This window comes from Coloeus monedula, assembly GCF_965178545.1.
Source record: "Coloeus monedula genome assembly, chromosome: 3".
NCBI classification, from domain to species: domain Eukaryota; kingdom Metazoa; phylum Chordata; class Aves; order Passeriformes; family Corvidae; genus Coloeus; species Coloeus monedula.
The window spans coordinates 15,990,937-16,063,025 of NC_138783.1; the positions used below are offsets into that span (position 1 = coordinate 15,990,937).

The 72,089-nt window shown below is 46.0% G+C and overlaps 1 protein-coding gene across 1 annotated transcript; it reads left to right on the plus strand.

The window, feature by feature from the left end:
* Positions 1-2,312: 2,312 nt before the first annotated feature.
* On the plus strand, positions 2,313-59,311 carry LOC309571489 (somatotropin-like; the record flags this gene model as incomplete). The annotated part of the gene is made up of 5 exons (XM_082279025.1): positions 2,313-2,391; positions 55,139-55,302; positions 55,896-56,012; positions 56,385-56,546; positions 59,111-59,311. 5 exons carry the CDS (start codon positions 2,313-2,315, stop codon positions 59,309-59,311), a joined length of 723 nt encoding a protein of 240 aa, XP_082135151.1.
* Positions 59,312-72,089: the final 12,778 nt, after the last annotated feature.

Below are 72,089 nucleotides of genomic sequence, written 5' to 3' on the forward strand. Positions count from 1 at the left end.
GGCTAGAGGCAATAAACTAGAATTCCAAACCGTTGGAGGTTTCTTACTTTTGCCAACCCAGTTATGCAGGTATCATAAGCATTATCTCCACAAGAATGTTGGAAGTTTAAAACAAGTAATAAATATAACATTATTGTTAATCATCTTCTGGTTTTCTGTTTCCACTATCCAGATATCAAATATCACTCTGAAAAAAAGCTCTTGTTTATAAAATTAAGCAAAAAAATAAAGCTGCATATTTCACATAGTCACAAATTAAGGAAGAGGAAAGTCTTGGTGTGAAGAGAGGACTAGCTAACCCTGAGGATGGTCCTGAGAAGGAATAGCAGTACAGCACAGGTCTTCCGATTGATTGTCCCAGTTGCATTTGTTTCCATCACAAATTATGGTGGAAATCATGTGCAATACATTCTGCAAACACAGCAAAGCGTAGAAAGTATGTTCTTTCAGTGCTCACCCTCTTTCATCTGGTTCCATGACCAGTAAATAAAAGGATAATAATTTCTCTGCTTCCTCCTATTTTCTTCCTTATACTTCCCTGAAACAGGAAGAAAGGAAGGTTAAAAGGTGACATGTTTTTGTGCCTCATCTTAGAAATTAGCTAATCCCCCTAACCCCCTTCTCAAAACTCCAGCTGCCAGGCAAGCCTCCTGATCAGCTGCTACTTCCAGTACAGGACTTTCTGAAGCAACATGATGCTCTGTGCACATTCCAGATGCTTATCATTAAAATTTACTATAAGAAAACCAAATGCAGCTTTTGATATTCCCTGCTTTCCTTGAGCCCTGCAGTAAAGAATGAAAAAGCCATAAAATTAAAGAAATCCAAGGCTTCCCACTGCTCCAAACACATTGCCTACTACCATGCCTGAGCTTTTTTCTCCCTTCTCTTTTTTTTGTGATTGAAAATTTTAACCTGCCCAGCTGAACAGTTTTAGATATTATAGAGTGAAAAAAGCAAACTGTCCAACAAAGATGCCACTCTCCTGCTGAGTCTGTTGACAAGTCATTTGTTTCACAGTTGAAGACTCTGTACATTACTTGTGCTCACAAGGCCAGTGAGTAACACAAAAACATGGGAAATAGCAAGTCAAAAATGTTGACCTGGGTCGTAAAAAAGTTGTGTCACTCTTCTGTATATGAGCAGATAAAGTGCTTAAAAAATGCCACTAAATACTAATGGCACAACTCCATCAAAGTCAAAACTATACTTAATAGTACAAATCCATGCTAATAAGATACCCTCAATGAGGCCCTTGGTAACATTATGCACTGCTACCCTTAAGACATGAAGAGAAGGGCACACGTCAGTCTTTCAGGCAGCCAATGAGCCTTTAGCTGAAACAAAATGTTTAAAGCCCTGATCCATCACTGGGACTACTGGGATAACTAAGGAGTGGAGAACCAAGTCATCAAAGACAAAGAGTGCCAGAGCCCTGATGGTTTGCTTCTATAAAATGTGCCTCTGGGTGCATTCAAAGGGAAGTCATCCACAGCTTGGGAGAAGAGCTTGCGGGTCTGCTCATCGTAGGGTCAAACTTGGGCTTGTTTGTAATATAACCATCTAGGACTGATAAGCTAAAAAAGAAAAATGCCAAGCCATCTACCTGATTCATTTTGCTTCTCTGTGTTCAACCCATTTGCAATATATTTTTAACAATCCTGTCAGCCACCTGCACCTCTGTCAGAGACTGAAATATTATAGTTTATGACTTAAACATCTTCGTGAAGGACTTCTGCCTATTATAGCAAAACTGTATTACAAAACCACAGAGAAGACCAGTACACCCTGAATAGACCTTCTGACTGAGGCCCTACACTGCTCGCTGATGGAGATGAGATAAACTCGGGTCTAGGGAGAAAATACATTCACAGAGTGATCAAGCTTAACACCTTTGGACTGGAGACTGCAGCCCCAGGGCTATCAGCTGCCAGACTTGCACAGACCCTCACACCAAAGGGTGGGGGGAGGAGAGGTTTTGGGTCTGTGGTAAAAAACCTCTGGTCAGAGGCAATGAACACCCATCCTCCACTGTGCAGAGGAGCCCAGCTGTGGGGCCCTTCACCCCGGGAAAAGCTTATCCACAGTAGAGGGGGTGTCATGGCCCATCAAAGGTCCCCCACAAAGGGGTCCCCAGACCCTGCACCAGAGCACTGCAACATGATGCAACAGATCCACAGTGTTGCAGGGAGCAGTGTCAAAGCTAGCCCCCTTAGGGGACGCACCTGGGCATTCCCACCTGGCCCAAACGTATATTAATCCATTGGATCCTATACTTTCTGGTGTGGCATGGCATGGTGTGGCATGGCGCTATGCGGCGGCGGGGAACCCTCACCACCAAGAAGACCAGACGCAGGGAAGCCATGAGATGTTGTTGGGACCCTCAGATGGGTAATATGTTTCTACCTAACGCCTGTCAATCTCTCCCTGTCTCCCCAGCCCCCACACACATTTCTTTTTCTATTTCTTTCTTCCTTTTTTTTCTCTTTCTTTCTCTTTCTTTCTCTTTGCCTCTTTTACTATTAAATAAAATATATCAATTTTTTTGGCACCAAAATCTAAACCTCATTTGGTTTTAATCACATTTTTTTGGGTATATCTCGAACTTTTCTGTGTCCAATCCATTTTATTCACAGAGGCTTAGTTTCCTTTGGTCTTCTGTGTTAAACCAGTTCGTAACAACCTCCTACACCCCCTACCATCTCCCTGGACCTTAAGGCAATGACTGCACACCTCAGGCTGATCCAGAAGGAGCCCCTTGCACTGGGGGTACACTGCTCCAAGTGGGCAGCAACTTCTTGCTCTGGGCCCCATCCCTGAAGGGCAGCTGCTGACACACTGTAAAGACATCACTTGCAGGCATCAGTTCAGCTGAAACACTGGTGATCTTTAGGTTATGTTTTAAGATTCAGTGTGACTAAGGCTGGGAAGGCTTTGAAACAGCCATGGCAGGAAGAATGCCCTGCATGGTGTTTTGTACATTATTGCCTTGATTTGCGATAATTTAAAGGAGAAAACCTCTGGGTTGAGGTCTCTCCCATATAGTTGCAAATAAGGAATGAATACAAGCAGATTAAGTGAAAAAAAGAACTCTTTACTAACAAGCAGAACAGCAACAGTCAGGAAACAACAGTAAACAATCACCAAATACAGACTGCTCAATTCCTCAGACTCACCAAGATGGTGCCTTTCATCCAAGCATCACAGGGAAGAAGAGAATCATAATTTTGTTAAAGTCAATTATATTCAAAATGTTTGCTTTCTTTGTTCAGCTGCAGTATTCCTGCAGAATCTGAACCTGAAGTGAGGACCTTTCTTTTGCCATATCAGTCATTCCAAGTCAGGCAAAATTCTGGGACTAGAGTACAGGTGGCAGGAGAGACAGGGACAGCTATATTTAGCAACTGCCCTTTTTCCTCTTCCTTCAGGCTGGCAGTACATCCCTAATGCTTGGGACTCTTGAGTAGTACTGAAAACATGGCTCAGGTGTGATCACATCAAGATGCCAGAAAGACTTCCAAACTGGTAGTTCAAGAGCAGGTCATAGACTTGTTATACACTACCATAATGTCTGGGGGTTTTGAGCAATTTACATGCACGTCTATATCTAACCAAAAAAACTCGAATTCTTCATTACTGAAGGAAGCAGTAAAATGGCAAATGATCAAATGCAGCATTAATTTGTTACATTTTTGCAACTGAACAGCCAGATAAAACACTTTTCAGAGACTTATGACCCCAAAAGCCTGTACCATCTTTGGGCATCATATTGGTATGAAATAACACAAATGTTTCCTTTAGTGCAGATAAGGCTATGAATCATGCATATATTATAAAATTTCAGGTTCTAGTATTTCAGATTTAACAACTTGGTAATCGTACTGTTAAATGTATTCACTTACAGTAAGTACAAAATTACTTGGAGCTTTCAATCTCTGAAGCTAATTACATGAAGGGCAAATGAACATACTTATTTCTATTAGATTAAACTCTAAGTAATAAAAGCCAAACATGGAGTATCTCACTGAGACTTGCATGCACTTCAACTGATGACAGTTATGCTGGAGTTATGGACAGGGGATACAATAAGAAAGTTTACAAGAACATAATAAATAAAAGAATACCAATATTGTTATAAAAAATACTTATGTCTGTGAATTAATAAAAGCCATAGAAAATGTATTGTAGAAATAACATGCAGCAATTAAAATTATTTCCTGTCTTCTTTTTCTTTTTTTTTTTTATTTTTTTATTTTTCTGTAGAACCAATGGAAAGAAGCACTGGCCTCAAGGGCACCATAGATCGGAGGAAATAGTTCATTTTCTGAAGACCAAGGATTGCTCCCAAATGAAAGCTGCCAGGAACTATAGGTCTAGCTGGCCTTGTCCTCCCCAGGGCTACCTCTTTTCTGTCCCCAAAACACTGGGGAGCTGGGCTTTCCTCTCTGGGGAAAGAACCCTCCTTCTGGTCCAGGCTCCCATAGCCAAAATTGGGATTCCACCTCCAAAATTCTGTATGTCCAAGAATGACTCCCAGACAAAAGCTGCCAGGACTGACAGGTCTGGCTGGTCTTGGACACCCAAGGGCTGCCTTTCCTCTGCCACTGAAACACTGGGGTGCCGAGCTTTCCTTCCTGGGGGAAAGAATAGTGCTGCTCCTTCAGGCGCCCATGGCGGAAATTGGGATTCTGTCTCCAAAATGCAGTACATCCAAGGATGGCTCCGAGATGAAAGCAGCCAGGATTGACAACTCTGGCTGGCTGCAGCCTCTGGGTGTCTGTCTCTAACTTTCCCTGAAACACTGGGGCACCAGGCTTCCCACCCTGGCAGAAAGAAGGATCCTCCTGGTCCAGGCAGTCATGGCAGAAATTGGGATTCCACCTTCCAAAGTTTTCACTGACAAAATCTGCTAGCAACAAAAGGTTTGGCTGGCCTTTACCTCCCAGAAGCCACCTCTCCTCTGTCCCAAAACACTGGGGCATCAGGCTTTCCTCCCTGGTGGTAAGAATGGTCATTCTGGTCCAGGCACCCATGGATGAAATTGGGATTCTGCCTCTTAAACTCCATATATCCAAGAATTACTCCCAGATGAAAGCTGCCAGGACCCACAAGTCTGGCTGGCCATGGCCTCCTGGGCACCACTACTTATTGTACTTCAAAACACTGGGATGCTGAGCTTTCCTCCCTGGGTGGAAGAACTGTCCTGCTCATCCAGGTGCCAATTTCCAAAATTTGGATTCCATCTCAACAATTCTCTAAATCCAAGAGTTGCTCCTAGACAAAAGCTACCTGGACTGACAGCTCTGGCTGGCCTTGGCCTCCTGGAGTCCTGTTGTAGTGAAGGTCAAGAAACTAGAGAGCTCTGGTGAGACCACTCACTGGTGGGATAGCAAAATGTAAATATCTCACCAGACTCAGGATACAAGGAAAACTACATATCCCATCTGCCTGTGTGGCTGTATGCCTGGCCTGGTCCCCCACTCCGCCCCTTCCTTCTCCTCATTGGTTTCCTTCCCCTAGTCCTGCGTTTGTACCACCCCTATGCTCTCGGTTCATTGGTTCAGATCCAGTACAAAAAAGCTGGACCCCACATGTGTTTGGGCTCTTTCATCTCTGGCCTGCCTTTTGCAGCAGGATGAAATAAACCTCGTCCGTGGGTATGCCATGTGGGAGAGCCCTCCTTGACTTTTTACCTCTGGTAAAGCTGAGCTATCTGGCTTACGTGCGTGTGTGTGTGATTCACGTTTAAACAGCTGTACAGGGGGAAGGAGTAAGAGTGCAAGCATGCCACACAGCACCACCTGAGCAGTCTCTTGCCAGAGAAGCTTCAGGGAAAACACAGTGAACTCCCCTCCACCCGAACCCCACGCACAGCAGAGTCCACCTTTCAGCTGACCCTGAAACACTGGTGTGCCAGGCATCCTTCACCTGTGAAAAATCTCTCTCCGTCCAGGCATCCATGGCCAAAACTGGGATTCTGCCTCCAAAATCCTGTATATCCAGGGTTTGATCACTGATGAAGGCTGCCAGGACAGACAGCTCTGGCTAGCATGTCCTCTGAGGTCCACATCTCATCTGTCCTGAGACACTGGGGCATCAAGCTTTCCTCCCTGTGGTAAAGAATAATACTTCAGGTCCATGTACCCATGACAGAAACTGGGATTGTGCCTCCAAAATTCCATATATCTAAGGATTGCTCCCAAATGAAAGCTGCCAGGGCCAACAGGTCTGGCTGGCCTTAGCCACCCATCGGCTGCTTGTCATCTGCCATGGGAACACTTGGGTGCTGTTGTAAGAGCCTGATAATAAGACAGAGGCTTCAAAAAGTGCTTCATCATTATGTCTGCTCATCATAATCACCCTTGAACACTTGAAAACTATGTGCAGGATGTGTGGACGGTATCTTTTCAGCTTTATACCAGCTAGCGCTTGTATTTCAATGCCTTAAAAAGCCTCGAGCAGCCTTGAGAGGTAGCAAGGGCGATCTAGCACTTTAGTAGCTCTAAAATCGGTACCTGAATCAGCTGCAGAGCAAATACCATCAGCAGAAGCAAAGAGGGAGAAATATAGCTCCCTGCTTGCTCAATTCCCTGCAGTTAGAAGCTTTCAAATGAGACAGACAACCAGAGATGTTCACAGGAAAGTAGCTGAGCTGAGAGAGAGACGGAGCCTCCCCTCGACCATCTTTTATTAGGAGAAGGGGAAAGGGGAGGACTGGGGGCGGACCCGGGGTGACCGGCCAATCAGACACTGCTAAAGAGTCTGAGTTACATTTGGCTTTGCCCGCGCTTAGAACAAAGGAGCTCGGAGCACATGGGCAGGAGCACGTGTCTTTGGGAGGGGAAGCTCAGAGCAGGCAGCAACAAGGATGGACTGTGAGTAGCCCACCTTGAGTCCCATAAAAAGGAATGAAAAATCGATGCTAAAGTGGAGGGGAAAGGAAGGGGCAGAATCCCTGATCTTTGCCTTTGCCCCCCCCCCCCCCCCATCACCTCCTGCAGGACACCCTGAGGCCTTCTTCACTGCAAGTGTACTGGGGTTCAACCGCGGAGATCAGGCACCGTGCCCCTGCATTTCATTGCTGCATTCCAGCCAAACTGCTCCCGAGATCAGAGAAGGCAGATAAGACATTTCAAGTGGCAGAAGAAAAAAAGGCACAAACTGCTTTGCTCCCGACCTCCAATCCCCACCCCCATCTCACCATGCTTTCCTCCCCGGATGAAAGAGTCCTTCTTTAGGGCTGTGCACCCATGACCAAGACTGGTATTCCACCTCCAAAATTCCATATATCCAAGGATTGCTCTCAAAAGAAATCTTCCAGGACCCACAAGCCTGGCTTAACTTGGGCTCCTAGGGCCACATCTTCTCTGCCCCTGGAAAACAGGAGTGCTGGGCTTTCCTCCCTGGAAGAAAGAACCATCCTCCTAGTTTAGGCACCCATGGCCAAAATTTGGTTTCCACCACAAAAATTCTATGTATCCAAGGATTATTCCCATACAAAATCTGTCAGGACCAACAGCTCTGTCTGGCCTTGACCTCACAGGGGCTGCCTGTGCTATGGCCCTGAAACACTATGGTGCATGGCTTTCATCCCTGCAGGAAAGAATCATCATTGTCATCCAGGCGCCTGTGGCCAGAATTAGGATTCTTCCTTCAAAATTCCATATATCCAGGGATTGCTTCCAGATGAAAACTGCCAGGACCCAGATGTCTGGCTGTTACTGGCCTTCTGGGGGCCATGTCTTATCTGCCCCCTAAACACTGGGGTGCTGGTCTTTTTGAAAGAAACATCTGTCGTTCTTGTCCAGTCGCCCATGGATGAAATAGGGATTCTGCCTCCAAATTTCCATATATCCAAAGATTGCTCGAAGACAAAAGATGCCAGAACTGATAGATCTGGCTAGCTTCGGCCTCCTGATGAGGCTGACAGCTGGACTGGGGGCCTCACAGAATTAGACCTAAAGACAGTCGGAATTTACCCATGGGAATATTACAGTGAAATTTTGCAGCTTCAGTGAAACCCACAGAGAAGGCCAAGAAGATAATCAATGAGAGAAGATGTTCTGGACACAAGGAGAGGATGTTCTTGTTATGGGACATTGAGAGTGTACAAGGAAGAACTTGTGGCTAATATGTAGCAACTATACCTTTGCTTGTATAGCTGATTGTTTTACTGCTTGAATGGTCATTGTTTGTTAGACAGCCTTGTCACTGCTAAGCAGCCAATCTCAATAGGCCACAGCGATTGTGAAGAGGTATAAGAATAGCAGTAGAGAAAATAAAAAATCTTTTCTCTCTCTCTCGACTATGGATTACAACTAGTGTGTGCTGTTATGTCCGCCTTGACAAAAGCCACAGCCTCCCAATGGCTGCCAGTCCTCTGTTTTGGAAACAGTGGGGTACTGTAACGCTGTCCCTGGCTCATTTCCACGAGCTCTGAAATGTCCCCAGTCAGAGGAAATGCAGCATTCTTTCTGTGACGTCTTTCTGGACTGGCTTAGCAGAAAAGCGCTGGCTAGGTGCGCGTGCTGGTTCCTCTAAGGAGGAGGCACTCCAGGGACCCAGTGGTCTGGGCTTGCATTACTCTGGAGGCAAAGCAAAAGAGAGCAGCTTCTGGTCTGGCTTCTAACAGGTTTATTGTCAGAAGTTTAGCAACCAGAACATGGCAATGATCATAATGGCGCCGGGAGGCTTTTGCCCTCAGTTGTATAGGGAGTTTGAAAACCACGGGGAAAGGGGAAAACAACCAATGAGTTACAAGCCAGGGGGAGGATACAATTCAACAAGAACCAATGGGGGAAACTGGGAGGTGGGAGTTATAACAAAGAAGCCATGAACAACCGAGTAAGAGAGAATTTTCCCGAACAGGGGGAGGCTGTTTGGATCTGAGCGCAGCCCAGGGGGATGTGGTTTAGGTCTCAGTGCCACCCAATGACCCTTCCACATTGTCACTGTCCTGGGTGGGGAATTCTACCCACGGGAGAGCCTTGAATTGATTGACGTTCCCCTGTCCCAGCCCAGCAGTGGGCTGGGTCACAGCAACAGCTCCGGGCTTTGTCCGTAGGGAAAGAACTGTCTTTTTTATCCAGGCACCCATGGCTGAAACTGGGATTCTCCCTCCGAAATTCTGTATATCCAAGTATTGCTACCAGACAAAAGCTGCCAGAATTGACAGGCCTCTCTGGCATTGACCTCCTGGGGGACACCTCTCAATTCATGTCAAAACACTGAGGCACTCGCTCTCCTCCAGTGAGAAAGAAACATCTGTCTGGTCCAGGTGCCCATGGCCAAAATTTGGATTCCACCTCCAAAATTCCATGTATCCAAGAATTGCTCCAAGATGAAAGGACCTACAGGTATGGCTGGCCTTGGCCTCCTGGGGGCTGTCTCTCATCTGCCCCTGAAAAACTGGGGTGGCAGGCTTTCCTCCCTTGGAAAAGAACTGTCCTCCTCATTCACTTCCCCATTGCTAAAATTTGGAATTCATAATTTAAAACACCAAAGGATTGCTCGCAGATGAAAACTGCCCAGACAGACTGGTCTGGATGGCCTTTGCCTCCCATGGGCAGGCTTTCATCTAAACATGATAGAAATGGTATTATATGGTTTCCTTCCTATGGCAAAGAACTGTTACTCTCTTCCACATGCCCAAATTTCTATTCCACCTCCAAAATTCAACACACACAAAGACTGATCTAAGAGGGAATCTGCCAGGACAGACAAGTCTTGCTGGTCTTTACCTCTGCAGGTCAGCCTCTCATCTACACCTGAAACACTGGGGCTACTTGCTTTACTTGCCGTGGCAAAGAATTCAAGAGAATGGCGCAATCCTACTTTCAGCCATGGGCACCTGCCTCTTTTCTAAAGGAAGGAAAACCTGACACCTCAGTGTGTCAGAGGCAGCTAGGAGGCAGCCCCCTCTTAGCTGGCCAAGGCCAGGTAGACATGTCAGTCCTGGCAGCTTTCTTCTGGAAGCAATCCTAGGACATTCACAATTTTAGGAGGAGGAATCTAATTTTCAGTGAGAGCTGCTGGCCATGAAGGGTGGCTCTTTTCCACAGAAAGGAAAGCCCGGCGTACCCATGTTTTGGGGGCTGCTGAAAGAGGGCCCCCTGTGTGGCCAAGGCAATCCAGAGACACAGGTCCTGGCAGCTTTCATCTGGGAACAATCCTCAGACATTTAGTTTTAGGATTTGCAATCGCACTTCCGTCTCCTGGCGCCTGACCGTGTAAGAGAGCTCTTTACAAGAGGAAGGAAAGCCCAGCATGCCAGCATCTCAGGGGCAGCTGAGAGTAGCCCCCAGGAGGCCAAGGCCAGGCAGTCTCATTGCTCCTAGCCTCTGTCATCTGGAAACAATCCTCTGATATTTGAAATTCTAGGAGGCAGAATACAACTTTTGGACATGGGTGTCTGGCTGTGAAGGATGGCTCTTTTCCACTGGAAGGAAAGCCCAGCATTCCAGTGTCTCAGGGCCACTGAGAAGTGGGTCCCGGAAAGTCAAGGCCAGCAAGTCCCATCAGTAATGACAGCTTTTGTCTGAGAACAACCCTCGGACATTCACAATTTTAGTAGGTACAACCTGACTTTCAGCCCTGGGTGCCTGGCCATGAAGGACAGCTCATTGCCACAGGATGGAAAGACGGGTGCCCAGTATCTCAGGGGCAGCTGAGTGGTACTCCCCAGGAGGCCAATGCCAGCCAGACCTGTTTCTCCTGGCAGTCTTCCTTTGGCAGCAATCCTCAGACATTTGAAATTTTAAGAGGTGCAATCCCACTTTTGATCACAGCTCTTTGAAAGGCAGCTCTTTGCCACAGGAAGGAAATTACAGCATCCCAGAGTCTTCTGGGCAGCTTGGAGGCAGCCCATAGGAGGCCAAGGCCAGCCAGACTAGTTGGTCCTGGCAGCTTTAGTCTGGGAACAAGCCTGGGAGGCTTGCAATTTTCAGAGGCACAATCCCAATTTTGGCCAGGTCTCTGCCACAAATGACAGCTCTCTTCCACAGCCAGGAAAGCCTGGCACCCATGTGTATCAGGGCCAGTTGAGAGACAGTCCCTGGGTGGCCAAGACTGGCTAGACTCATCGGTCCTGGAACATTTCATCTGACAGCAATCCTCAAACATTGGCAATTTTAGGAGGTGTAATCCCACTTGCGGCCACAGGTGCTCAGCCGTGAAGGTTGGCTCTTTGCCACAGGAAGGAAAGCCCAGTGCCCCAGAATCTCAAGGGCAGCTGAGAGGCCGCCCTGGGGGAGGCCAAGACCAGCCAGACTTGTTGGTTCTGGAAGCTTCTGTCTGGGAGCTATCCTCAGACATTCACAATTTTAGGAGGCTAAATCCCACTTTCAGCCCCAGGCACCTGGCCACAAAGGACAGCTCTTTTGCACAGGACAGAAAGCCATCCAAGCCAGTGTCTCAAGGGCAGCTTAGAGGCTGCTCCTGAGAGGCCAAGGACAGCAGGTCCCATCGGTCTTAGGAGCTTAAGTCTGGGAGCAATCCTCAGACGTTCACAATTTTAGGAGGCGCAATCCCACATTTGGTGACGAACACCTGGCCACAAAGGACGGCTCTTTTCTACAGGGAGGAAAACACAGAGCACCAGTGTTTTGGCGGCTGCTCAGAGGTGCCCCCCAGGATGCCAAGCTTGGCAGAAACCCTCTTTTGGCCTCAACCGCCTGGCTGTGAAAAAGAGTTATTTTCCACAAGGACGAAAGCATGGTGCCCCAGTGTCCTGGGAGCAGCAGAGAGCCATCCCCCAAGAGGCCAAGGCTAGCCAGACCCATTGGTCGTGGGACCTTCCATCTGGGAGGAATTATTGGAGGTTTGCAGTCCTGGGAGGGAGAAGCCCACATTCAGCCAAGGGCGCCTGGCCAGGAATGATGCGTGTTTTCCACAGGAAGGAAAGCCTGATAGCCCAGTGTCTCGGGTGCTGTTGAGAGGCAGTCCCCAGGAAGTTAAGGCCAGCCAGACCCATTGGTCCTAGAAGCTCTCATCTGGGAACAATCCTCAAACACTCACAATTTTAGGAGGCAGAATCCCACTTTAAGCTGTGGGCACTGGAAGGACAACTCCTTTCCACAGGAAGGAAACCTTGGCACTCCAGTTTCTCAGGGTTGACTGAGAGGTGGCCCCTGGGAGGCCAAGGCCAGCCAGACTTGTCAGTTCTGGCAGATTTTGTGTGGGAGCAATCCTCGGATATTTTCAGTTTAAGGAGGTTTTGGCCATGGGCACATGGATGCCAACAACAGTGCATTTGCAAAGGAAGGAAAGCCCCATGCCCCAGTGTCTCGAGGGCAGCTGAGAGGCAGACCCCAGGGAGGCCAAGGCCAGCCAGACTTGTTGGTCCTGGAAGCTTTTGTCTGAGAGCAATCTTGGAACATTTGAAATTTAAAAGGTGCAATTCTACTTTCAATCATAGGTGTTTGACTATGAAGGAAGGCTCTTTTCCACAGGAAGTGAGGAGATTGACAGCTGGACTGACAATCTCACAGAGTCAGACCTGAAACCAGTCAGAATTTACCCGTGAGAATATTACAGTGAAATCCTGCAGCTTTAGTAAAACTTACAGAGAAGGCCAAGAAGATAATTAATAAGAGAAGATGTTCTGGACACAAGGGAAAGATGTTCTTGTTATGGGACATTGAGAGTGTACAAGGAAGAACTTGTGGATAATATGCAGCGACTATACTTTTGCTTGTATAGCTGATTGTTTACTGCCTGAATGATCATTGTTTGTTAGACAGCCTTGTCATTGTTTGCTAAGCAGCCAATCTTAAATTAGGCAACAGCCACTGTGAAGAGGTATAAGAATAGCAGTTGAGAAAATAAAAAATCTTTCTACCTTTCTCGACTATGGATTACGACTAGTGTGGCTTTTATGTCCACCTGGACAACAGCAACGTGGTGACCTGGAGACGTGATTCGAAGAGCCTGCCTGGAGAGCAGAAAGCCTGCATGGAAAGCAGGGGAGGCAGATCCAATGGGAAGGAGAGTAGCAAGGAGAGCTACCAAGATCTAGATCGGACTGCAACCTTTTAAAGGTGGGCCCGTTGATAACAAAATGGGGGCAAATATATCCCAAGAGGAAAATTCAATAGTTAGTGTATGGATGTCTGTGTTAAAACAATGTGGCATAAAATATGATAAGCCAACATTGCAAAGACTGTTGCTTTGGTATAAAAATCGAGGAATAGAGACCACATGTGTGGCTTTTAGTATCCAAACTTGGGAAACAGTAGGATGGCATATTTGGGATCTTGCTTCTAAGGGAGATGATACTGTTAAAGAATTTATGACAACATGGAGGCTAGTTTTAGAGACTTTGAAAGAACTGAAAAAGGAACAAGATGCTGAAGCTGCCCCGGCAGAGAGAACAGACATGGATAACACTGATGGGACTGGAAACATTGCAGCGGGAGGGGGTGGCAAGGCACAGGCCAGTGAAGAAAGACCTGTATTGTTTCCAATACCCAAGCTGTGGAGGGCTTTGCCTCCTCCCTTTTCGGATCCTGTTTCTCGCTCCGCTTCTCCTCACCCTGTCCCTACAAATCCCTTTGATCTACCTGTACCACACACCGGGAGGGGTGACAGTGATGAAAAGGGTGAGAGTGTGCCATCAGCACCTCCACTGCCCGCTGCTGCACCCCCGCTGTCTGCTGCTACTAATCCTTTTGTAGAAGGCGCAAGGGAATCCGTGCCAGGGGTTCAAAATGATAGCTTGCTTTATAGAGATACCTTAACTTTGCAACCTGTATCTATAGCTCGGGGCATGCGAGATCCTGCTGCTGTTTGGAGAGATATCAGGCTCTCAGCTTTGTCTGATAAAGATTTTGAAGCCGCAGAAAGACTTAAGATCATTAAGCAATCACCAGAGTCAAAAGAGCCACAAGACTCTGTAAATTCTGCTTTCCCACTTATCAGAGGCAGAGGCCAAGCACCTGATCAGCATGTTCCATTTAACGGGCAGGTATTATGTGAGCTACACCAACTTGCTACTAAGTATGGTTTAGGGTCCCCTGCTGTGACAAAAATGCTGAAATTCATAACAAGTGAAGAGTTAACTCCCTTTGATTTAAAGCAGATTGCTAGATTGCTTTGTACACCTATTAAGTATGCCGTGTTTGAGACAGAGTAGAGAGCTTTTTGTGAAGAGACTGCTTTAAATAATATGTGATTGCCAATGGCTGATCCCCACTTTGGTGCAGGTTTACCCCAATTAATGGGGTTGCATCCTGTGGACGAGCCTCAGCTGCAGGCTCACCTGTACCCTTTAATCCTAGTGCAGTCCTGTGACCATGCTTTGCAAGCTCTGTTCAAGGTAGCGAGCATGTCAGCTCCTGGGAAAAGCTACACAACTATTAAACAGAGCCCTAATGAGATTTTTATGGTCTTTTTAGACCGCCTTCAGGATGCGATAGAAAAACAAATAGTAGATGCAGATGTAAAAGAAGCTTTAATTTTGCCAATGGCACGGGACAATGCAAATGAGGAATGCAGGAAAGCTATTGATTTGCTGCCTATGAAAAAGCCCTCATTGCATGACATGATTAATGCATGTGCAAAAATAGGGACTGCACAACATCAAATGGCTATGCTAACTGAGTGTTACTACGGCTGTTGCTGAAGCTATTAAAATGACACATAATTGCTACAGCTGTGGACAGCCTGGTCATTTTAAATCTCAATGCCCACACAGAACTCTGTCCTCTGGAGCAACTAACAAGGTTGCCAATAACAAAGTAACTCCAGGAGCAGTTTGTGTAATTGATGCGGTAAACCAAGACATTATGCAAAGCAATGTAGGTCCCGTTTCCATGCCAATGGGCAGCCTCTCAAAAATCAGAGAAACTGCCAACTGAATGCGAGGGGACAAAGCCTTCAGACAAAAATACTTCCCCAGGAACTGCTGCGCCCAGCACAGGTTTATGTGACAGGCTTGCCGGTGGAACAAAAGGCTCAGCAGGGATGGATGTTTGCACCGCCAGCACAGTGATTATAGACTTTCCTGCAGTTCATAAGGTGCCTTTAGATGCACATGGACCTATAGGACAAAGTTTAAGTGCTTTGCTAATAGGAAGATCCAGTGCTACTTTGCAAGAGATTTTTGTGCATCCAGGAGTAATTGATGCAGACTTTACAAGACAAATATGTGCAATGCTTTCTACACCCACTCCTCCTGCAGTCATACCTGCTCAAACTCGTATTGCTCAAGTTGTACCTTTCAAGTCTTGCGTTCTCAGGACCAGACTTAAAGAGAGAGGAGACCAAGGTTTCGGTTCTACCAGTGCGCCTCAGGTTTTTTAGACTCAGCAACTTTCCGAGCAGAGACCACAACTGATTTGTGAGCTGACACTGAAAGAGGCACAGCCACAGACTGTTAAGGTTAAGGGGCTGATTGATATGGGAGCAGATGTCGCAGTGATTTCACATCACAACTGGCCAAACTCATGGCCTGTCACTGCAGCAGGAAATTCAATTGCGGGTCTTGGGGGAATGACACAAAGTTATTTAAGTACACATTTTGTGTTCATAAAAAATCCAGACAATGAGGTTGCTACAGTTTGCCCATATGTGACTGCTGCGCCTCTAAATTTATGGCAACGTGACGTTTTAGACACTTGGAGAGTTACAAATGGCACAAATTTTTAATAGGAGTCATTGTGCAGGAAGTTTGCCAGCCAGTAACACCTTTACGATAGTTAACTGACTGTCCAATCTGGCAGGCATAATGGCCTCTAACAGAACAGAAACTTGCTGCTCTAAACAATTTAGCTGATGAGCAGTTATTGCAAGGGCACATAGAGCTGTCTGTCATCCCTTAGAATACTCCTGTATTTGTGATTCAAAAAAAATCAGGCAAATGAAGATTGGTGCACCATCTGAGATGCATTAATGCAGTCATGGAAAGTATGGGTACACTGCAACCAGGCATGCCATCTCCTACTATGATTCCTGCAACATGGGACATTTTAGTTGTTGATTTGAAAGATTGCTTCTTTACAATTACTTACATCCTGATGATAGACCAAAATTTGCATTTTCAGTACCAGCTGTTTACAATGATGCACCTGTAAAACTATATCAATGGAAAGTTTTACCATAAGGTATGAAAAACAGTCCAACTATTTGTCAAATGTATGTGGCCCAAGCTCTATCGCTTATCAGAGAACAATTCCCTAACAGTTATTGCTTTCGCTATATGAATGACATATTGATAGCATCTCCTTGCAAACAGGATTTGCAAAACATACAGCCAGAGCTTTTAAAAGCTCTGCACAAATATGGATTACAGATTGCACCTGAAAAAATCCAAACAAAAGCACCCTGGAAATATTTAGGATTAAAAATATTTGAACATACTGTGTGCCCTCAATCTGTTCAATTTGACACTACAGTGCATATGCTAAATGATGCACAGAAATTGTTAAGAACCATTAATTGGCTGCGTCCCTATTTAGGACTCACCACTGCACAACTTTCTCCTTTGTTTAATATATTAGCAGGAGATTCAGATTTAAACTCAGCAAGACAGATTACCCCTGAAGCTTAACAAGCCTTAGATAAGGTGCAACAAACTATTTCCAATCGCCATGTGTGCCCTGTGGACCCTGACATTGATATCAATGTTTTTGTTGTAATTTCAGAATTTTATCCAACAGGTATTATTGCACAATGGTCTGATTATTGGTCCCCTGACCCATTGCATATTCTAGAATGGATGTTTTTACCTCACAAGCCTAGAAAAACAGTCACTACAATTTTTGAATTGATTGCTCAGTTAATTATTAAGTATAGACACTGAAGCCTGCAAATTACCGCCAAAGATCCTGCTAAATTTCCTATTCCTATTCAGCGAGATTATTTTGAATGGTCCTTAGCCAGTAGTTCTGCACTAGAGAACGCACTGCAGAGCTACACAGGACAAATTGATTACCATTTTCCCAGACATAGATTATTACAATCACTGAATACCACCCCATTATCAGCAAAACCTAAATTAAGTCGTACTCCTGTAAATGGGCCTACAGTATTTACAGATGGGTAAGGAAAAACAGGAACAGCAATTTTCACCTGGAAAAATGAGGACAGATGGCAGACTGCAGGGTCAGGGCACTGGATTCACACAATTAGTCGAATTAAAAGCAGTTACCATGGCAGCTGGTTAGGGGTCAGTAGCTCTGACCAAGGAAGAGGTGACTGGTCCGGAGGGATGGTCCCAAAAGGAACCACCTTTTCGAGGCCTGATGTCTTCCCTCAGCTGCTGGCCAGGAGGGCCCATGCAGAAGCTGTCAGCTCTTTAGTGATTATCAGCTCGTGATTCCAGCTCAGCTCTGCAGGGCAGCCTCCAGGCCAGACCAGAGAGAGACGAGAGGCTCATGTAGCTGGTTCCGCACGAGGTAGCTTTATTGTTGGTTCGTACTCCTGGTCCGTACTCCGACAAAGGGGAGGCTAGGGACGAGCCCTCCCCCTCGCAGGGGCAGAGGGCTAGCTTTATAGGGATACAGGGGGTGGGTGTCAGAGAGTAAAGGCCAATGGGTTACAAAAGATCTGCATAGGGTCTCCCAGAGGATTCTAGGTCTGTCTTTTTCTCGCCGTAACTGAAGAGTAGCTGCCTTCCCAGGGGGGTCCTGCTGGGAGATTGCTCAATCTCCTTATCTCAGACAGCCAGGGAGTGGCTGGGCATACCCTACAAGTTACTATGGCCTTTCATCATTTTAATGAACCTTTTAACCTAATTGTTGATTCAGCTTATGTTGCAGATGTTGTACAATGAATAGATTGTTCCCTTTTGAAAGAAATTAATAATGCTGTTTTGTTTCTTTCGCTAAAGGCTTTATGGACAGCTGTTTTGGAACGTATGTATCCTTTTTATGTTTTGCATATTAGAAGCCATACAAACCTACCAGGATTTCTTGCAGAAGGTAATGCTTGTGCTGATGCATTAGCTAATCCTGTTTGGGCAATTCCTCAGCCAGATAAACTAGCCCAGGCTAAAACATGTCATACCTTTTTTCATCAAAATGCGTGCACATTGTGTAAACAGTTTTCACTAACACCTACAGAAGCTTGTGCTATTGTTAGTGCTTGCCCAGATTGTCATAACTTTAATGGACCTTTACCCTTAGGAGTAAATCCCCATGGTCTTTTGGCCCTACATCTTTGGCAGACTGATATCACACACATTTCAGAATTTGGTCATTTTAAATATGTGCATGTATCTATTGACACCTTTTCCTCTGTTATATGGGCTTCTACTCATGCTGGAGAAAAAGCCCATGATGTAATTTTGCACTGGCAGCAAGCCTTTGCTGCTTTAGGCATACGTGCCTGTGTGAAAACTGACAATGGGACAGCCTACACCTCTCAGAAAGTTAGGAATTTCTTATGTTTGTGGGGCATCTCTCACAAATTTGGTATTCGTCATTCTCCCACTGGTCAGGCTGTTGGTGAATGTGATCATCACACAGTAGTGTGACAGTAATTTGTTTTAGGAAAACAAAAAGGGAGAATGCAAGGGGAAACCCCACAGTCCAGACTTTTGAAAGCTGTATATACCATAAATCACTTGACCATACCAGCTCATTCAAACAATCCCTCCATTTTAAATCATTTTTATTCCTTGCAGTCCACCAGAGAAACACATTTGCCTCGAGCTAAAGTATGGGTAAGGAATTTGCTTACCAGCCAGTGGGAAGGCCCCTGGGACCTTGTCACTTGGGGGCATGGATACACTTGTGTTTCCACAGATACGGGACCACAGTGGGTGCCAGCAAGGTGTGTGCATCCTGATTTGCGGCAGAATATCCCACCACCTGTTCGGCCAGATCCTGAGGATAACAGCAACACAGGTTGATCACCTTGGCAGCATAGATTGAGCTACCTCCAACTAGAGAAAGCATCAAACACCGGTGACCAAGGAGGACTGTATTGCACTGTATATCCCTGTGATCAAGGGGTATTGGCTTGCATTGAGATATACTGGAGTGCAAATGGCTATGAGTAACAGAAAAATGCAGGTGCCAATATGGTATTTGTCAGTTTTGCCGAGCTTAGTGCCTGCTTGGCCTGTTAGTCAGCCAAGAACCAATGTGTGGGTTACCCTAGCTAATGTGACAGGGCAAGATACTCTGAGCTTAGCCACTGCTACTCCTGACAATTCTTTTTCTACTTGCCTTGTTGGCTTGCCAGTAGATGACTGGCCAAAGCCTAGGACAGTTAGCAAGTTTTTACAATCATGCAATCATGCTGATGCTTGGGATCAGTGGGTTTCCTACCTTTCCCCTGCAACTCTTGAGCCATAAGAAATAGAGCTTTTAGGATCTGTGAAAACGGACCTTTGTGTTAAGTTTAATTATTCTCGGTCTGATCAGTCCGAAGTATGGGATGTTTCTCCTAACCAACCCGTATTTGCAAATGAAAGTGCCTTGTGCAATTACAGGTCACCACATATTTCACACTCTACTACTGTTCCTCTAGCTTTGCCATCAGCGGTGGTTTTTTATTTGCTGAGACTGAGCATGGGCTGCAATTCCATCACACATCAAGGGAGGTCCTTGCAGCTTAGGACGACTCTCACTGTTAACACCTAACACATCTATGATTTTACAGCATAAACCACAGAGGGGAAAACACAGCATCCATGCATTTGTCCCCGATTGCAATGACAACACCAAATATTGGTCATCAGGTACTCGATGGGCTGTTTCCTTCTTTTCTCCACAAATAGCATCTGCTAAAGCATTGGGACTGTTAAACAAGTTAGGATGTTGGTTAGCTCGGCAAACTAATGCTACTTCGCTTGCTTTAGCTGGATTATTAACAGATGTTGGTTCAGTAAGGCATGCTACACTGCAAAATAGATCTGCCATTGATTTTTGTTGCTAGCACATGGAAATGGATGTGAGGATTTCAATGGAATGTGTTGTATGAATTTGTCTGATCATCCAAAATCTATTCATGCTCACATTAAGGAGTTACAAACAAGCGTGTCAAAATTGCATGAAGAATCAGAGTCTGATTGGCTCAATAGTTTGTTTGGCAATTGGTAAATTGCAGGATGGGTCAAAAATCTGCTCAAATCAGATGCCTGATCCTATTGGTTATTTTTTGCATCCTGCTCATTGTGCCATGTTTATTGTCTTTTTTGCAAAGGGCCCTGCTAAAGTCAATAAACGCTGCCTTTGTAATACAAAAAAAAGGGGAACCTGAGGAGATTGACAGCTGGACTGACAATCTCACAGAGTCAGAGTTGAAACCAGTCAGAATTTACCTGTGAGAATATTACAGTGAAATCTTGCAGGTTCAGTAAAACTTACAGAGAAGGCCAAGAAGATAATTAATAAGAGAAGATGTTCTGGACACGAGGGGAAGATGTTCTTGTTATGGGACATTGAGAGTGTACAAGGAAGAACTTACGGATAATATGCAGCGACTATACTTTTGCTTGTATAGCTGATTGTTTACTGCCTGATGGTCATTGTTAGACAGCCTTGTCATTGTTTGCTAAGCAGCCAATCTTAAATTAGGCAACAGCCACTGTGAAGAGGTAAGAACAGCAGTAAAGAAAAAATCTTTCTACCTTTCTCGACTATGGATTATAACTAGTGTGGCTTTTATGTCCGCCTTGACAACAGCAACAGGAAGGACAGCCTAGCACTCCATAGTCTAAAAGGCAGCTGGGAGGCAGCACTCGAGAGGCCAAGACCAGCCAGAGCCATCAGTCCTGGCAGGTTTTGTCTGGGAGCAATCCTCAGATATTTGCAATTTCAGGAGTTGTAAAACCACTTTTTATCACAGGCACCTGGCTGCAAAGGACACCACTTCTGCACACCTAGACAAGATTGAGAGTTCTTTTCCATAGGATGGATACCACATAGCCCCATTTTCAGGTGCAGATGAGAGGTTCCGCAGGGTAGCTTAAGGCCAGCTAGACACATCAGTACAGGCAGCTTCTCTCTGGGAGAAATCATTGAATGTATTGAATTTTGGAGGTTAATACAAATTTCCTCCCTGGGCTCCTGGATGACAATGACAGTTCTTTTCCATAGGGAAATATTACCACAGACCTGTGCTCTAGGGTGTATCACCGTGTCCCGCAGCCATAGGGAGGAGGAGGAGGAGAAGATCCAGCAGGTAGGAACTGTGCAGCAAGATTGATTTATTTAATTATTTTACAAACTCTTTCATTGACTTTTTTCTTCATAGTCTAATTGGACAAAGGATCAGCCACCCCTTGGGGGTGATTGGCTAAAATCCTAAAACATCCATTGTCAAAATATTGTTCTACTATACTATCAACAAGACTTCTCAAGGTTGCAGGTGGCTTGGTTGTTTACATTCCCTGCTACCTCTTCTGCGTGAGCTAAAAGTCTCTCACGGACTTAGAAAATAGCAAGAAAATCCTCGCTAGCAGCATTTTTGTATCTACAATTCCCCCTTTTTGTTTTATAAGATAACAACTCTACTATTAATCCTAAATAGAAATCTACATCAGTTATTAATTCTAAATATGTCCTTAAGGCTTTAAGTATCTGACTCCATAACAAGAAATTTGAAGTTCAGTCTCTGCTTGTGGAAGGACCATCCCAGTCTCTGCTTGTAGAAGGACCATCTGCCTGATGGTTGACATCCTGGTCATCATCAGAAGAGTCATTAGGCTGATGATATACATTCTGGTGGCCATTTGGATGGTTGGCATTCTGATCATCATTTGGAGGTTGCCTGTTCTGCCTCTGGTGCCGTAGGTCAGGGCGAACGCATTTTGAAGGTAGCCACCATACTCCAGTATCTGTGGAAACACAAGCATAACCAGGACCCCAAACAATAAGCTCATGCGGGCCTTCCCACTGGTTAGTGAGTAAATTCCGTACCCAGACTTTTGCCCAAGGCAGTTGTGTCTTGCCTGAAGACTGCAATGAGAGAAAATGATTCAGAATAACAGGATTATTTGAATTTTGTGGTACTGTAAGGTGATTAATTGGATACAAGGCTTTTTCTAGTTGGCTCTGTCCGGTTGCTCCATGCATTCCCCCTTTTTGTTTTTCCAAAACACGCTTCAAGGTACCATGAACGTGTTCTACAATGGCTTGGCCAGTAGGAGAATGTGGGATACCAAAGGTATGGTCTACACCCCATAGGTGTAAAAACTGCCGCGTCTTCTCCGAGGCGTAGGCAGGACCATTATCGGTTTTCACAGAAGCTGGCACACCCAGGACTGAGAAAGCCAATTTCCAATGGGCAATGACATCACGGCCCTTCTCTCCAGTGTGAGCAGTAGCCCACATAGCCGAGGAGAAAGTGTCAATAGACACGTGCACATATTTCAGCCAACCAAATTCTGGGATGTGAGTTACATCTGTTTGCCAAATCTGCAAGGCTTTTAGCCCTCTGGGGTTTACCCCCGCTGGCAAAGGCGCAGCGAGTCCGTGACAGTCAGCACAAGCGCTGACAATGTCGCGCGCCTCGGTTGGCATTAAATGGAACTGCTTCTGCAGGGTATGTGCACTTTGATGGAAGAAACCGTGTGATGCCTTGGCTTGTGCAATTTTGTCAGGCTGAGGCCCTACCCACGCAGGATTGGCCAGCATGTCAGCCCTGGCACTGCCTTCTGTTAGAAACCCTGGTAAATTGGTGTGGCTTCAAATGTGCAGAACGTAATACGGATGCACTCGAGCCTGAATTGAAGACCACAAGGTTTGCAACAGTGAAAACAGAGCCGCATTGTTCACCTCCTTCAGAAGTGAACAATCTAAGCATTGGGAGATATCTGCTACATAAGCAGAGTCAACCAAAAATAACCAAATTCAAAGGTACCTGTGAGAATCACAGAAAAGCCATGGTAACAGCCCTTAATTCAACTAACTAAGCAGAGCCTGACTTGGATTGGTATGTTAATGAACCACCACAAAGGCAGTGTAGGATACTATGCGCCCTTACACACAGTGACCCCTGCTAAAAATTTGTCCCAATCCGTATGCCCCAAGCTGCCAACACATCCTGTCCCCAAAGGTTAAGGGAAGTGGTAACAACATAAGGCCTAATCATAGCTGTGTGCCCCTCTGAATCCTTCACCACCACAGGCCGTTTGCTTAAATAGCTCTGTGTGGTTCCTCCTACTCCTGCAATGGCCAATCCCAGCGGGGCTAAAGGCCATGCGGGAGGCCATGCAAAGAAGGAGATGACAGTTACATCCGCACCCGTATCAATCAAACCTGATTTGATTTGATCAAGCTGAGTCCGGGGTGGACGGGCGTTCGGCAGGATCAGGGTACATGTCATCTGTGGCCTTTGGTCAGAGATGTCTGCAGTCCAGAAGGCCTGCGGAAGTCCCGTAGATCCACTGCCGTTATCTTCGTGAGTTTGTTCTATCCTGGGGACACAAGACTTAAAAGGCGCGATTTTAGCAAGGCAGGTCTTTTCAGGAATAGTTACAGGGGGTTTTTGCGTGCAGACCGCAGCGCAAATCTGACCTTTAAAGTCAGCATCAATAACTCCTGAGTGCACTAAGATTCCTTGATGGGCAACATCAGGTTTTCCCACCAGCATTACACTGGATCCCTGGGCTGAGGGTCCATATGCATCTAAGGGAACCTTATAAATACCGTTAGAGTCTAAGACGACTGCGGCTGCGGTGTGGATGTCAAACCTGTCTGATCCCTGGGTGCTGTCTGATCCCTGGGTGCTGTCTCTAGAGTGGCTGGGTAGGCCTGTGCCTGTACCTGTGCCACTCTCTGAGTGAGAGACTCCATCGGAGAGCAATTCCCCCTCCTTGCACCCCGGCGGAAGTTTCCTGACAACAGCCGACCATTGGCATGAGTCAGGGATCTACAATAGTCCGAGCAATGCCCTGGCCTACCACACCTCTTGCACTGGGGGATCGGTGTGTTCTCTTTTTGGCTCGGCGTAGGCCGCTTCTGTTTCTTCACCTGTTTTGGTTGCTTTGGTTCACGACCAGAAGACGCGTGAACAAGCTGCAGGAACGCAGCCAAAGCAGACCTTTTCTGGTTCCCAGATCCCACCTTAGTGCAGGCTTCGAACATGTCTGTTACCTCAGGATCTCCTGGTAAGGCATCTATGATTTTTCTGCACTCCTCGTTTGCATTATCTCTCACTAACTGCCTTAACAACATCTGCCTTAACCCGTCATCCTCAACCTGCTTCTCGAGAGAAGCAGCGACTTTCTCCACAAAAGAGAGGAATGACTCTGATTTGCCTTGAACTATTTCAGTATATCGCTTTCTGGGTGCTGACAACTCTATGGTTTTCAACAGGGCAGCCATGCTGACCTGTTGTGCTTGCTGCAGGACACTAGAGGACAAAGTACCCTGTAGGCTGGGATCAGAGAAGGGACCAGTCCCCATCAAAGCATCCACTCCTGCTGTCTGTCTAGGATCAGCAGCAGGGAGCTGCAAATCTGCTAATGCAGTCTTGCCGGCCAGCTTTCTCCAGGTTTTTTCAAAAACTGTAAATTGTACAGGTTGAAATTGAACTTGACCTAAGTGTCTGATATCAAATGGAGCAAGCAAATCTGTATTTATCACCCTTATTATCTGCACAACCTCAGCAGAACCTAGCCCATATTGTGCCACCTTGGATTGGAGGTCCTGGGCAACCTTCCAAGCAATCACCTCATGCTTGTCATGCTCCCCTGAATCTGGGAGAGCCCTATACACTGGGAAAGCTTGGATCTCCTCTTCTGGGGAGTCACTACCATCCTGAACTTCTGGCATAGCCTGTGGATGGAGTGTAACAGCTTCCCGATTACCCCTAGAATCCTCAGATCTATTTGGCATCCCAGGTGTTTCCAATAACCTCCAAAGCTCACATCTTAACTGACTCTAAGAAGCGATTGTAGTGGGTCAGATGCACTGTTACCATGCAGTCCTGAAAGGTCCAGGGGCGAGACCGGAGCAGCCTTTTCCTTCGCCGCCCGGCTACGGCAGCTTTACACCCCGGCGCCAGAACCTCATCTGCCTCACTTCCCAATGAGGAATCACCAGGCAAGGGCAACTCTGAGACACTGGGAGCAAACAGAGGTAGGTGGAGAGGGGCAGATTGGCTAGGTTGGCTAGCGGCAGAACAGACAGCACAGACTACAGCTGGCTCCGCTGCAGTTTGAACAGCAGCCTCTTTACAGGATGCTGTCTCAGCCGGTCCCGATCGAGCTGGTACTGGAGCTGCTACCGCCGTCTCTGGGGCTACAGCCGCACTCGGCACCGCGCTTGTCTCTTGCACTGCAGCTGTGTCCGGCGTGGTCGCTGCCAAAACTGCTCCTGTTTTGCGCTCCCCGGCCACACTCGGCGCTGCCGGCCCCGCTGCTGTTTCACGCTCCCCGACCGCGTTCGGCGCCGTCACTGGCCCGTGCTCCGCAGCCGCACCCGGTGCCGCTGCCTCCGGCCGCTGCTCCACAGCCTCTGCCGCTTCCGGGTTTTCTAGCAGCAGCGCTACTTCTGGTTTCGCCGCCAGCCACGTGGCTTCCTGGTTCAGGGGCCGCGGCTCCCGCAGGTGGCACGGGTGGTGATGGCGGCGCAGGCTCGGTGCGCCCCGCATGGCAGGGTGGCTCTGGCATCTGCTGCAGTAGCAAGCTGAACAGGTCCTCCACCCTTCGGGATATGTTCGGTAATTCTGTCAGCAAAGGCAGATGCTGTATTAAAAGATCGATGGCTCGGTTCTGCAACTGCGCAGAAGAGTCCAGCACCAAGGAGGGCAGTGGACCACACCCAGGCAGTCTCAGCGCACTCACACCCGGCGCTACGCCGGCTAAGAAGTTAGATCCAGGTGCATACGCAACTGGGCTAGGAGCCGCTCCGGGGGTCCAGTTTGCTAAGCCTCTAATTTGCGGCCCTGGATAAGCTGTGGCTGCCGCCAAGCTGAGCGGTAAGGCAGGCCGTGCACCCTCCCGCTGCCCCAACCCCCCTGCCTCTGCCGGCGCGGGGTCCCTGGAGGCCGCGGAGTCCTGTGATTGTGCAGGGTGAGGCAGCGCAGGCTCTGCCTGTGGAGCCAGGGGGGTTTTTCCGAATCCACCATCATTTGTCCCGGAAGCCCGGTCAGCAGCGTCCCCCCCGGACATTCCTCCGTCACTCATCACCGAAATAGGCGAGCCAGCCCTGCTATCACAGTCAAGGTCTGTCAGCAGAAAAAAAAACGAACGCCAGGTTTTGTATAATTCTAACGCTGCTGGGTCCCCAGTCGGGAGCTCGTGTCGGACAGCACAGCCGAGTTCCTGCCATAAGGCAAAGTCCAGGGCAGTATCTCTGTCCATGGAAATCCCTTTTAAGGTAGCCCAGTCTAATAATTCCCGAACTGAGTTTTCAGGAATGGAGGTGTGCATTATACTAAACACACCTTTCCAGACCATTACCACAGCATCGGTTTGTGAGCTGCTGTTCGCCATTTCTCAGTCCTGTCGGACTTCCCGGTCCCGGGGGGAAAGGGGAACAGCGTATCTCTAGAGGAATTCAGCTTGGCTCACTGTAGCAGGACACGTCAGAGAGTGCAGATCACATCAGGCAGCACCAACTATTACTGCAGGCCTGTGCCCTACGGTATATCACCATGTCCCGCAGCCATAGGGAGGAGGAGGAGGAGAAGATCCAGCAGGGAGGAATTGTGCAGCAAGATGGATTTATTTAATTATTTTACAAACTCTTTCATTGACTTTTTTCTTCATAGTCTAATTGGATAAAGGACCAGCCACCCCTTGGGGGTGATTGGCCAAAATCCTAAAACATCCATTATCAAAATATTTTTGTACTATACCATAAACAAGACTTTTCAAGGTTGCAGGTGGCTTGGTTGTTTACATTCCCTGCTACCTCTTCTGTGAGAGAGAAAAGTCTCTCACGGACCTAGAAAATAGCAAGAAAATCCTCACTAGCAGCATTTTTGTATCTACAGGGAGAAAAGCACATAGCCCTATTGTTTCAGGTGCTTGTGAGAGGTAGCCCATGGGGAGATCAAGTCCAGCCAGACCCATCTGTCCTGGCAGCTTCCACCTGGGAGAAATCCTTGGATGTACTGAATTTTGGAGGTGAAACCCAAATTTAGACCACAGCCTTCTGTACGCAAATGACAATTTTTTCCATAGGAAGGAACAATGCAGCAGTATTTCAGGTGCAGATGAGATGCAACCTAGTGGAGGTCCCAACCAGCCAAGGCCCATCTGCCCTTACAGCATTCTTCTGGGAGCAGTCCTTGGATGTACTGCATTTTGGACCTGCAATCAAAATTTCAGCCATGGGCTTCTGGACAAGAGTGACACTTCTTTTCCATAGGAATTAAAGAATGTAATCCCGGTATTTCAGGTGCAGATGAGAGAAGGCACCCACTAGGTCAAGGCCAGGCAGGTCCATCCGTCCTAAAGGGGGGCATTGCAACAACAAACAAGTGCATCAGGCTGCCAAGATTAAAATGTCACAGGTAGCTCTGGACTGGTAACAAGAGAGTGTTATTTTTAGCTCAGTGGGCCCATTATGCCTCTGATAATCAGGGAAGAGATGCAACATACAAACGGTCTCATGATTGAGGGGCAGATTTAAACAGAGACACTGTATCCCAGATGATCCCTGATTGTGAAACTTGCATTGTGATCCAGCAGGCCAAGCAGATAAAGACACTGTGGGTATGCGGGGCAATGGTCTAAATATAAGTCTGGAGAGGGCTTGCTTTACTGCCCTGTCATTGACCTGCTTTGCCTACTCATCACTGTATTTATAAAACTCTGCCCTACCATGCCTTCAGCTTCTGGGCCTCCCCATGCCTACTACTCAATTGACTTGCCTCGACTGGCCATTCCAACAAAACCTTGCTCTTTCTTGCTATTCTTCTCCATCCCCTGCCTTGTCTGCGGGATAAGTACATGGGCATTTCACATTCCTGAAGAATGAAAGCACATCTCTTCAGTAAGGCCAAGAATGAAGGCGCAGAGCACCCTGTTTGTGTGCGCAGGGTCCAGGCTGCAAGACAGGAGAGGCTGCCACACACTTGCCTGCCAACTTCAAGTTAGCTAAAGTAAGGGTAAAGGTCTGCGACAGTTGCCTGTGCCGGTACATCTTCCTATCTGGGCCCTGTGTGGGAACACTTAGGTTTAGCTTTTGATTCCGAGATTGAAAAACTGTTAATGGCAGGAGATGCTGCGAAGGAACGTTCAGAGGACAGAAGTGTGTTTGGTGTGTGGCTGACATGCAGCAAGGAGAAGGTGCAGACCAGTGCTGCCTTTTTCTTCTAGAGCCGTTCTTAAGGGAGCAGCTGCTGGACGCTTGCAAGGGAGCTGCGAGAGCGAGAGCTGTGACGGCACGTCTGTGTGGGAAGAAAGGTACAGAGGCGGGTTGTGGTAGGTGCAGTTTCACGGCTGCTAAGAAAAGCAGTTTAGGAAAGCCTTCTGTTTTGCCACTTGCTTCTCTGTGCAGATCTAGCCACTTGGACTTGGCAACATTGAAGGTGTGTGAAAGTGCATGTCTCTGGTTTGTTTGAGGGAATGCAAGGGCTACGAATTCCATGCCGCGCCAGTGAGAGCATTCTCACCTGACACTGTGTACAAAGTTTCATGTGGACTTTTGCAATCCTGTCACTGGGCTTCGAACGAGACCTAGTGACAGCTGGCAAGGAATGAGCGGAGACCAATGCTGAGTCTTGTAGCTGAAAAGCTTCGAGGAGAAGGGCTTATCCAGCAACTGTTGCTTTCCTGGCATGGGAATTCTTATGACGCCTGGATCGTGCTGCTAATTATGGCTTTTGAATGGAAAGGAGAAGTGTCTTGTGAGCAGCGTGTTGAATCTAAGTCACCCAGAGACCTTCCGGATTCGCTGCCTTCCACAAAACATCCTAGAAGAAAAGAGGCAGTGCTGGCGATCCTGTTTCTTACACAGCTTGGAACTGCACAACACACGCGTGTACCATGCTTCTTGATTTCAGCTGCACGTGCCATTTGGTTTTTGCTCCCTCCCTGACTCCAACTCCATGATTTTCATTTGGAAACAGTAGACCGGGTTTCACAGTCACTTTGAAAGGGAGAAACACCACACGAACTGGGGCGATGAGCTTTCCTTTCAAACTAAATGTATGATCTTATTTTTCTTTCAATCCTGCAGCGCTCCTGAACCTGAACCTACTGAATCCAGTGTCAATGTTGGCCATAAAAGAGGCCTGCACAGCAAGCTGTTGCTGACTCCACATTTCACTCATATTCTCTGAAAATCAACACACCTCCTAGAGTTATGCACTTTCCTGCTCAGCTACATGTCCCGTCGCTTTCATTCACTCTTGCAGAGCCCAGCTTCAAAGCTCACTACGTCCAGCTCCCATACCAAGGCGCCTAGAGGAAAAAGTAAGCGCTGACCTTCTCTTTCCCCTCTCAGCTTCTTAAGAGCAGCACACACAGGCCTGTGTGCTCAGCTCTAACACCCTTGTGCACTTTCGACCTTACAGAGTCCAGTTACAAGACTACAAACATTCAGCAGCTGGTCCCACAGAAGAAGATCCTAGGAGAAAGGGGCCAGCTAGAATTCCCTTTTCTTTTAAATCCTACTGTGGGAAACGGAGGAGTGAAATCTTCTGCAGGTAGTGGTGGGTTTGATTTACAACCCTGGAAGAAACTAAGTCTGGCATAATTGAGAGAGGTTTATAGGCCTTAAGCAAGAGAACTACAAACCTATGTTTCTATAGTTATAAGTAAAATTATGTATTGGTTGTTATGATCGAGGGTTTAAGTATAGTAATGTGATTTTATAGTTTAGGTTAAGAATTTAGATGTTATAATACAAGTGTCTGTGTGTACGTGACCTGACAAGTTATTGGTCAAGACACAACTGCAGTGCAGTGAAAAAGTATCATAGGTGATAGGTTGTAAAGTCAAAACAAGTTTTTGCTTTAAGTGCTTGGGGTTACTTTATGATGTGTATCCCATACCACTGCCCTATGCCCAGAAATTAATTCTTCTGCCTTTCTATGCCTGAAAACTGAGCCTGAGAGGGGGAAGGAAAAACTGAGCAAAACTTTTTCAAAGCAGTTTGCAGCTTGTTCAAGGTCACACAGTGATAGCGACTTTTTTTTTCCCAGCTCTGGCAGGGGAGCAAGGAAGCACCCAGCTTGCTGCTCCCAGGTCAGTTTTTGGCCAGTTGTTCTGTTTCTTTTTCTCCAGAGAGAGACTGAGAGTTGAACATTTTTTCCTTTCCTGGAATTTTGGATTTTCTCCCTTTTCTGCTGGACTGCTTCAATATCAGAGCACATCGGGAGGACTTTCCACCGAGTGCAGAGGGCCTGGCCCTGGGCCAAGTCCTAGCTCCGAGGAGACCAAAGGGAAGACTCTAACACTTTCCCAGGTTTTTTCTCCACAGCGAGAGATATTATTATTTAGCATTATTTTCCTTTTCCCGTGTGTTTGTTAAATAAATAGTTTTTATCTCTTTCACTTTCCTTTGAGGAAAATTTATTTTTTCCCAAACCTGGTGGGGGAGGGGTGGTGACCTGCCTTCTCTCAGAGGATATATTTCTAAATTTGGCCAAACTGGCACAAGTGCCTGTTGGATAAGAAAGTTATAAATTGCAATGTAACCCTGAATTTTGTGACTATTCGCCATTATTATGATTTATTGCAAATCTCACACCTCGAGACTGATGCCTTATTTATTATTTTAAGCAATAAATCCTGTGTAATTGCATAGTCCCATCTCTCTTAATAATCCAACAGGAGACCCGAAGAGTGGGATCCAATATCCTACCAGCTGCACAGCAGACAATGAAATGATTTGTGTTCCTTCCTAGCGCTGTGCACGATCACGTCCTTTGGGTCACGAAGAGCCGGCATCCACAATGGAGCTCTTACACCAACTGCTCCCACACTACTGGTGCCCGGATAGAAAAGCACTTGGCTTTCTCCTGGGCACCGCGAGCGCTCACAAAAATCCCCACACGATGGCGCTGTCGACTTGCAAAAGAACGACGTGCACCTCGCCGAGCTCTAAACCACGCCAAGGGCACATCCGAGATGAAAACGTCACTGCTCTCCAAATCAACTGTGTCAGGACAAAAAGAGTTCGCTGATCTTCCCCTTCCAAGTGCAAACTCATATTTGCACCACACTCAAACAGCAACACTAATAAATCCTTTGTGCTATTAAATCTTTTCTCTCTCGCAGAGTTTGGCTACAGACTTGAAAACATTGGGCAAAAAACACAGCTCACAAAGTGCCAGCTGAGGAAGCTCTTGCCGACTACGTCTTCACCCGAACCTATCCAACTGCACCCGTGGAAGAGAGGAACTCGCAGCCCTTCTCAAAAGACATGCCATCCCCTCCTCATAAACAGACAACATCCAGGGATTGATCCCGTACCAAAGTGCCAGAACACTGTTACTGGGCATTACCTGCCCCGGACACTGTATCAGCTGCACACCAAGACTGAGCATGGAGAGTGCTTACCTTGTCCAAAGTATGGGCACTGCCATACTTTGGCAATTTCAGAAGACCACCTCTGAGGAGTGGAAACCACATGTCAAATTAAATCTTCCAGGAGACTATGCCCCACCTTGACTTTCCTATCCCTTTCTTCCCTGGCCTTGCCTTGCCTTGCCTGCTCCTCCTTAGGTTTGCCTAGCCTTGCTTACCCCAACCTTGCAATACCTTACTAGAAGCTCGGTGTCCTTCCTGTGCTCTTCCTTACACTCCGTTGCCTTGCATTGACTTGCTCACCCATCCCTCAGCTTGGCTTGACTACTACTTTTTTCCTAACCTTGCTGTGCATTGCCTCTTCCTCTTAGGACACTCATTACCTTGCCTATCTAGCACTTACCTTGCACACCTATGCTTTGCCCCGCCTTGTGCTGCCTAACATTCCTCACCCATCCCCACCTTGGCTTCCCTATCCCTTTGTAGTGGGTTGAACCTGAGTTGATGGACAGTCTTTTAAACTAATGACGCTTCTCACAATTTACATATTTAAACTGTGCGGAAAGGCGGGAATTTCCTTTCTTTCCAGCTCATCTGCGGGAAGGTGGGGAGGGGACCTCCGGGCCCCACTGGGCTGGGCCTGGGCCTGGGCCCCTGCCCCCTTTTCCCACCATCACGGCATGGACCCTGAGCGGGGGGCAACTGTCCCAGAGCCGCAGGCAGCTAAAACCAACCGTGGACTGCCGCACAGCTAACCCCATCCGGCGTGGCTTCTGGGGACAGGCGGGTCCCTCTCCTCTCCACACAGAGCTGGTGGAGCCAGCAGGAGCCAGCGGAGCCTCCTTCTTGCAGCCAGCACACTTTGCGCTGAACTGAAGAAGACACCATGCAGCCAGCAGCACAGAGGGAGCGAGGCTTTCTCCACCGTAAAGCTGAACAAGAGCACTCTTTAACATGGCAGCTTCAGAGTCAGAGAGGAAGAGAGAGCCATGTGAGACGAAGCTGGAAATGGCGACGGGAGAAAAGAGGGCAGTGCCAAGTTGCTCGCGCATAGCTTAAAAAAACTTCTTGCATGCCGTGGTAAGAAACTAATATCACAAACTGTTCGTCTCTTTAATCCATTTGAAGTACATGGGGGGATGGAGAATCCACGTGTGTTCCGTTAAGATTGTGAAGAGTGCCTATGCCAGGCTATATAGGAGCATTGAGAGGCTTTTTAGAGACTTGTGGCGAAGAAAGCCTTTGTGTTCAGGCCAAAATAACTCATCCTTAAAAAGATTAACAACCCCATGTGATAGCCTATGTTTGGCAGTGTGAAGGAACTGTGAGATTTTTCATGGGAGAGATGTTTTATGCCACAGCAGACTGTTTCTTTCCAGGCGGGTCTGCTGTTGGTGGCAGTTTGGGAACCATGTACAGCTGAAGAAAATCCTTTTTTTCCTTAAGCATAAGAAAGAACTGCAACACTGGCTAACATCCCATGCTCTGTTATCCTTTGTGCAAGTTGGGTAAAAGGAGGGAAGTGCTGGAAGGGGAGGGGGCGTTGCTTTAATTTCTTGTTATTTCTTTTTACTTTTAATTTTGTTAGTAATAAAACTCTTTTGTTGTACCACAACCATTTAAGTTTGAACCTGTTTTGCCTCGCAGCTCTCTAGTTTTCCTCAATATTTTCTTATTTTCCCCTTATGAAAATAACAGATTTCATGTGCTTGACGCTTAGCTCCGTAAAACCACGACACCCTTTTTGCCTGGCCCTGCCTTGCCTTGCTTCTCCCTTCTTTCCCTGCCGGCCCCAACCTTGAATTGCCTTACCGACTCTCAGGAGTCCTTCCCTCGCCCCTTCTACCACTCCTTTGCTTTGCATTACCTTGCTCACTTATGTCCCACCTGTAATTTCTTGCTCTTTTTATACTCTCCTTGCTTTGCCCTGCAGGCTTCTCATTTGACTTGCCTTCCCTTGCTTTCCTTGACCTTGTCTTGCCTTACAAACACACCCCATACTTTGCCTTGCCTTGCCTTGCCTTGCCTTCCCTCCCCTCACTTTGTCAAAGTGGACATGTATGCTAAACCTCCCCTTTTGTCAAATAAACCTGGGGTTTTTTTTGGGCAAAAATCTACATTATTGGAAATTGCATGCCTGGCTGGGGTGGGAGAATACAAATGGCTTCCTGGGGACACAGGTGAAATCTGGCTGTGCAGCTCAAAGATTTTTCCCATGTCTGGCTTGGAGGAGGTCAGGAATTTCTCTGTGAGAAAGAAAAAGTCTGGAAAAGCATTCTACTTCAGCTGGTCACAATAAAGCTCAGATAGGAAACTGAGGCACAAAGCCTTAGACCGAGAAAATTTTGTCTAGTTCTCCAAAATCTTAAGGAGCTCCAAGATCCGCTTATCTCAGCATCTTAATATGCCATACAAAAGCTGACAACCTCTACTTGCTCTATGATATGTTTGTGCACAGGACAGGGTGCTGTGGAATCCAGCTGGCCACTGAGAACATCCAATGAAGGCCCCAGACAGACTCAAAAGTGTAGTCTTACGGGTTTAACCTCAGCTTGGGTCCCCCTGAGCCTCAGTCCAGTTTGTTCCCTGATCTGGAAAATCAGCTTTGAATGCTGACATTACCATGCATGTAAAATTCTTTCCTGATCTCATATATTACAGCTCCTCCTGCTGGAAGTATTTATAGAGTTGCTGAGTGGTTTGGTTAAAAGGGACCTTAAAGATCTTGTTCCACCTCCCTACCATGGGCAGGGACACCTTCTACTAGTCCAGGTTGCCCAAATATTTTCCCTCTTGGTGTTTTTTAATGGTACATCCTTTCCCCCCCATTTTTTTTTTTTTTTTCTAAATCATGCACAATCAGTTACTTGTTCTCTCCTCGCTTAAAGCCTTTCTGGGGCAGGAATCCCTATTTTGTACTTTGAGGGGGTGACCATCTATCTCCACTGGACAGTATGAAGACCGTTGTCCATGCTTAGGTTTTTTAAATGTTCAGCTGATAACAAAATACAAGAATCACTAGAAAACCACCATGGACATCTCTGAAGATGGGAGGGATAGGCAGTCCCAGACCAGCCATGGGCTGAAGTTACACCTGCATTTACTTTTGTTGTTGTTGTTGTTGTTGTTGTTGTATTTGTTTTGCTGTTCTAGTTAAATCTGGTATCTTTTAAGGACAGTTTGTACCCTTAAGGTTATTCCTGGCCTGGTGGCCAGAACACCTCAGCTGCAGTCTTGCTCCTCACCATTGGGTGTCACCTCAAAACCACCAGTCCTGGACTCTGTAGCTTTATCCAGGCTGCATTTTAGCCCATTCTTGGTCTGCTTTCCAGCAGGAATTTCTTGAAAGGGTGCTGTCCTTTTCTCCCTTCTGTTATGGGTATCCTTAAAATTGCAAATGCAGGCACAGATCCAGCAGTCTGGGTTTGTACAGCACAGAGCATGTGAATAAGAAGGCTTGTAAGAAATGGAGACAGAGTTTTTATTTGACCTGCAGTAACAGAGCAAGGGGGAATGGTTTTAAACTGAAAAAGGATACATTCGGACTAGATACGAGGAAGAAATTTTTTCATTCTCAGGGTGGTGAGGCACTGGCACATTTTGCCTAGAGAAGCTGTGGCTGTCCCATCCCCGGAAACATTCCAGATCAAGGTGGCTGGGGGTCTAAGCAATCTGAACTAGTTAAAGGTGTTCCTGCTCATTGCGGGGGGGTTGCGACTGGAGCATCTTTAAAAGTCCCTTCCAACCCAAACCATTCTGTGATTTGATGAAAGTCACAGTAATGGCAGCAAAAGTCTGGAAATGGCTGCTGGGGAAAAGAGTGTGCTTGGGACATTTTTTAATGAGGTTTGTTTTAAACAAAATTAGGTCACAGGTGGCTTTCCTGAAGCAGATCCACTGGAGGGGCCAAGACACTGGTGGCTGTTTTAATCCAGATTACTGGGTGCTAGAAAAGGGTCAACATGTGAATAGTGCCCTTCATGGGTACCCTGTGCTGTCTGCATAGAATTTTCAGTACAGAATTATCTGTATAGGATTTTAGCACCTCGAGCAGACAAGTTTGAAGCAGACTTATGTCCTTACTTTGTAGCAGATGGGTGCAATGAGAGCATGGACGTACTATGGGAAAAAAGAAGGGTCAGAGCTGGAGTTTGATTACAGCCCAAACACTGAACACGGGTCCAGATGCCTTGCCAAAACCAGCTCAAGTTCACCTCTGGTTACATTTGTCTAAAGGTACATAGAGGTGAACATGAGGGGAACATGGAGGGGAGGAAGGGTGGCTTTTGGGCCCCTAGGAGAAACACTGAGGCTCATCACCCAGCTCCACTACAAATCTCACCCTGGCCAAAGCACTCAGCCTCATTACAAATGGGTCCTCACCTGCAAAAAAGAGACAGTCACAGCAGCATCTCGCAGAGAAGAGGATCTATAGCTCAACAGAGCCTCTTTCCATGAAAAAATCCTCAAATTTGTTAATGATAGAAGTTTCATGATAACAAATCTCCTAACAGTTGAGGTGGGGCAGGTACAGGGCAGAGAGAGGCTCAGAGGTATCTCAGGACATTGCATCTGCATCTGTTTTTGTCAGTATCCCACTGACTCAGGAAGGAAGAGCCTCTAATAGCACTTGCCACCGTCACTTGCCTTGGAAACAGCTGAGCCAGGACTGTCAGCAGGTGGGTGAAACAGCGCAAGGCCACGATGCTCATGCATAGCCCAGGTCTGAAAATGAAAACAAAGCTCAGCCTTCTGGGCAGGTGGGGGTGTGTTGGACTACTGTCCCTGGTAAGAACCAGATGTTTGGAAATACTCAAATACATATACAACCCCTTTTTCCCTTTCTTGGGGGAAAAAAATGTTTTGAACCCTTCTTTGACCCTCTGGCTTTCAAGGAAAGCTTGGAACTTCTCCATAGCAGACTGTGGATCTTCCAGTGCCATCCCTCAAACAGAGAGGATGCCCTGAGCACATCTTCCAAGAAACAGTGATCAGAAAAAGGAAAAATGAAACAAAATGAAACAGGAAGACCAATGTATGTATCACCTCCAACTCTCCAAGCATTACTATGTGGCATTTAAGTAAAATCTTACAAAATTAAGGCCTTGTTGCCTTTGTAAATTATGGCTCAGGCCTGTTACTTTGGCTAGAGAAGGACTGTGAGAAAAGTCCGTGAGAAGAAAAACAACTAGTTTTTACCCATGAGAATGTAGTATCAACAGAAGCAAGAAAGTTAAACAATAGGAGGAGAAAACAGCAACATATCTGCACCTGTTATTTTTCTGAATGCTTGAATGCTGATGCTATAGGTGGCCAATGGTAGTATGTTGTAGTTAGTAATAGCCAATGAGTCTATTGTAGTAGTTTAGCACCAATGAATCTGTAACACAAATGATAACATACAAAAGGTGTATGTTATAAATGAGGCTTGGACTTTTTGGGTGGAGTAAAAGTCTGCTCATTTATTAAAAAGAAAACCAGGAGCGGAGACTCGAGGTAAGCCCGAGTCCCACTCGACAACCCAGAAAAAAACCGAACAGCGCAACCTCGGACTCACGTTCCTCAGGAACATCACCCCCAGGGCTGAGCCCCGGGGCAGTTTTTATAGTCTCTCTTGATGTTGTGATTGGTGCAGCTCAGATCCTCCCTCTGATGGCTCGTTGCTAGGGTCCTCATTGGTGTTCAGTTCCGTCAGTCTCTGGGGCGTCGAGTGATTGGTTTGCCCCCTAACCAATAATTCCTCAAAATGTTTACATCATAATTATTAAGTCATCTTAAGAATATTCTAGAACATTCTCCTCTTTTCTATAGACGCATTACTTTCCCCCATTGGTGTCACCATCTAGCGGGCACATAGCAACATTACACCCGTACAGTTGCATAACAATTAACTCCTTAACTGTATATCCCCAATCTTTTAACAGACAACTTTTGAACTTCTTCTCAACCAAAAAAAACCTTTTAACCATTTATTACAGTGTATAAAAGAGGCTGCTTTGTTTAATAAACGGCTTTTTGGCCCTTGAAGGAGGCATTGTCTGTGTGTGTTTTGCCTGCCCCAACAGCGACATTACTAGAAAAGCACTAGGCCAGCTCAAGGATGTCTGGAAGCCTTGGAGCAAGGAGATTCCTTGACTTGCTGCTTTCCTTCCCCTTCCTTCTCTTATTCTGTCATATTCAATGGTCCCCATGTCTGCCTGGATTTTGTAATAATAATTAATGAGTATATTTGCGCTGTGGAAAGGCTGCACATCTTGTTCCTGTGCCTGTTGTCTCTGAGTGACCATCGTCCTCCACAACAGGACACTTTTTGCCTGGTCCTCTCATTCAGCTAATGACAGAGCACACTCTTGTCAAGCACTAAACCACACAGCTGGGTTGGGACAAGAGCAGTTCCTTGTCCTTGAAAAGAAAAATGCAACAGGAATCCTTCCCCTCTGGGGAAGAAAGCTGTACCATGTTTTGTTTTCCTTGTGAGCTGTCCCAGACCATGTTTGAGCAGCTATGGGCCAACTCAGGCAGATCTCTGGCTCACAAGGACCCAAAGCTGCAAATCTTGGGCAGCTGGATGGGTCCTTGTGATGGGGTCCATATGATGGTCCTCCCCATCCATACAAAATCTCAGGAGCCACGCAACCCACAGGTACTTCAAGGATGATGCCAAGTCTTTCCTTCAGTAACCAAGATGTCCCGGCAGGATGTGGTGGAGCTGGCAAGGAAAGCAAGCAGATGTTGGTCTCTTGCAGCCAACAGGTTATTTCTGGACCCAAGAATTTTTGGAAATACAGGACCCAAATTTGCAGGAAGGTGTTTTAGCAGAGAATTCCAAGGGGGATGTGCTGTGCTGTCTCAGCCCACCCTGACTGGTGCTGTGCCAGCCTGCTTCTCTTCAACCTCTATAGCTGCATGCCTAGAGATGCAGACGGGGTGTCCTCAAAATCCTCCCCAACCCATCAGGAAAGGAGGGAGTTTCTTCATCCATGTATTATTTCACTGCAATGCAGCAAAGGCACCTGCATTAGGTGTTTCCATCAGTCAACCCTCAATTACACCTCAACTGACTGGCTCCTCTCTTCTTTCCTTTCAAAAGCACATCATTATCAGGTGAAAGACCAATTGCACTTCACCTAAATTCAGCCAGCTAGGCCAGAGAGTAAAAGGAATATTTTCCTGAGCTAGGTTTACTCCCCTGAGAGACCTCTTTCTCCTCTCTCCCCTATCCTCCCCTCCCTTTGCCATCTGCAAGTGCTCTCAGCTCTCCTCTCATCCACCCTCACCCGTCTCCATCTCCATCTCCATCTCCATCAGCACAGCTGACCACAACACATAGTAAGATCTCTGTGCTCTATAGCCCATGCAATTCTGATTTCCTAGCCATGGAAAAAACAGAGATAAAGAGCTGGAGGGTAGGGAGTGGGAAAGTAACTTTTCCTCAAATACCTGTTTGTATCTGTAGGGCTTGCTACAGAGTAGGCTGGGAATCAGAAGAAAACTGGAGCTTTTCATTTTTGTTTTACTTCTATGAATTTTGAAGCTTTGGGAGAGGATTTGTTTCCATTAGATTCTTGCACCCAAAAGGAGATTTCTGGTGCAAATATATGATTCAAATTAGGGTTTGTACATTGGTTGAAGTGGTGGGTTGTTGTGGGGTCACAAGTGAGCTGAATCCCACTGCGATGAGGAGTAAGTGAGGACAAAGGTTATGCAGGGATTTTGGATACAGGGCAGTAGTAGTTGCTGTCAGAGACTGAAATAGTTCATGCCTCAAACACTGATATAAAGTTTTGCTCATTATAGCAAGAACTGTATAAAGAAGCTACAACCACAGAAACCCCTTTGAAGAACTTTGGACTGTAAATCAAACTGCTGAGATTAGATAAAGAGAAACCCATTCTTCAATCACCTTAGGCCCGGGAGGAAACAAACAAGTAAAAGAGGAAAAGAATGTGAGCCAAACCCAGCAGCCGTGCTAAGAATCATCTCTGGCTCGTTTCGGGGTGGGGGAGGCCATAGCCCACAGACCCATTTGCTGGGAGCAGGTTTGCACAGATTTCCCCCTCAGCCAGGTAGGGGGAGGAAGTTTTGGTGTGTCATAACCTCTGCTCAAGGGCAGTGAACCCATCCTCCCTTACAAAACTGGCTATGGACCCCCCACCCCGGGAAGGCTACATCCACATGAGAGGCAACTAAGGGGGTGCCTTAATCCATCAAAGGCCCCCTGAAGTGCCCCCCAGAGTCATTCCTGAGGCCTTGCACCGAAGGACTGCACGTGATTCAACAAAGCCAGAGTCTGTTGTAAAAGCCAGTGGCAAACACTCCCCTGCCCAGGGAGGTCCCTGGGTTTTCCTACCTAGCCTGAACTATATTAACCCATCGGATTCTATGCTTTTTGGGGGGAGACCTTCACCACTAAGAAGACCAGCTGGAGAAGATCAATGGAACATTGTTGGGATTCATGGAGCAGTGATATTTTCATTATTCTGTCTCTGTCACTCTCTTTCTGTCCCCCCAACCTATTTTCTATTTCTTTGTGTTTCTTTCTTTTTCTCTCTCTCTTTCTCTCTCATATTTACTATCAAATAAAACCCATACCATTGACTTTGGCATGTGGTCCCATTTGCACATTAATTCAGGCAGTGTGGGAGACAGAGCAGTAGAAACTCCTGCAATTAAGGGAGGTTTTGATTTACAACCCTGGAAGAGACTAGGTCTGGCTTAATTGACAGAGATTTATAGATCTTAAGCAAAAGGATCAGAAGCCTGTGTTCCTATAGGTATAAGTAAAAATGTACACTGGGTGTTCTGGTGGAGGGTTTTAAATATAATAATGTGATTTTATATGGTTTAAGTTAAGAATGTAGATCATATAATAGAGACATCTGTGTGTATGTGACATGAGAAGTTATTGGTCAAGACACATCTGCATTACAGTGAGAAGTGCCACAGGTGATAGGTCATAAAGTCAAAACAAAGTGTCATTTTAAGTGCCTATTGGATTAGAAAGTTATAAATTATGATGTAACATTATTCAGAGGTATTGTAAAATCTCCCGCTTCGAGACTGATGTGTTTTGTTATCTTAAGCAATAAATCTGATTAGTCGCATAGTCCTCTCTCTCATAATTAATTGATCCGATGGGTGGAGAACATGCTATTTCAACAGGGCAGAGGCATTTCTAATAACTTTAATAACTGGATCACAACAGTTATATCCGTTTTCCTGTTCTGAAGGGATTTCTTTGGACTTGAAGAAGAAACTCTGCAATCCTGGTGTTAGCCTTTCTCTTGGGTCTTAGTCACTCCAAAGAGAAGGAACCAACCTGCCAGTAATTTTTTTCCTCCCTTTCCCCCAACTTTTTTTATTTTACAATTTTTTTTTACTTTTGACAGCTGTGAAGGGATTTATATTTCCTAAGCAGCAGAACCTTTTAACTCTTTCTGAATAGGGAGGTATCTTTTTTTCTTGAAGAAAATGCCTTCTCTCTTCTAAATAATTATAGTGAATTGTGTGCCCACCCAGTAGGCACCCCTTAGTGATGTCACAGCACATCTCACCCTTGAGCTAAAGCCATAATTTTGTGTAACATTTATTCTGTGGTGCCCATCTGGCCAGCAATGCTGATATGGAATATCCAGTTCTAGGACTTTGTGTACCACATCAAAACTAGGCCAGCTCCCGCAATGCAAAAAACTTATTTTGTCTTCACAGAATCTAAGAATGGTTTGGGTTGGAAGGGGAACTTCAAGATCATTTCATTACAACCCCCTCCCCACAGTCCTTCTCCTAACTTTGGCTAGCCCTCCTTTGTTTTTCCCTTTAATAAGTATCATCTTACAGCATTGCCTTCTCTCCTGTCCAGATTATCATTTCCTTCATAGTGTCTGTGGTCTTTATCCCTTCATTTATACAGTTGTTCCCTATTTCCTTCCAGCTCCCTACCTTCCCCATATAAATTAAATATAAAATTTTCTGGAGTGTTAAATACAGAATGAGGAAAAATATTATGGCAGGGGGTGGTAGTTAGGATGTGCCCTACATGTGAAGGTCCATCCATCCTGGTTGTGGCTCAGAACATCAACATGGCCTAGGGAAATTCAAATAGTGTTTTTGGAATGGGCAGGGTGAGACATAGAGATTAAAAGGCTCCTTTCTCTGTGACTATCAAACCAGAGGGACAAGAAAGGAGACAGAAGAGCCCAAAGGCTGGGATAGATGGCTCCAAGTGCTGAGGCAGCTGAGAGGACATTCCCATCTGTTACGATCTGGTTTAAACCTAGAAAAGCAAAGAAAGCTAAGTCTCTGTGCTTAAAACCGAAAGAACTTAGAAGGTTCAAAATATTCCCAGAAACGAGATTAAAACCAAATGATGTTAGATGTTGATGCCAAAAATTGATGTATTTTATTTAATAGTAAAAGAGGCAAAGAGAAGGGAAGAGAAAAGAAAGAAAGAGAAAGAAAGAAAGAAAGAAAGAAAGAAAGAAAGAAAGAAAGAAAGAAAGAAAGAAAGAAAGAAAGAAAGAAAGAAAGAAAGAAAGAAAGAAAGAAAGAAAGAAAGAAAGAAAGAAAGAAAGAAAGAAAGAAAGAAAGAAAGAAAGAAAGAAAGAAAAAGAAATGGAAAAAAGAAGTGTGCGGGGGGGGGGGGGGTGGGGGGACAGGGAGAGGTGACAGGGGTTAGGTGAAAACATATCACCCATCTGAGGGTCCCAGCGATGTCTCGTTGCTCCCCTCCATCTGGTCTGTGGGTGGTGAGGGTCCCCCATCGCCACCGTGGCCATGCTGCCACACGCCACACTCCATCACACGCCACTACACCACAACCAAAGAGTACAGAATCCCGTGGATTAATGTACACTTTGGGCCAGGTGGGAACGCCCATGTGTCTCCCCTTGCAGGGGCTGGCTTGACACACTGTCCCTTGCAACACTGATGGTCTGTTGCATCATCTCTGGTGCTCTGGTGCAGGGTCTGGGGACCCCTTTGATGGGCCATGTCATCCCCTTCTGCTGTGGATAAGCTTCCTCCCCCCGGTGAGGGTCCCTCAGCTGGGCTCTGCACAGTAGAGTACAGGAGAAAGTTTCACGAAGGATGTCTGTACTTCAGGCGGCTCTCTTGAAAGCTGTTTATTGCATAGGTGAAGTTACAGCATTTCAGGGAGTGGGTATCCAGAGCCAGCCCTACAGCTGCCAGCTCCAGCTGTAGGCATACCTGAAGCTGCTTTCTGTTCAAGTTACTAAGCATTATATACTTTTCTTTGCAGAGTATCTTAATACATAACAACCAATAAGCACCATACACAATACCTTTACATTTGCCTATAGCCTATCATAACTACTACCATCACCATATTACAGTCATTATTACCCAATCACAAGAGTAAGTAAGTTACAATTTAAGCTTACAGTGGAAAATTCTCAGATCTTTCTTCTTCTTGCTACATCAACATTTCTTGTTTGCCTGCCATATCTTTCTTTTTGGTAAAGACGTTTTCTATTTACTTATGCTCTTCTTGAGACTTACTTACTTGGTGAAAAACATGTCTTTGTAGTCACATACCTTTGTCCTACTCCTAGAAATCTCCTTCCAACTCATCTCCAACCTTTGCCTTCTCAGTTACTCATCGATCACTGTTTGAGCAAAACATCTTTTATTCTATACCAAAACTTGCTTCCATTTCTACCTCATCCCCAGTTTCTACATTCACAGATCTTTCTGCCAAGCCTACATACCTGTAAAACTTTCTTACCAAACTTTCATCCTCCCCAACAGTAGATGATGAGCAGTCATTGCGCCTCTGACCACAGGCTTTTCCAAGATACCCAAAGCCTCTTCTCCCTCCACCCTTTTGGTTCGAGGGTCTGTTCGAGCCTGGCAGCTGATAGCCCTGGGGCTGTGGTCTCCACCTTGGAGGTGTTAAGCTTGTGCTTTGTGAATGTCCCCAGCCCTGAGGTGCTACTTTATCTTATCTTCATCAGTGAGCAGTTTAAGGCCTCAGTCAGGGCCCCATTCAGGGTTCTGTAGTCTTCTCTGCAGCTTTTGTAATACAGTTTTAAAAGTTCTTCAAGAAAATGTTTAAGTCATAAATTGTAATATTTCAGTCTCTGACACCATCCTTCATGGCCTATTAGCAGCCCTGATTCACCAAGAATCTGCAGAGCTTTTCCAGTTCAGCTCCCAGACCTTTGCTATAGCATTGCCTATAGCAGAAATCAAGAACACTGGGCAGAAACCAAGCTGGCTTTCTGCTGTTTTTTTCTATAGAGGAGGGAAAGATGCAGCCACACAGTTGCCAGGGATGTTGAAGGATGCATGGGAGAACATACTGCCTCCTCCTCACATGATGGGCATGACTGCAATTTTGGGACCACCTCTACAAAGCCAACAAAGTTCTTCGTTACAATTTTTTTTTAAATATATCTTGGAGCTTGCACAGGCTGTTTGAATTACATCAGGGCACAAGCACAGGTATCTCATCCATGAACATGAGTTTAGAAAGCAAACAGGGAACAAGCCATGGCCTCCAACAATGATTTAACCCACAAGTTTATCAATGTTTAAGCCCCATCCCAGGTACAGATTGCTCTCAGTTCTGCTATGATGGGGCAGATAAATGGAATTGGTCTCAGATACACCCAGGAATCCCGAAGCATCTACAGAAGGAATCCCACTGAGGAAGAGATGTTTGTGAGCATGTTTGACACTGGAGTATGCTGAGAAATGACACATGGGAAAAGAGACTGATGGCATGTTTTCAAAGCCACTTGCTTTTACTTTGTTCATGACAGTTTTTGTTGCTTGTGTATTTATTCTGGAGAAGCAAAGGATATGGGGATAGTTTGCTGGTGCTCTCTGACAGCAAAATGGAACTAAAAGTGAGAGAAGCTTTAGTTTCTCATGCCACTAGTTGGTGTTCAGATGCTGCTAAGAGCAGTGTAAATAATTATTTTCTGGGGACACTGGAAGGAGTTGATAAGGATAGACTAAATTCCAGATTAAAATCCAGCTCTTCCTGCGCAGGGACCTACTGTGACCAACAGACCAGCACCCTTATGAGATCACAAGGTAGTCCAGGTTGTTGGGTCTGGACTAGGTGGTCTTTGAAGTCCCTTCCAACCTAAACCATTCTATGATTCACTTGCATGTGCCTTTACCTGCAGGCAGTGTTTCTGCAGGGATGATTTCCAGAGAAACGTTATGATTTAAACTAACTGTGTGGGGAATTGTAGGAAAGAAATGAGATGGAAAAAGATGGTCATTAAGGGAAGTTGTGAGGTGATAAAAAGAAAGCACAGTTAAGAAATAGGGTAATTCTTAGTTATAAAGACCCTTTATAAAATGTTATTTAAAAACCCATATAAAATACCTTTTAAAAAACATATATAGTTTAAGATGCAACTTAAATTGCTAAATTCAGCAAGGTAATTTTTCTGCTGAGGGATGGCAGGTTTTACTAGAAGCCAGATCTTTCTATTTGCCTGGCTAGACTCCCAGCTTAGAAGGAGCCGAGAAGCTGTAATGGGAATGAATTATGACTTGGTTTTGCAGCCAGTTATGGGTTGAGGGATGAGAAAACATCTGTCCATTCCTCATCTGACACTTATCTCCCCCCAGCCTCTGACAGATGCTCTGAATTATAAATTCACAATGCAATCCCATCCAGGAGAGCCATGACAAATGAGGACAATTAGACAGTTATGCCAGCAGAAATGACCAAATACTTAAGCAGCTGAGACAATCTGAACAGATTTGTATTAGAGGATGGAGAGGGAAAGGCCATGTGGTCCACAATCAAAACAGAGAGGGCTTTGATATGAATTTCCACTCTGAATGAACAGGGTTACTCACGGCTGTGTCTGTAAAAAGACAAATCTTGTAAATACAGGCTCTTTGGGGAAATGCTCATACAGCACAATCCAGTTTTACCCCAACTTTCCAGCCACTGGGCATGTGTTGGAATTCCCTTTCCATTTGCTCACGGTCTGACATTTACAAGATGTTGGATTGCACAAACAGGTCACCAGCAGCTCCCAATCTGGTGTTGCCCCAAGGGCCAAGTTCACTTTTGGGAAAATCCTGCCCTGCTTGTCATATAATCAATATGTTTCCTCTGGAAAAATTTAGGTATTAGATTCTTGGTTTTCACTAAGCCTCTGCTGGGTTAATGCTTCCCCTCTGCCTCCTCCTGTGGTGGCAGAAGCAATTCACAGACTCTCCTTTAAAGGGAGGGTAAATCCTGACTATAAAAACAATGACCATTTCAGTCATTAAAGCTGTGAGTGATTGTCCCAGTTTGAGACAAATTCGGAGGAACGTCCCAAATGAATGTCCTCTGATAGAAGGCAGGTTATAGCCATCCCTCACTCACCAGGTTCAGAAGGAATTTTCCTCAGAAGAAAGTGAAAAAAGTTATTTATTTAATGAGCAGAGTGCATGAAGGCACAGGGAAAAAAAAAAAAAAAGAATAATGCTAAATAATAAAACATCTCACTGTGGAGAGAACCTGGTAAAATTCAAAGTCCTTGCGGGTGTGGCTCTCTCCTCTCCAGAGCTGGGGTTTGGTGTAGGCCCCTCTGAGCTGTGGCATAGGGCCTCCTGGATGATGTTCTGGTGCTGCTGAACAGTCCAGAAGAGAAGAAGACGCCAAAGTCCCAAAGACCTCTTTCTTCAGCTAATGAACGAGAAGCTAGCTGAAAAGCAAGAGAATGCCATTATCTTCCCTGCTGCAGAATCTGAGAGCTGAGAAGCCAGCGAACAAGTTATCTGTGTTTTTGAACACAGCACTGAAGGAATTCCACCGCCTTCCCCCTCTCCTGAAACTAGCTTTAAAGGCACAGAACTCATGTCCGGCATAGAGCAGATAATAGGGAATACAGTATCATAAAGTCACCCCAGGACATTGATCAACTTGCAAAAAGCATTGTAAAGGTGTCAGCTGTGCTTAATTGCATTTGGATGGATTTATGACTCTGTTCTGACACATCATCAATGAAATTACCTTAGAAATAAACAGATGTGAGCAGAAGTGTCGCATGTGGTAAAGCACAGGCTCTGCTGCACTGATTCAGTGTTAATCTGTGGTTAATAGACCACTAGTGAGCTATAAAACCATGAGAAGGTGTTTCACAGAATAGAAACTAAGTGTATTGTGCATTAATACCTTGCTGAAGTCTGGAGACATTGTCAAGGGCTGGTCTTTACTACCATCAGTATCCAAAAGCTATTGTAGAATTGTACCAATTACCTTTATTTAATTATTTTTTATAGTAATCACTGTATAACTGTGCTTTTCTAGAGCAATAAACTTATTTCCACCAAGGGAGAATATTGTTTATTCTGCCTAAATTCATCCAGACTATTTCATTAATTGCCAAGCAGCAGACACAAAGTGCAGTTTATCTCCAAATTGCTTGGATGCTCTTAAGATTGAAAAGCATCTGGGAAATCTCTAATGCTTTTACACAATATTTTGAATGAAGCACCTTCTTCCACCCAGCCTGAGTGGCACAGTCAGGGCTTAAAAGACGGATCAATAGGTGAGAGAATTCAGTGGCACGAAGTCCTCAAGCAATTTGGTTGTCATGTCTAGAGGAAATGAGCCATGCACATGGGATCACAGTGCGAGTTGGACATGTCCATGGCACATGCCCCACCTCCAGAAGGGTTCAGAACCAGGCTCACAGGGCCTGGAGCAACCTGGTCTCATGGAAAATGTCCCTGTCCATGGCAGAGATTGAAATGAGATGAACTTTCATGTCCCTTCTCACCCAAAACCATTCTGTGATTCCATGATTCCTTCAAAGATGCCATCTTGAAAGAATTTAGCAGCCAAGTTCCGCCACTCAGTGAAACATCTGACACAAAATTCATGGGTTTGCCCCAAGAATTTGCCACTGTCGTGCAAATTCAGATAGCTTTTCCCTATGAAGACCAACGATTGTAGTTGCAAGATTTTAGTACTGAAATTAGAGCTGCACATTGAAATATTAGTGTGCAAGGAAGAAAGAGGAAAGCAGCTCGGGAGACGGTGGTTGAAGTGTAAGGCAGTAAAACGGTATTATCCTTGCCTCTTCCTGGGAAATGGGTGAAACACTTGTGTTGAAACTCACAGCAAAAATAAAAACAATTAAAGGTCCTGGAAATCTCAGCTAAGGATTATAAATGCAATAAATAAATAATGCCTTTGGAGGGGAGTAACAGAACTTGCTGCACAGGATGTCTGGATACATGAGAACACTGAGGGTTCAGGGAGGGCCAAATTTTCCATGTATCATGTTCTGAACAGCCCAGGGTTTTCATTCAAGCTTCTCCTTAAGCAAAGAAGAAGAAAAATCTCATGGTTGCAGAGAGTCTTGCTAATGGAAGTAGTCAATAACCATAATTTGATCTTCGCTTTCTCATAAATTCAAAGCAATTTCCCCATAATATCAGGAAAATATATGGCCTTTCTTGAGGCAGCAAAGCACCATATAAATAAAATTTTCAATTGACTTGAAAACATTTGCCAGCATTTCAGATTTAATTTGTCTGATGAGATGGAGTCAGATTGAAAACAGTGATGCAGGGAAGGAAGTAGAAAATCAGGACACAAAACCAAGCACGTATTAGACCATGAATACACATTAGTGAATCATAACAACAAAAAGGAAAGGAGTCACAACCCTAATGCCCTAAGAAGCAGCCTACCGGGAACACAGTGTGACCAGAATCTTCAAGGACCAAACCTTTGACTTTTGTGTTTTTTCCCCAAAAATGCATTTTAATAAATGGATAAAATATTACCAGCTCTGAGCTTGTGGTCATAAATGGTTTGAGAAATGCACAGAAGCTAGGTGTGTGGTCACACAACATCCTTTCCATCTCAGGGCTGGTCCTAAGCACCTCTTGAGTGTCCTGGGAAAGGGTTTTTCTTTACTGTGCCAGTTGGGAGCTGAAGCAGTGGGGAATGTTTCTGAGAGCGAGTTCTTTTCAAAACCCCTTTTCATACGTGGAGAAACTGAGGCAGGCAGTATGATGACTCTCAAAATTAAATTACAAACTGAGCCAGCCCTTTTGCAGATAAAATTGCAGTTGAACCATGCTGGCAGCCTTTGTATTTGCTGAGCATCCTCAGTAGCACCACTGGAGTAGAAAGTGCCTTTTTTCCTGAATGGAAGCCACAAAGATCAAACGAAAACTGTGCACCCAGCAATCACAACTGAACACCCTAAGCCACAGAATCACAAAATGGTTTGGGTTGGAAGGGACCTCAAAAAACACCCTATTCCTTCCCCCTGCCATGGGCAGGGACACCTTTCACTATCCCAGATTACTTCAAGCCCCATTGTAGCGGGTTGAGTTCGAAACCGGGCAGAAAACACCAATTAAATGTAGTGGTTTTGGTTCAAAATATTCATTACTTACTCATTTTCCTTCTGTGAGATAAGAATTAGGAGAAAAGCAAAGCAGGCACAAACCTTAAACAGTTGCAGTACAATGAAAGAGTTTTATTACTAATAGAATTAAAAGTTAAGAGACAATAACAAAACAAAATTAAAGCAAACCCCCCCCCCCCCCCCCCCCCCCCCCAGCACTTCTCTCCTTTTACCCAGCTCACACAAGGGATAACAGAACATGGGATGTTAGTCAGTGTTCCAGTTCTTGAAAAGTCTCTCTCTTATGCTTAAGGGAAAAAAGGGTTTTTCCTTCAGTTGCACGTGGTTCCCAAACTGCCACCAACAGCAGATCCGCCCGGAAACAAACAATCTGCTGTGTGTAGAACATCTCTCCCATGAAAAATCTCACAGTTCCTTCACACTGCAAAACATGGGCCATCACATGGGGTTATTAATCTTTTTAAGGATAAGTTCTTTTGGCCTGCACACAAAGGCTCTTCTTCGCCACAAATCTCTAACAGCCTCTTACTACTATATAGCCTGGCATCGGCATTCTTCACAATCTTCACAGGCACACGAAGATACTCCATCCTCCCATGTTCTTCAAATGGATTAAAGAGACAAACAGTTTGTGGTATTACAGTTTCTTACCACGGCATGCAAGAAGGTTTCTTTTAAGCCGCGCGCCAGAATCGCAGCACCGCCCTCTTTTCTCCCGTCGCCATTTCCAGCTCCGTCCCACGGGACTCACTTCTCTTTCTCTCTGACTCTGACGCCGCCATGTTGAAGGGTGTTCTTGTTCGGCCTTTACGGTGGGGAAAGCCTCGCTCCCTTTGTGCTGCTGGCTGCGTGGTGTCTTCTTCAGTTCAGCACGAAGTGTGCTGGCTGCAGACAGGAGGCTCTGCCGGCTCCCGTTGACTCTGCCGGCTCTGCATGGAGAGGAGAGGGACCCGCCGGTCCCCAGAAGCCGCGCTGGATGGGTTTAGCTCTGAGCAGTCCATGGCTGGTTTTAGCTGCCTGCGGCTCTGAGGCAGCCCCCCCCCCAGCCACCCAGGGTCCGTGCCGCAGCGTTGGGAAAGGGGGAAAGGGGCAGTGGCCCCGGCCCGGCCCGGCGGGGCCGGGAGGCTCCGGAGCCCCCACCTCCCAGCAAGCGAGCTCCGACCAGAAGGGGAAGTCCCGCCTTTCTGTGCAGTTTAAATATGTAAATTGTGAGAAGCGTAATTGGTCTTAAAGACTGTCCATCAACTCAGGGTCAACCCAATACACCCATCCAGTTTGGCCTGAAACACTTCCAGGGATGGGGCAGCCACAGCTTCTCTGGGAAATCTGTGCCAGGGCATCACCATCCTCACAGCCAAGAATTTCTTCCCAATATCCCATGTAACCCTGCCCTCTGTCAGCATGTCCAAAGTGCCTCTCCAGTTCTCTTGGGGCTCCTTTAGGCACTGGAAGGGGTTCTAAGGTGACCCCAGAGCCTTTTCTTCTCCAGGCTGAACAATCCTAGCTCTCTCAGCCTATCTCCAGATCAGAGAGGCTCTGGTCCTCCTTATACTGTGCGCCTTGGGATGGCTCCTCTCCACACCCACCCACCTACAAGAAGCCCTTTAGCATAAACTGCTTTGGGAATTTCCATGGGGCTGTGGCACTGCTAGAGCTGGGATTTGGCCTCAGCACCTTCCCTCTCCACCTCACTAGCATCCCCTAGGACAGTGCATTCATTTGGAGAGCAAGCTGACCGAGCAATTCAGCCCAGGAAGGTTAAGGCTGATGGTTCCTGAGTCTCAGATCATACTAGGAGACACGTGATGGTGTCAGATCCACTGGTGGAGAGAGAGACTGAAGAAATAGCAATGAATGACTCTTCCCAGAGTCTGTTTTTATTCCCTACTGCTGCCAGTTCCTGGACAACTTGCTGTAGCTGCATTTCAATTTAAAAATGAATTAATTATTTATTTTTTTTTTAGTCACTGGAAAGGGGCTAAATTGAATGGCTTTGCTTTGTTTTCAGCAGAAGAGATGCAATTTAATTTACCTCTCTCTCTGCAATCATTACCTGCTTTCCAGTTGTGTTGCTAATGAGTGTCAGGACCATCATTTTACTAATGGAGAAACTGAGGCATGAGTAGTGACTGTGACATTCCTGAGGACATGGGCAGGGATTATTCCTGGGATATGAAATCCCTTTATCTGGTTCCTGTGCTTCAGCCCCAAGGCAGTCCCACAGAAATTGAACTTCATAGATAAGTCTTAGTGACTGCTTTTGCACACTTCTCTGGATATGGCTTTTCTTATGGGTAATTATCATGGAAAAACAATTTCAGAAGCAGGGAAGAGAGGTAATGGTCCATGTGGCAAATAAGCATGAGCCATGGACCTCCAGGCTGACTGGTAAAGCAAAAAACCAGCATGTTTTAGATTGGTTTAGTAAGGAACCAGGCTGAAAACTTCAACCAACATTTATGGATGCAGAAAACAGGAGGGTTTTCAGAAAAAATAATCGTAAAATAAATTTCCAGGTGTTGGAGACTGGAGTCAGGGCTGATTGAACAAGGGTGGCTAGTTTTGTGTAGAATGAGTTGCAGTCCTGGACCTCTTTAGGCTAAGAGAGCCTACAAGAAAGATGGAGAGAGACTATTTACAAGGCAGTGTAGTGACAGGACAAGGGGGAATGGCTTCACACTGACAGAGGGCAGGGTTAGATGAGATACTGGGAAGAAATTATTGGCTGTGAGGGTGGTGATGCCCTGGCACAGGTTGCCCAGAGAAGCTGTGGCTACCCCATCCCTGGAAGTGTTCCAGGCCGAAATGGATGGGGCTTGGAGCCACCTGCTCTAGTGGAAGATGTCTCTTGCCCTGGGCAGGGGTTGTAACAAGAGGATTTTTAAGGTCCCCTCCAATCCTGTTCATTTTATGAATTTATGATTCTTAAATCTTTCCAAATGGGCTCAGTGAAATTGTGCACTCCTACTTCCAGTAAAAAAACCCCATAAATTCCAGAAGGAATTTACCTTCCGAGCAGTGAGCTAGAAGAGCTATCATCTGCCACTTCAAACCTCTGTCAATCGTATCGTTGTCCTCCAACACGCAGAGTGTAGGCTGTGGGCTGGCAGTGGCTCTTTGGTCAGGACTTACCAGCTGTGCTCACCCGGGAAGGTCCAGGTAAGGAAGGTCAGGCTGGGAAGGTCCTCTCCACACAGCCAACCCATGGCGGGGGGGGGGGGGGGGGGAGGGGCGGGGGCGGTTCCCAGGAATCAGGGAGCACATGCACCTCCAAGTAGAGTTGTTTCACTTCTTTAGTGAAACTTGTTAGAGTAGTGATGCTCAGGGTAAGGTGGGTGGATGTGTGAACATCCTGAAGAGAAGTGGGGTTTTTCTCTCTTTCAAAAAAGAAAAGGAACTTGGAAATTAGAGAGTAATATTTTGCTTTTAAGACATACTACTTTAGGTTGCAAATGCCTAGAAAAATGCTAAATTGAGATTTGAGAGTTTATGCAACTGCAGTTCTGCCAGTGGTGTGTGTTTGTCCAGCCCAACATTTCAGTCACACACTGCCTTCCCCACAATGCTTCCTTCTCATTTATGCCCAGAAATTACTGGGGACAACCCAAGCCTCAGGGAAACCACATAGGCTGATCATCCCAGCATCTCCATGCTTGTCTACAACATAAAAAGTTTTGACTTAGCACCAAGCTTTCACTAACAAAACTAGAGAGCCAGCCAGTGACAACAAGAGGCAGCAGGACATGGGTGCAAGGTGCTTCAGTGGTACATTATCATCATTCACAGGCAGCAGTGCGTGGGTTGCGCTGAGGTGCTGCTGCTCTGCTCATCTCCGACAAATATTGATATATTTAAACACAATCTGGAGTAGAAAAACACAACCAGATGTTGCTGGCTATTGGGTGACTGGATACCTGATAGCCATTCCCACTTCTCCAAGGACTGACATTTACCTTGTGACACCACCACATCTCCACCCTGGAGGCTTTTCAGAACAGAGCATGCTCTCCCCAGCATGTTTATTAACCAGATCTCCACCCTCTGCTCCAGCTGCCTCAGGGATGATGCTGCCTCTTGGAAACTGGACCCACACTGGGAGGCATGGCAAATGCAGGGGCTGGGGGAGGCATGGCAAACACAGGGTCTGGGGAAGACAAATCACCACTTGACCAGAAAGAAAGAGACCCTGAACTCCAAATAGAAGTTCAAACCAGTGTGATTTGGGGTAATCAGTGCCTTATGAGGAGTAAAAGGCCTTTAAGACCCCCCTGTAGTTGCCCATCTGTTTCATTTTGCTCAAGAGAAGGGATAGGCATGCTGGGGCATTTCCTCATCAAGGCCAAGCTGGATGGGGCTTGGAGCAACCTGGTCTAGTGGAAGGTGTGCCATGGCAGGGGCTTGGAACGAGATGAGCTTTTAGGTCCCTTCCAACCCAAATCATCCCATGATTCTATGATTCTCTTCCCCATCTACTCTTCCCTCTCTCTTCTACCTCCTTTCCACAGCAGCCCTCTGCTTAATCTGCCTAGGAACAGGAAGATGTTCATAACCAGATTTTCTCACAGACTGAGGATGAAAGAAACCTCCCAGAGCTCTGGCAGTTGGATTTGCAGTGGGCAGGCTGGAACCCAAACAAGTGCCTAGGCATGACAGCTCTTTGTCACACCCACAGCAAACAAGCTCAGCAATACTATTTGCTGAATATTTGATATTTTGGTAGAAATTGAAAGAAATAGGATTAATCTGACAACAACCATCCAGCTCTATCCCCACTAAAAATAAAGGGAAAAATATCATAGAATCACAGAATTGTTTAGGTTGGAAAAACCCTCTGAGATCACTGAGTCCAACTGTTCCCCCAGCACTACCAAGCCCACCACTAACCTATGTCCCCACATGCCACATTGACAAAGCTTTTGAATCCCTCCAGGAATGGGGGCTCCACCACTGCCCAGGGCAGCCTGTGCCAGGGCTGTACAACCTTTTTGAGGAAGCCATTTTCCCTCATATCCAACCTAAACCTGCCCTGGCACAATTTGCCATTTGCTTTAAGTCAGAAATCTCCCAAACTGCTCAGTCAGGCCTGTGAACTGTGAGCCAAGGCTGCAGAGCCAGGCAGGAAAATCAGGTGGACAAAACAAATTCTACCATATAAAAGCATTGCTATGACTTGGGATGGGTCTTCCAATCACCAGGAAACTTCCATTTGCAATAAACAGCAGGATATGGTGAAATCATTGAGCACTGATTTCATCCTGAGGCAAACAACCTTCCCAACTTGTACATCTGTGTATAAATTACTACAATGAGGCAGCACCACTGTGAACATCTGTGCATTTATGCATGGAGAAGATGCAGAGTTGTTGTTGTGATCGTAGACACACAGATCCATTTTAAACAGACCCCCTGCTATATAAAGGGTGGCCCAACAGTTCCCCTTGCCAGACGAAAGGAGGAAATATTCACTGTCAAGCAACACCTGAGCAACTCACCAGGCACAAATGGCTCCAGGTACTTTTTGCTAGAGTTTTAAAGGATTTGTCAGTGCTGCCATGCATGTAAGGTGAGAGGAGATGAGGATGGGGTGGTATGTGGTGGGATACACACACTCTGTGACAACCCTAACTTAAAGTATGGCAATTTATAAATCAATGAAAAAGAATACCTTTCCCTGCAATGTAACTTTAATCCATGAATTAATCTTTAGCCTAAACAGGCCAAGTCCTACACGCTCCAGGGCATTTCTCCTCCAAGGGGTATTTGTCTGAGACTAAGTTTGTGGTCTTTGCACTAGACAGACACGAGTGTGGGTCAGATGTCACAGGCTGAAAACATTTAGTCTTGACAAAGATCATCAAATTCTACAGTCATATCCCAGAGAGCCAGTCAGAGCACAGGTAATGTCACCATCTCTCACTCCAGTGAGGGCAGACAGCCAGCGTCACATCAGCAGTACAGCATAAATCATGGCTCCAGTGAGGTGCTCCCAGGCCCTCACCTGGAACTCATCATCCCCTGCTTGCTCATGTAACCAGAGTGCACCATGCTCTTTTCATATGGGCAAGGACTCATGAGAAAAGGAAAAACATGCGTGTATCAGGGATAAACATTGGGACACACACTAGTTTTCATGGAGCAACCATGACTCCAGCCTGGAAGACACTGTTGGTAAAACTAGGAGAAGCACAAACTCTGGGGTCAGGTCTTGGTGAAAGGGTTTCAAAGAATTTTGGAGAAGGCTTAGTTTATTCTTGGTGCCAACAGGCACCAAGGAAAATGAGCCCTCAGCCAGCACGGACAGCAGAGACTGGGAATTAATTCCCAGGTGCCACTCCCTCCTCAACCCAGCTTCCTGAGGACTGCTAACACCTTCCTCTGTGCTTTGCTGCAGGGTCATGGTTCTCTCCTCTTGCCATTGCCATGATCACTCTGGGACTGCAGTGGCCACAACAAGCTGCCACTTTCCCAGCCATACCCCTTTCCAGCCTGTTTGCCAACGCTGTGCTGAGGGCTCAGCACCTTCACCTCCTGGCTGCCGAGACATACAAGGAGTTTGTAAGTGGTGCGACGTCTCCTCCACTACAGGTTGATGGCTTCAGGACTGTGTAACAGGCTCCCTTCAACTATTGGTGTCTCCTCTGTCCTCATTTCAATAAGGAGACAGGGTGTTAACAGGATAGCACAGGTTATGTCACATCAGACTGGACTGTGTTTCCTCCTGTCAGCCCTCTGCCCCCCTACTCTGATCCTGCACATCCCTCTTCTCAGGACCATGACTGCACAGGATCAGCTGGGACATGGCAACAAGACTTTCCTGTATTGGTCACTTCTGGCCCTGGGAGAGTCTGTCCTTAAAACGATCTAGTTTCTTCTGCTGACAGGAGCTGTCCTTTGGGGACATTTACTCCTTGGGAGAACCTAATCCAGATGTGGTTTGTGTTCACCTCAGCACCTTGTCTTAGGAAGACCTTTAGGTCCAGTAGCTATTGTGCCCACACGATATTCCTGCTTCCTACCTGCCAACCCTGTCCAGAGGCACCTCATTTATTTCTTGGAAAGAGTAACCACTCAGAACAGCTTGGGAAGTGTCTGAGGTCTTCTCCAGAACATGGGCAACAGATCTGAGTGTATTTGGTATGTCTCCATAGGAACGCACCTATATTCCAGAGGACCAAAGACACACAAACAAGAATTCCCAGGTAGCATTTTGTTACTCGGAAACCATTCCTGCTCCCATGAAGAAGGATGATGCCCAGCAGAAATCGGTAAATTTTTTTCACCCTCAGGGTAAGCACAGACCTGCCTGAAGAGCCCAGCTGTGCTTCACTGTAGCAACAGAGGGCTTTCCTCTGTGAACATTTGGGTGCTTCATCCCTCCCCTCCCTTTTTGATTACTTGAACCCTGCATGAAGAAAGAAATACTTTTCTGGGCTACACTATAATCACATTCCCACCCCAAAGATGAGAAAAACTATTGTTTGCACAGGACACAGTCCTGGGTGGTGCTCCCCAGCCTGAAAACTTTGTGTCTACTGAAGCTGCAGGAGTGGTGGCATGTCTCCAGGTGTTCCAGGGGGAGCAGGACATGCTACCAAATATGCCTGCATGGCTTTGACCCTTTCTTGTCTTAATTTCAGGACATGGAGCTTCTTCAGTTTTCCCTGGTTCTCATCCAGTCCTGGCTGACCCCAGTGCAGTACCTAAGCAAGATGTTCACAAACAATCTGGGTTTTGGCACCTCAGACAGAGTGTATGAAAAACTAAAGGACCTGGAAGAAGGGATCCAAGCTCTGATGAGGGTAAGTTGCAGCACGTAGCATGACTATAGAATTACAGAGGGCACTCACCTCTTGTGGAGCCAAAGACCATGAGAAATCTCACCACCTTCCACTCTGAAGACCAGTGGCATCCTTAGGACTTTGTTTACCTTTAGATAATGAGATCATGACACTGCACATTGGGTTTCATCACTAGGGAGGATAAGAGAACAGATGTTAACACCCATTGCAAAGCACTACTGATCAGGAATCACAACAATCCACATACAAAGTCTTCCCAAACCCAGCAACAAAATAATATTCAGTTGCACTAACAGGAAAATAATGTTTGCTACATCTCCATGCAAAACACTTCAAAATGTGGCAAATTTTGGGAGGATTCACAATATTTTATAAAAACATCTCTGTACAGATGGAAACCTGTACTCTGGTGTTTCCCTCATATATTAATACAGCATCCAGAGAGCTGAAAGCTGAGATGTGACCCTCTTCAAGGAAGAACTAATCATAGATTCACAGAATGGTCTGGGTTGGAAAGGACCTTAAAGCTTATCTTGTTCCAACTCCCCTGCCATGGGCAGGAACACCTTCCTCTAGACCAGTTTGCTGCAAGCCCTGTCCAACCTGGCTTTGAACACTTCCAGGGATGGGGCAGGGACAGCTTCTCTGGACAACCTGTGCCAGGGTCTCACCATCCCCATAGTGAAGAATTTCTTCCTAATACGTAATCTAAATCTCTCCTCTTTTAGTAAAAAACATTCTCCCTTGTCCTGTCTCTATCTGTCCGTGTAAAAAGTCACTCTCTACCTTTGCTCTAAGTCCCCTTTATAATCTTCTTTATTTTTGCTTTGTTGTTTTAAATGAAGTTGTGTATGCTCTGCCAGAACACATTTTTAGTTATGTTGATTCTCTAATTAAGTTTATCTGGCAGGTTCACCCCGAGCTCTGAAACCTGCACCTGTGAGAAATGAGTCTGGAATATTGCTTACATCTTCTAGCATTAAAATGACTCTGAAAGTCAGGCTCAGAGAGTAAAGAGACCTTCTGTCCTGGCATTTCAGCACGAGAAAATAGGGATAGGTATAAGTACCACTTCCAGATCTTTGTGGGGGGAAGAAATTCATTACTGTGAGGGTGGTGAGGCTGTGGCACATGTTGCCCAGAGAAGCTGTGGCTGCCCATCCCTGAAAGTGTTCAAGGCCAGGTTAGACGGGGCTTGGAGCAACCTAGTGGAAGGTGTTCTGGCCCATGGCAGGGGGTCTTGGAACGAAATGGTCTTTCAGGTCCCTTCTAACCCAAACCAGTCTGTGACTTCATGATTCTATGATTTTGGTTTCCGTTTGGTATGTGCTTGGGCATTAGGAAATGGTACACATAAACCAGCCAAATAATCATATTTCAGCCATTTATGGCACCTTTTCCTTAACCAAAACTTTTCTGTTTGTGGCAGCTGGTGACTACAGCAGGGCAGGAGGAGTGGCTAACTGCAGCTCTCAGCACCAGATGTATATGGCTTGGGTCTGGGTTAGAATTTTGTTTGCTGGGAAAGTGGGAGAAAAGAGAGAATTATTTACCCAGTTCCCTGTCTCCTTGACTGGAGGAGGTACAGAGAGACCCTACAACTTTCCCTTTATTTTAAGACCCCAAAGACACACTCCTCCCTCCCTGCAGCCTTGTGCCCAGCTCCCTTCTCACTGTATCATCACCCCTGCATCACTGCTCTTCCTGCAAACACATACACTCAAAAATAAGTTTGAAATATGCTTTAAGGCTGGAGGGAGAAACCCCTGACCACATTTAAAGTTCAACAGGAACCGAGGCACTGGGCCTGTGGAAGATCATAGAATCACTGAGGTTGGAAAAGACCTCCAAAATCACTGCTTCCAAGATCAATCACTGCCTTGTCAACCAGACCAGAGCACTGAGTGCCATGTCCAGCCGTTCCCTGAACACCTCCAGGGACAGTGACTTCACCACCTCCCTGGGCAGTCCCTTCTAATGTTCAGCAATCTTTTCTGTGAAGAAATTACTCCTGACGTCCAACCTGAAACATTTCTGGCACAGCTTGAGGCTGTATCCTGTTGTCCTGTCACTTGTTCCCTGGGAACAGAGCCTGACCCCCACCTGGCTCCACCCTCTTATCAGGGAGTTGTGGAGAGCGAGAAGGTCCCCATAGAGCCTTCTTTTCTTTAGTCTGAGCCCCCCCAGCTTCCTCAGCTGCTCCTGGTGCTCCAGACCCTTCCCCAGCTCCGTTCCTGGACATGCTCAAGCACCTGAATGTCTTCCTTGTCAGGAAGGGCCCATAACTGCCCCCAGGACTGGAGGTACCCCAGCAGTGCCCAGGACAGGGGGGCCATCACTGCCCTGGTCCTGCTGGACACACCATGGATAATGCAAGCCAGGTGCCATTGGCTTCTTGCCCACCTGGGCACACATGTGCTCATGTCCAGCCACTGTTGACCAGTATTCCCAGGGCCATTCCTAGCCACTCTGCCCCAGCCTGGAGCACTGCATGAGGTTATTGTTACCCATGCTCATTCCCAGGCCCCCACCACCTCCCCCAGCACCTCTCAATCCTCTTTCAGGAGCTGCAGGACAGAAGCCCACGGGGTCCCCAGATCCTAAAACCCACTTACGAGAAATTTGACATCCACCTGCGCAGGGAGGACGCGCTACTGCAGAACTACAGTTTGCTCTCCTGCTTCAAGAAGGACCTCCACAAGGTGGAGACCTACCTGAAGGTGATGAAGTGCCGGCGCTATGGAGAGGGGAACTGCACCATTTGACACTGGGCACGGCTCTGTTCTCACTCCAGCCTCTTGCTGACCATGGCTGCCCTCCTCCTCTGAAAGAAAACTGGAGAATAAACCTGCTACTGCCAACATGTCTCTGCTTTTTGGGGTGGGACAGGCTACTGTGAGGGGCTGGGAGGGAGGAGTGGCCAGTGGGACAGTGGATTTGGGGCTTAGGATGTGGATTTGGGATCAAGGAAACATATTTAGAGCTTGCGGGGGCAGGGGAAGCAGATTTGGGGATAGATTTGTACTGGGGAGTAGGTTTGGGACTGTGGGTAGATTTGGAGCTGGGGAGCAATTTGGGAGTAGATTTGGGGCTGGAGCATGGATTTGAGTCTGAGGAGGGTGGATTTGGGGCTAGGGGGTGCAGATTTTTAGCTAGAGTGAGGTTTTGGTGCTGAGGGTAGATTTGGGACTAGGGGGTGGATTTTGGGCTGCAAGGGATAAAGTTGGACCAAAACATGCAGAGCTGGGACTCGGGGTTGGATTTAAGGCTTGAAGGAACAGAGTGCAACAAAGAATTAAAGTGCAAGAGAAGGTAGGATGGGCTTGTATCCCCAAAGAACACTTTTCAGAGGTATCTGTTTGGAAGAGGTTCTGGGAAAATGTCCTGCTGTGGTTTTAATCTTTGTTTTTCAGTATGAAGGTGGTGAAGACCTGGCAAAGGTTCTCAGAGAAGCTGTGATTGCCCCATCCCTGGCAATGTTCAAGCCAGGTTGGACAGGGCTTGGAGCAACCTGGTCTAGTGGAAGGTGTTCCATCCCAAGGCAGGGGGATGGAATTGGACGATCCTTCTAAGCCAGTCCATTGTAGGGTTCTATGCTGTGGTTCTATGAGTATGACATAGTCTCTTGATGATGGACATTCTGTCCCTGGAGCCCTGGTCCTGCTCCAAGCTATGACATGAGCACCGCCACAGCAACGCCCCAGCTCTGCCTCCTCTGTTACCAGGCGGTTCCAGCCTGGTGGTTCAGACCTGCTCACACATCCCACGTGTGCTCTGCTCCTTCTGGCCTTGCTACCGGCAGTGGCCCTGTGCCAGGGCACTTAGGGAAGCCCTCCCAGCACCCCTGCATCTCTCCACGGCATCAGCTGCTGGGCTGCTGCCATGCTGGCCTAACCACTGTGCCCCCAGCCACCAGTGGATGGGATCTCACCATCTTGTGAGTACCCACTGACCCACAGAGCCCCTTCAAGTTCCTCTCCTTGGCTTGTTCTTGATGGTAACCCCTCCTGGGACAGCCAAGAGAACCTGGCAGAAGACTTGGTAGTTCTGGGAGGCTTGTGTTACAGCACAAGGGTGAAACCAGATTGGCCATGCTGTGGCATTTCCAGGCAAACCCTGCTCCTACCTCAGCAGCTTGAATTTGCAGGGAAAAGGGTTTTCCTGAGGGGTGAGAGGAATCATTTCTCTGCAGAGATTTCACTGACAACTCTATTTCTACCTTCGGAAAGCAAACATGGCAGGAGTATCTGTGGACTGAGACCTTGCAAGTACCCTCCAGCATCTAAAATGTCAGGAGTTCAAGTATTTCCCATCCTTTTGTCTGGTTTTTGAGCACCCACAAGACTCACTTCCATGTGAATTCAAAGCTGGGCTGCTCAGCTGGGAGGCTGTGAATTCCCAAGTGTAAGAGATGGCCCGAAGATCCCTCATCTGCCTCACGATCATTGCCAAGGACAGAGACTGAATACAGAAGTCCTGGCCTGGCTGAGGTGGGGTGTCTGCCAAGTGTTGCCTGCAGGCGTGCCCACTTGGAACTGGTACGCATTCCTGAAACCAGTGCAGGTCACAATGGACTGAGCCGTTCTTGCTGCCCAGGCGGGAAGGACTGCGCTGATGCGGAAAGGAATGACCTGTCCTGTACACCTGTCCTGTAGCTGTACACCTGTCCTGTACCTGTTTCCCAAAGCAACAGGCCTCATAACAATGGCTGTAGATCTTGCCACCTCTTGGGGAAAAGGGGGAGATGTGGAGATACAGCTAGAAAGCAGAAGCGAGGGCACTGCTAAACTCATGTCATCTAATGCTGTTAGGCTGCAAACCATGGCAGGCAGTACAGCCTATAAAAGGCATGCTTGGTATGTACCTGTGATAGTGCTAGCTCCTAGTTTTGCAATGTTATTACGAAACATAGATATAGTCTTGGACAGTTGCCCCTCGCTTCTGAAAAGGACTATAAAGGGACTTTCTGAACTAGCTGAGATCGAGATCTCCACATGGAAAGAAGACAAATCTATTGGCAGACCATGAGGACTTCGTCTCATCTGTTGGTAGCTATTCCCCTCCTTTTCTTCCTCTCTACTCTTTTACTTTGGTTTTCTTTATCTCTCTCTCTCTCCTCTATCGCATTACTGTGTTGTGGGCACTTAATAAAGGTGCACTGTTTTGATTAAAACTGAAATCCCTTGTGTCCTTTTACACTCTGAGATCGATAAACCAACCATCATGACCCTCGCTTGTATTAGTGGATCTTGACACCAGGGCTTCCTGCGATGGCAAGAAATGCCATGATCTGTGAATCGTGTCCCATCCTACTAGATTGTCCCTGTGTCTGCTACACAAGGGATCAGTTTACGGTCAGCTGCAACCATCCCGGAACAACTGCCTGCTCAAGCCATAAGCAGGGACAATCCCTGCAGTGACCCAAAGACATGTTCCAATAAAGCTGCTGAAGGATATAGTATGAAAATTCCATTTTTGCCTGGCAAGCAGCTGGTATAACTAAATCTGTTTGTGTCATTCTAGAATCCTCAAGGACTAGAGGACCTGCAGGCAGTGAAGCACCATTCCCTGGAAGGGCTGTTCCTGGTGAAGCACCTTTTAGGACAGTGGGCTTCTGCCTCCCCCTCCCTTTGGCCTCTGCTGCTCAGCCCACCCCCGGGCAAGTGGACTTTATTCCTCCTGGGTTTATGGATGCAGGCAGAGCAGAGCTGGGCTCTTGGTACTGCAGTATTTCCTGGAGGGAGAATTCCTGTTTATTCTGAGGACCAACATTTTGAGGAGCGGGAACTGCCCAGAGCATAGCAAGATCCAGGCATGCCCTAAAATAATTTTGGTGGGATCAGAGCTAGAACAAAAATCCTGGAGATGAAAGCCCCCACTGGGCAGGAGGGTCATCACAGGTTACACACCACTATAAAGATCAAATCAGAGAGAAACATTGCGTGAAACCAGAGCCAGGGAACAGATGCTGCCATCGTCAAAGCAAATGAAAGTAAACACAACAGTGCAAATGGAATTAACATTTGGTGTTCTAATTGTAAGAGGGATTTTTATCTGGCAATAAGATCAAGCTCATTGAGAAATGTGCCTTTGAGCTGATGCCTTTTCCTGGTCTTAAAATCAAGAATCAAACACGGTTAGAAGGGAAAAAGGGATTTTACCTCTTTATGCATTTTAAGGATCCTTAGGTGCACTATGTCCAGGTCGAATGCGCTGAAATGCACACCGCAATTCACACACGATAGATCGGGTACAACATTAAAGTTCTTACTAATTAGCATATCTATCAAAGGTTCCCCAGTGAGAGGCTCAAGTGAGCCCCCTCCCCAAGGAACCTTCCCCCTGGATGGTTCTTAGTTTACGGAATGTGTTCTGGAGAGGACCTTTGTGGGAAACAGAGAAGCAGAAACTTCTGCAGGCATTAAGGAGTTTGATTTACAGCCCTGGAAAGAGCTTTGGGTTGATGTAATGGCAAAGGTATACATATTTTAAGCAGAAGAATTATAAACCTAGGTTTCTATAAGTAAGAAAATGTATTGGGTTATATGGTGAAGGTTTTTTAAGTATAGTAATACAATTTTATAGTTTAAGTTAAGAATGTAGATGTTATAATAGAAGTACATGTGTGTATGTGAGCTAGCAAGTTATTGGTTGTGGAACAGATGCAATGCAGTAAAAAATACCAAAGGTGATAGGTTATAGAGTCAAAACAATGTTTCGTGTTAATTGCTTATTGGACTAAAAAGTTATAAATTGCCATGTAACTCTGAAACCTGTGACTGTCTGCAGCTCTGGCGATTTGTTACTAAATCACGCCCTCTGAGACTTATGCCTTGTTGATTTTTAAGTAATAAATTGTGATAACTGTAACTGTCCCATCTCTTGGATAAGGTGCCAACAGACCTTGGTGTCTGGGGCATTCTGATCCCTAACTACGAAGCTTCTAAGGTGTTTAGTCTCAGCTTGACAAGTAAGTCTAAGAATGTAGGCTAAAAACCACGAAGAATACAAAAGTTATAAAAAGGTATAAAAGGGCTATAAAAGAAAAGGCAAAAAATCATCATGGCATAATTTTCTCTTTTTTATAGACAAACAAAATTCTACTTTGTCTAGTCTCTACTTTACTTTACTAGCAGAACCGGTTTATACAACCGGCTGCTTTACAAGCTATTACACAAATGATTACAATTATAGCTATTATAAATGCTTCTTTTATCTAGGCTCAATTTGGTGACCATGAGGTGAGGGTCTCAAAAATATGATCAAATTTTAATGTGTTATTTCTGGAAGCTATTTCACAGAGAATTTGAGTTCTTTTTCAAATTTCATCTAAATCTTTCTTAATTCTTCCACTTTGTTTCACATAAGAACAACAGGTGGTATTGACAATAGCACATCCACTTCTTTGTGCAGCAAGTATGAAATTGAGAGCTATCTTGTTTTGCATTACTGCATGGGACAAACTTAACTTTTTCTTGTAAGGCTGAAATTGCATCTGCAGTATGCTGTTCAATATGTTCAATGACAGCCGAGATGCTTACAATTGCTCTTTCTAGTTCAACTACTCTGTTAAGAGGGTATGAGGGCTCTGACTATACTATGCAAAAGTGTGGGATGTTCAATGAGAGGATTAAGAGATCTTTTCTTTTCTCATTTGGTTTTTTCAAGATGATCAAATATTGTTATATTGGGATTACAGCCCTAATGGCACAAGCCTGGTCTTTGTTCATGGGCATAACTTTCTAGGCTTTATTGCCACATATCTAATACAACCTCATTTTAAATGGCTGAGCCAGTCTCCACCTTGTCAATTTCATCTTAGCCGCAGTTCTTGGGTCTGTTATTTCTTTGAAATGGGTCTTATGACAATATGAAGGAAGAATGGCTTTTCCTGTGGTGTTTACAATTGCACAAGGAGCTTTATAGTTTGCATGCTCAACTAGGCCACTCAGGGGTATGGGGGGCAGAAGGGTGCTATCAATTGGTTCTCACGTTTCAGTGCGGTTCTTTTCCATTAAAATGCCAATCAATAGCCACAGACCCCTCCCATCCAGGGGTGGTAACTGGGTACAGATTCAGCAATTGCTTTTATTAAGAACCTTGGACACATTGTGGATTACAGTCTTATGCAAATCATGGAGTGAACCTTGAACCATGGTTACGAGTTGGGCAAACAGCAAACATGCAAAAAACAGTTTAAACTGCATCCTTCTGATCTGTATCAGTCTCTGTCTTCTTGGTGGTTTCGGGAGCAGAAGCTTTCTTCACCCTGGAGTAGTGAATCTACAGTCTTTTGCCAGAAACTTTGACCGCAGTAAAAGTGGTCAGCAAAACTTGGAAAGGTCCCTTCCACTTGGCTTGCAAGGGGTCACTGTCCTACTACTTTATGTAGACCCCAGTCTCCAGGCTGGAATGGATGAGCAGGTGTGCCCAATCCTATTGGTTTGGATAACATGACGAATCTTTGGAGCTTTTGCAAAGTGGAACTCAGAGCCATTAAATACTTCTGCAAATCATTTTTGCCTCTCATATGAATTTTTCTTGGTGTTATAAACGTGTTTGTTGTTGTTAAATGTTATATTGTTAATTGGTTAGGTTGAGGCTGGATTTTGTGACCAGTTAATTATAAGAGTTATGGTTAATTAATGTCCGTGCTCGAAGCGTATGGGTGTAATGCTCTCATATAACCACTAGATGCCAATAGCCTGTGAGGTGTCTTACATCATCCTAACATCCTGGGGCATGATTGATGGACTCAAAGAACCAATGGGAAGGAGAATGGAGAAAATGATTGGACAGGAACGCTTCTTGAAATGAGCCAATGAGAAGACCCTAAAAGGACCAATGGGAAAGTGGATTGACAAACAAACCAATCAGGGTGAACCAGAGACTATAAGAACTCTTGCCGGGTTTCGCCCCCCCCCTCCCCCCCCCATGTCCTCTTACAGTTACCTTTGCATGTGGGGTGCACCCAGCACTCTTGAGAGTTCTGATCCTTTCTGCTTTGTCTTTGGGTTCCTGGGCCTATCCTGGGTCCCTGCTTCCAGTTGTTGTTTGTGTTTTTGTTTAATAAATCAGTTAAACCTGTTCAGGTGACTGACGGTTCATTTCAACTTGGTGCCAAAACCCGGGAAGCCATGCCCAGAGGCGGTCCTGAAGAAGGACAAGGATGGGGAGATGGCCCCTGGCTGATTTCAGCCGCCGGGCTTTGGACTTCTCTGAGACCGTGGAAGGTTTGCTGGCTAATACCCAGGAGACAGCTGGAAGCCCAGTAAACCAGAAACCTGCAGGGGGGGTATATCCCCACTGATGGACAACCCTCCGAGAGAGAGTGGGGCTCATGGTAGGCAGTAAGTATCGTGGATAGGGTACAGTAAAGGGAGTGCGAGTGAGAGTGTGACGTGAATGAGATGGAGGCTGTACAGTACAGATGCCCGAAGCAAGTGCGGACCCCTGAGTACCGCGGTTCTGGTTCTCCATGAGTAGTCTGGCCAGGAAAAGGGGGAAGTGAGTGAAAGCGAGTGTGGCACTCCAAAGGGACCCGTGGAGCAGGAGATGGAGGAGCACTCTCTTTTAAACCGGCCCTTATCTGAGTAGGCTCTCGTTCTCCCAGGCGGGAGCTTCTAGGGGCATCTTACCTAAGGCCACCTGAGACTGGGAGTCTGTGATCACCACCTGTCCTCGTACTGGAGGCCTGCACACAGGGCAAAAGAGGAGAGGATGAAGTGTGGTCAATGGGGTGTAGACACCTGGAGGGTTAGGGTGTTCCTCGGTGAGGGTTTGGGCAGCTGACCGACCCAAGTCGTGGAAAGACAGCCGAGGAATTAGGACCCTCAGGGCGGAGGTATAAAAGCTTTCAACTGGAGACCCACTTGAAGTGTGGCCACTGATTGGGAGTGCTTCTTTTAGCGGGGGGGGGGCGGGTCCTGGGTGCAGGGGAACCAGCCGGAGTCACGACAAGAACACTGATATGATTTGAGCATCGTGCTTCAGTTTTACTGTTTATCTTCACCAAGTTATACTTTGCAAAGTTCATGCCCCTTTCCCACGAGAAAGCCTCTAAGCAGCGGGGGAGCTGACCAGTGCATACCTTTTCCCAAGGCTGTTCAAGGCTGCCGGCTAGCAGGTGCCTTGCAAGCCTATCTTCAGCCTGAGGCCCTGTCAGGGGTACTTCTGCAACAGCCCTGGGATGCCCAAGCTCTCCTGGGGTATCCTATACCCCTGTTCCACAAGGAATTCCTCTACAGGCTTCTCACTAGGCAGGGTGGGGGAGACGAGATAAGGGCTGGACCAAGGGGCAATTAGGACCTCAGTTAGTGGCTCTGTGTGCAAGAGCAGAAGGGAAGGCTGACTGAGGGAAAGTTTGCCTCCCAGCATGGTGACAAGGGCCAGAGGGTGTCCCCAGGACTGCAGGTTAGGAGTTCCTGGGGTGCACCACTCGGACTTGGGGCCACTGGCTGAGAGAAGACCCCTCACTCGTTAGGAGTAGGAGGTAAATTAGAACCCTGACAGCAAGGGACTATGTTTTTTTTCTTTTATAAAGTGATATTAAGTTCTTGGCTGGTGTTATTAGTTTGTGTTCAGGGTGGAGTGGGTTCCAAGGTGAGGCTGGAGCGAGCCAAAAGTCCTTGGACTCACGCTGAGTGAGGTGGTTGAGCAAGAGTTCAGAAGACTGTCGACATTTTGATTCGATTATTTTATCTCTGAGATTAGAGCGCCATTTTGTGTTGAATGCATTCCCTTTGGCTTGATGTTGGTTAGCTAGGTGTCATTTTGTGGTGATTCGGTTCTGCTGATGACAATCACTTTGGGTGAGGGGTGGTCCTCACCCAGAGTGAGCATTGATGTAAGGGGGAGGTCCTTACAGAAGTGGTCGAATTTGGGTTGGTGGCATCTTTTCTGTATCTATGTGGGTAGTTTATTAAAATCTTGAGTGGATATCTATAGTGAGGTGCCAGTTTGCATATTGTGTTTCAGGCGCACTTTGTGGTAATTTCCTTCTAAGTGTCATCTGGGAAGAGGCCTTGTGTGAGAGATAACTAAAGTGAGTAATTCATTACCTATGTTGTAGATAATTATTTAATTTCTGTTTATAATTTCAGTTATTTCTCTTGATTATTATGTTTGCCGGAGGCTGTAATTTCATTTTCCATTCTCAGTTTCATTCTTTATTGTTGATTAGGAATTGATTTTGTTTCCCACGGCCTCCTCAGTTTTCCCACAGTACCATACAATAGTTACTTGTTTCCATTTTTTATTTCTGTTTCCTCCAACCTCTCTTTTTTGTGTTGTAAGTTTGTATATAGTTAGTGATCAGCCCGAGGAGTTAAAAGTTACAAGTTAAAGTGGTTGTTACTGTTGCAGATATAAACATGGGACAACGTGCAGAGAAGGCCCCACATAAGGGCCAGCAGGGCGAATCAAGACAAAAGGCTATTCCTCCTAACAGTCCCTTGGGAGAAATGTTGGAAAATGGGGAGAAAGAGGAAAAACAAAAGAATTGGACAAAGTAAAAATGGTACGGTTCTGTGTGGAGGAATGGCCTAGAGAGGCGATTCAGGATGGACCTGTGCATTGGCCATGGTATGATTCCAAAGAAAAGTGGCTGTGTAAAGCTTTAAACAAGTATGTTACCATCCACCGAAGTCCCAATGATGAGGAAATTAGAGATGTGGCCTGTTGGCTGAATTAAGGGTCTAGGGGTGAAGGGGCAACGGTGTATAAAGTTGAAAATAAAGAGGCTAAAGAAGAGGAGAGCATAGGACCCCCTAGTCTATCTCCCACCTTCTCCACCCCCTGCACCTCTGGTAATCCCTCCTCTGCCTGCACCCCCAGCAGCCCCCTCCCACAGTCTCTTCTCCCCATCTGGAGGCTGCAACATCCCCTTCTTCCCCTTCCCTACTGGCAACTCCCACTTCTCCTGAACTCTTGTCATCATCCATAACCACGATCTCTCCTAAGCTCCCATCCACACCTGAAGATAAAGTTCTAGAAGGAAGTGCCTCTTCTAGCACCCCAAAGGAGGACAGTAGACTGGCCTGTAATTGTAAGAAATTGGATAATTTACAGGGAAACTCGACTGAGGCAGAAGGGCATCAATACAGTATGAGATTTAAAGTGGCAAGATGCGAGGTGAGTGAACAGAATGAAGAAAGGTTATTCCCCTTGAGATGAGTCCCTGTGGGAGAGATGCGGGGGGGGGGGGGGGGGGGGGGGGGCGGGAATTGGCTTCGTCAATGTGCCATTGACTGCCTCCGAAGTTAGAATTTTTAAAAAGGAAATTAAAAGCTTGCTGGAAGACCCAGCTGGTATTTTCCATCAGGTAGACCAGTTTTGGGGGCCAAACATTTATATGTGGGAAGAGTTGAATTCAATTTTGGGTATTCTGTTTGCCCCCAAGGAGATACAAATAATAAGGACTGCTGGTATTCAGATTTGGGAGAGGGAGAATTGGCCAGGACCCCCAGGTGATGAAAAAATGCTGCTGAACATGCCTAATTGGGACCTGAATGATGAGGTCAGACGGAGAAATACGAACAATTATAGGGCCCTGATAGTTAAAGGAATATGGGAGGCTATTCCGAGGACCAGTAACACTAAGCTGGCATTTGACTGTCAACAGGAAAAAGAGGAAACACCTAGCACTTGGCTAGCTAGACTAAAGTGCAATTTCCAAGTATATTCAAGTGTGGACCCTGAAAGTCCTGAGGCTCAAGTAATCTTAAAGGTACAATTTGTAATCAGATCATGGCAGGATATATGGAGGAAGTTAGAATGGATAAATGACTGGCAGGAAAAAGGGTTGAATGAGTTGTTAAGGGAGGCTCAAAAAGTGTATGCGAGGTGGGAGGAGGAGAAAGCAAAATCAAAGGCAAAGATCATTGTAGCGGTGGCTAAAGAAAGCAGAGAGGAAGGAAGAAAAAATTTGAAAGGAAAGGAAGGTAGAGCGGAGTTGAAATCATGAGAAGTACAGAGAGGCCCGTATGGAGGGGAAGATTATTATCGTTATTATTGTGGCAAAAAGGGACATATCAAAAGGCAATGTGAAAAATGGAAGAGGGATCAAAAGATTTTTAGAGAATCACAAGGAGAAACAATTGAAGATTAGGGGTGTCAGGGGCTCTACCCCTGGGGAAACCATTTGAACATCCTGTAGAGCCCTTGATAAAATTGGAAGTTGGCCCCCCGGGGGAAGAATTTGAATTTTTAGTGGATACTGGGGCAGACAGAACTTGTGTTTTAAAAGTACCAATAGGTTGTAAATTAAATGAAAAAATTGTAAAGTAAAAGGGGTGAAGGCAGAACTTTTTGAAGTGAAGATAATAGAAGAGGTGGTCATAAAAGGGAATTCAAGAGAAGGATACTGTAGTTTATTGTATATGCCAAGGTTAGGTTGCAATTTGTTGGGGAGGGACCTCCAGGTGCAACTGGGAGTGGGGGTGGTACCCCAGGAAGAAAGAATGGTGGCTGAAGTAATGTTAATGAGGGAAGAAGATGAAAGTGAGCTAGAAGGAGGTGTGTGGGCAGAAGAGGGAAATAGGGGTTTGTTAGACATACTGCCAATAAAGGTGGAAATGGAGACAGGGATTCCACCAATTAGAGTAAAGCAATATCCCATATTAGCTGAAGGGGGGAGGGAACTAACGCTGATAATAAGAAACTTAATACAGCATGTCACCCTATAACACTCCAGTAATACCTGTGAAAAAGCCAAATGGAACTTATCATTTAGTACAAGACCTGAGAGAAATAAATAAACACACTTTATCCAGGTATCCAGTGGTGGCAAATCCCTATACTCTATGAAGTAAATTACCATCTAATCATAACCTGTTCTCAGTAATTGGTTTAAAGGATGCTTTTTGGGCCTGTCCATTGGCAGAGGACAGCCAAAATTGGTTTGACTTCAAATGGGAAGATCCGGATTCAGGGAGAAAACAACAGCTGCGGTGGACCCGTCTGCCGAGAGGCTTCAATGAATCTCCAAATCTATATGGACAGGCCCTGGAAAATCTATTACAACAATTTCAACCATCAGACAATGTGCAAATCCTATAGTATGTAGATGATTTGTTAATATCTGGAGAGAGGGAAGAACCAGTTATGAGAACGACTATTGGATTGTTGAACTTTTTTGGGAAAAAGGGATTGAGAGTGTTGAAGGGAAAATTCCAATTTGTACAGAAAGAGGTCACCTATCTAGGTGTGCCAGTTTGGACAAATTTGGAGGAAAATATTTTCTAATAGAAAGCAGGTTACAACTAGTCCTCTTCTACTAGGTTCAGGAAAAAAGAAATTTTCTTTGGAGGAAAGTGAAAGAGATAAAAAAGATTTATTCAACAAACACACAGGAAAAGGATAATAATGCTAAATAATAAAACTTTTCGCTGTGGAGAGGAACTTGGGGAAATTTCAGAGTCTTTCTGTAGGTGTAATCGCTCTCTTCTTCCTTGGAGCTGGGTCGTGGGCCTCTGTGGGAAATTCTCTCAATGTGTTCTGATGTTGAAACGGTCCAGAAGAGGAGAAAAACTGAAATTCCAGGAAAACAAAGTTCAACTCTCTGTTTCTCTCCGGAGAAAAGGAGCTGAAAGCTGGCTGAAAAGCAAGAAGGATACTTCCCCTGCTCTTGCTACCATGGAAGCGGAAGAGTGTGTATGTGTGTCTTTGAACAACCACTTTGAAAAATTCCCTCAGGTTTTTTTCTTCTTCCCCCTCTCAGGCTCAGTTTAATGGCACAGAAAGGCACAAAATAAATTTCTGGGCATAGAGCAGTGATAGGGAATACACATCACAAAGCCACCCCAAGACATTCTACTCTTTATCTCATATCATCAGCTCAATGTTCAAACTAATATATTCTAACTCTACACACACACATTAATATATACATATATATATATATATGCAGCTATGAACAAACAGTGACAGTGACACTCAGCAAGCAGTGGTATACAGGCATTCCACATTATGTGTGGTTTTTACTTAACAATTAGATCTCTCTGCGGTACACAACGCGTTGTTCTGTCTTTCTGCATTACTCACCATGTGCAACCAGGTCTCTGAGCAAAAACAACCCCATGGATGGGTTTGTCTGTACTTGAGGCCTAAACAGTCTTTCTTAACAGACTTCTGACATGCACTACTGGCACTTTATCTATTGTATGCAGGGGTTTAGATTGGGCTGGACTAGCTTTATTGGTGGGACTTCGGGAGTTACCTAACTAGGTGGCTTTTGGTAGATGCTGCTCTTAATTTCTAAAAGTTCTCTTTCTTAGTGCTTTCAAGGTGGTTTTCAACAATCTATTGCACTGTTTTACTTTGCTTGCAGCTGGTGCATGGTAAGGGATATAGTACACTCACAATGCTATGTTCTTTAGCTTAGGTTTAGCTAAGGCTATTCTTGAAATGAGTCATTGTCAGATTTAATTCTCTCAGAGGTACTATGCTTTTAAAGGACTTGCTTTTCTAGACTCAAGATGGTGTTATGGGCTGTAGCATGAGGCACAGGGTAGATCTCCAACCATCCTGTGGTGGCTTCTACCA